Source organism: Megalobrama amblycephala, linkage group LG19, assembly GCF_018812025.1.
Source record: "Megalobrama amblycephala isolate DHTTF-2021 linkage group LG19, ASM1881202v1, whole genome shotgun sequence".
In the NCBI taxonomy this organism is placed as follows: domain Eukaryota; kingdom Metazoa; phylum Chordata; class Actinopteri; order Cypriniformes; family Xenocyprididae; genus Megalobrama; species Megalobrama amblycephala.
In genome coordinates, this window is record NC_063062.1 from 6967424 (window position 1) to 7025630 (window position 58207).

Below are 58207 nucleotides of genomic sequence, written 5' to 3' on the forward strand. Positions count from 1 at the left end.
CTAATAATTGTGGGCAACATGTTTTGGAGAAAAACATTTATTTCATAATGTTATTTCCCCCCCACTTTCAATTCTTTTCCTTCAATGAAAGGTTAGATTGTTGCTAATTTTATAAATTAAAGATCAAAAGGATAAACAATGCAGATTTATTTTTAGAGTCATCTTTGATCATAGTTATGAAGGGGGCTAATAATTCTGGCCACAACTGTATATTTATTCACTGGGGGGGTGTATCAAAGCTCAAGTTGAAGATGCTTCATCGAGCCCCTCCTCAGTGGACAGCAAGCCAAATTAGCTAACCTAATACCCTAAAGATTATATGGGCAAACAAACTCGTTAAATCAGAATAACTTCCCTTCCCTCTTGCAGCGACGTCTCTTTTCCTCTCTGATGACGTTACTAGTGCAATCACAGCAATAGCAAACCACAACAATCTAATGATCCAGTCCATTCCCGATGGACAAAATCAAATTCTGGCCTTCATTTTTTCTTGTTCAAGAAGCAGTTTCACTTGGATTTCTGTCAAAATAGGGAAGACAAGTCTGTAATGCTTTAGATTACAGCCTGGAAAGTACTGTGCAAGTAAAACGAATTTACAGCGTACCTTTCGATAGTGTACCTATAAAGTATGTACATGTAGGTATAAGGGAACAATTATGTAAAGTTTGGGGAATAAAGGGGTAACAACCAGGAAAATTAACAAATTGTTTATACTGACATACAATGACTGGATATGACTGATGAAGGTCATGGGACCAAAACATTGCAACAAATTTTGATCCTTTTGTAAGCATTGATAGTGTGCGGGACTTTCTTTTGTTTTTGATTTTAGACTTTGTTGGTCCTTTCTCCTATGCACCTATCCATTACCTGCATGTGCGATTGCTGATTAACACTGAAATCAAAATGTACAATATTACTGATTTGAAGTATTACTTATTTTTAGCATATAGGACCTAAAATTGGGTCATGGGTTTCTCAAAATCATTTAAAGGTGCAATATGTAAACATTTTGCAGTAAAATATCCAAAAACCACTAGGCCAGTGTTATATATTTTGTTCACTTGAGTACTTACAATATCCCAAATTTTTGCAACTATTTGTAAATCGTGAGAAAATTGCAATTTTAACCAAGGCTCCGGGACGTTTGAGGAGTCGCCTGTCAATTGCATCATACCCGCGTTACCCTCGGTTTCCGGTTTTATTTTGTAGAAACCATGGAAACACCAAAGACGCTTTAATATTTACATGTTTTAATAGACAAGGGAACAACTGTTTTGATATATTTATAGACAGAAAACAAATTATTGTTATATAGCTCAACATGTTTAGTCATTGTTTAAATCTAATTTTCTTGAATTTTTGCGAGTACCATGCTTTACCATGCCTCAGAGAAAAACACTATTTTGTGAAGTATAAGAATTTTCTCCATCATACAATATGTTTTAAAACGAATTGCATGCCATTTATCAACACAGCTCATCCAGCATTTAATGTGATATTCTAAAATCGATCTAGCTTACTGCAGTGTGTCTCAAACAAGTGTCTCACAGCAGCTGCCGAGCGAACGCAGAGTAACGTTATAACATTTTCAACACACTCAAATGTATCTAATATGATAAACAGAGCTGCGTTACCTCATACTCATGACCGGAAAAGCGGAAGCAGCGCCGGCGACTGTGTCATAATAAAAGTTCAGCTGCTCGTGAGGCATGTGTTGCGCAATCGCTTCAGCGGCCTCGTTCAGCTCCCACAATACTCGGTCCTGCTCTGCTTCATACTACAGTAACGTTAAAAATCGCATCCATGAACATGATTTCCTATGAGTCCTATCCCAATTGTTTTCCACCGGCTGTGAGGTGAAGACCACATGTCCCAAGATTCTGCGCTTAAACTTGGCATCATCAAGCTACGCCTTTGTTTTGAATAGGCCTCTAGCGACCTCTAGCAGACAGAAAACCTTACATATTGCACCTTTAAATTAAGGAATCGCTAAGTAGAAAAAGAAGCAAACTTCCTTACAAATCACATCCAGAAAACCTACATAGACCTACAGGATCTATGTCACCCATCCATTGCATCCTGCTTTAGGCTATGTTTACTAATTATCAGATATTTATTCGCCATAAGTCTTGTATAAGTTTTGCATTCAGGATTTGGAATCTCTGAAATATCCATCTCTGTCATCGACAGTTGGTGTTTGTCTGCCTGTGGCAGGGATGACAATTAATCACGTCTCATTCCAGTGCAGCTACACTTATGGGACAGAGAGCCGGAAGAACATGAGACTTCAATCTTCAGCTTGTTCACTGTGCTGTCTTCCACAGCTAAGATGTGGGCAAAAACATCAGAAATGTCTGACAACCACCTGCATCCCTGCCATCAAGGCAAATATGGATTTTCAGCTTATCTTAGCTCACTGAATTATTGCCCACTTGTCACAGTATGGAAGAATTTTGGCTCTGTCTGAGTCAGTTGTGAATATGAAACTGTCTAACTTAAAAATACAGGTTCGGCTTTGTATTGATTTGTAAGGGGAACTAATTTCGTATGCATGGAAGGATATTTTGGGGGGTGTGAGACTTGAAAATTGTTGGATGCTACATTGTTCCTGTCAAGCACTATGACTCTAATGGTTTGTGATTGCGTGGCTGTTAGGGTGAGCGCTAAATATACAACGACCTTAGAAAAACATCACATGCCTCAGGTCAAAACTTGACCACTGCCAAATCACTGTAAATGTCAATAGGTGCAAAAGGGTTTTAATGCCATAAGCACATTTAAAATGAGTCTACATTGATGCAAAATTCCCATGCTGGTTGCGAGCCACTTGCTGCCAACATTCTTGGTGGTTACCAATATCCTTCAAAATATCTTAATTTGAGTTCAGCAGAAGAAAGTAAGTTTGTTTTCATTTTTGGGTGAACTATCACATTCAATAATATATATTGTCATCTAATGAAGAGATCTAAAGGACAGAAATATCTATATTAAAGAAATAATAATGAAATAATAGCGAAAGTGGTTTGGAACTACATGAGGGTGAGTAATTGATGAGAGAATTTTCATTTTTGGGTGAACTAACCCTTTAGGGAAACTAAACATAATGTACTGGATGTAGTAAATCTATTGTAGTACAAGTAAATCCACTGTAATTAATTTTTGGAGTTAAATAAACTTATTATTGGCATATGTTTTACTAGAAAATGCCTACTGTTTCAATTTATCAGCTTAAAGGATTAGTCCACTTTTAAATACACTTTTCCTGATAAATTTACTCACCCCCATGTCATCCAAGATGTTCATGTCTTTCTTTCGTCAGTCGAAAAGGAATGAAGGTTTTTGAGGAAAACATTCCAGGATTATTCTCCTTACAGTGGATTTCAATGGCTACCAACAGATTGAAGGTCAAAATTACAGTTTCAGTGCAGCTTCAAGGGCTTTAAACGATACCAGATGAGTAATAAGGGTCTTATCTAGCGAATCGATCGGTCATTTTCGGAAAAAATACAACCGTTTATGCGTTATAAACAAAATATCGCCTTGAACGTACTTTCCGCTTCCGCATTCTTCATAATGCTTACGCTGAATGTCCTACGCCTTCCCTATTCAAGTTATGGAAAAAAACTAAACTGGTGCCGCGTTCGTTCCGTAAGTAGAATAGGGAAGTCGTAGAACATTCAGCGTACGCGTTATGAAGAATGCGGAAGCGGAAAGTACGTTCAAAGCGATATTTTGTTTATAAAGCATAAACGGTTGTATTTTTTTCGAAAATGACCGATCGATTCGCTAGATAAGACCCTTATTACTCATCTGGTATCGTTTAAAGCCCTTGAAGCTGCACTGAAACTGTAATTTTGACCTTCAATCTGTTGGTAGCCATTGAAATCCACTGTAAGGAGAAAAATCCTGGAATGTTTTCCTCAAAAACCTTCATTTCTTTTCGACTGACAAAAGAAAGACATGAACATCTTGGATGACATGGGGGTGAGTAAATTTATCAGGAAAAGTGTATTTAAAAGTGGACTAATCCTTTAACAATTTCATGTTTAGTTTGATGCATTACTTGTCATTTCTTTGTAATTGTTTGTGAAATTTACTCACAACTTCGAAGTGAAAATGTCACGGTCACGCCAGGCTCAGTCACAGACACTACCTGCAATGAAAAGAAACACAAGTTATCCACCAGCATTCACTCAGTAACTGTTTATGTGCCATTTACTCACATGAACTCTACAATTCATCCATCTGTTTAATAAACAACTGTTTTATATCCTGACAGATAATTGTTTCTACACCAAACTTTTTTTTTTTCAGTATAGGACGAGAATGCTTCTGCCACATAAACCTGTTGGCAAAATCCTCAAGGGACAATATAATGTGATAAAACAAATGCAATAACATTAGTGAAATACTGATTGCATAATTGGATCACAGTCTGTCCCATTGATGTGACTAGACCTTGGACAATTAGTTTTCCAATATGTAGAACAATTAAGAGAACAGTAATCAGTTTTAGCTCTCTCTCTCTCCTATACTCTGCTCTTAAAAGGATGAAATGAACACATTTCTCCCAGTCTGCTAGCTTTTATGTCATATAGGGTTTACAAATAACAAAATCATAAAACAATACAAATGGTTTCTATTTAAATATTCTTTTTCGAATATTACTTTTCATGCAATGTGGAATGTAGCTGTCTGTGAATGTAAACAATCTGCAAAGTTGTGAATCAGAAAGTGTACGATAAATAAAGTTATTGTCTCTCAAAAGAAAGAATCGACTCTGAACTGCTTAAGAATTGTTAGGAATTTGAATCTCACTTCCGTGACGGCTACACATCACTGGGTAACACATTTGCCTAATGCCCGCCTATGGTATTCATTGGCTGCCCGCAAACAACGTCAACTTTGAGCCGCCCTCAAACGTTGTAGCTGGTTCATGTTGTATACATGTCGAGAAGATGCTGTTTTCTGCTCTGCAAAAGCAAATTCTCTTTGTAAACACTTCCAAAGGATGAGGATATGAAGAGTCAGTGATTAAAATTACCACAGTCATACAACAGCAGAATAACATTTTCACGATTGCTTCTCAAATCTCCATGAGTTATAAATGGGATTTACAAAATGCTTATCTATTAAAGATGGGACAGTACCGACTTTATTTGGACCAAACTTGCTCCTAAGAATCACAGCCTGTAAGTACAATTAATTATTGATGTATATATTTTCTACTGGGTGTTCAAATTACGTAGTTTCGTGTTTTATATTGTGTAGGTCTCCAGCTATAACTGGCTAACTCACGTTATTACTGTCTTACTGAAATACTTCTGCAAATCATCTGTGGCTTACTAATACCCTAAATTGTGTCCATTCATGCAGATTGTCTGTCGTTCTTATAACTCTAAGTAATGATAAAGGATGGAGCAAGATTTAATGTTACATCAGTAGTTAGTGCTCGGCTAACGTTAGCACTATTATTGATACAGTTAAATGATACAGTTCCCTCATGTGCACCGCAATAAATTAGAAATATACAAGTCGGTTTGTTAATGGACATATACTTGTTAATGCTGATGGTGAGGAATTACATTTGCAACATCTCATGATGAACATCAAACTAAGTAGCGTATCACTGAGAAAGTTCCTGCTCAAGTCGTCCTTGCGATGGAGATTCGGGTTGATTGGTACTTCCTATATTTCATCACCAGACTCGTGGTCGGATTGATATGGTAAAATCGATGCCATCGCTACTGTCTTTACGGTATGTACAAATGCTGCTGAGCTCTGGAAGTCTCTGGACCAGAACTGAAGTTCTGTTATGTTAATGGCAGTTTCACTTCAACAGGCGCTGTAAGCGGCAGACCAGAATGAGAATGAGCCATCTGGCCAATCAGAGCAGAGCAGGCTCGCGGAAAGGAGAAATTTAGAGAGACTGAAGCATCAGATGAGTTGTTTAAGAATCACTGACAAATGTGGTGATGTGCAATGCATATTATGAGAAAATGAAAGCATTTTTGACCTTTGATGCATGTAAACATGTTATAGGAGAGCTCCAAAACAAAATTAAGAACCTTTAAAATAGCATAATAGGGGCACTTTAATTCCCGTGGTGGGAAAAAAAATAAATTAAAAATACTGAATTAATGTGTGTTTATGCTGTTGTCACTTGAAGTTGAAGTGTCTCAAGTAATTAATTGAGAAAACTGTTTTGTTTCACATTATGTTATTCTGTTGAAGACTATAGTGCTGTTTGTTTACTGCTGTTGTGTTTCCCCCCCCTGTGGTTATTATTTCAACACAGCTGTGTTTTCTCAATAAAGAGATTCCATCTTGCACTAATTGTTTTAGCTTTAATGGATAAGGAGCAAAAAAAAAAAAAACTTTTATATATCCACATATCTAAACACCACACATATGCCTATCATTTTCCAGACCTCTTTGTAGAGTTGCCTTCATTTTTCTCAGCATGAACAGATGAACTCAGTGGATGCGAGTCCTTGTTTCGGAATACCGAACCGAGCACACAGGACTAATCTGTCCTCGCCTCATTTTCTCCCTAATGAGATGAAGATCAAAGATGATAGAGGTTCCAAAACAAACAGCTGGCTCTATATCAACACAGAACCCAATCAATTTCCACACATCCTGGGCCTAAAATGAAAACACTCAGATAAGCGATTTATAATAAAGAGAATCATAATTAGGAAAGGGGCTTCGCAAATTCGGTGTGAACTTAGCTTGACGGCTTCAATCAGATCTTGGAAGATGACTGTGAGGTCTGCCTCTGGTAGAATCAAACCATTTGTGTGTGTGTGTGTGTGTGTGTGTTGTGAGACGTTACGAAAACCCTTTGAAGAAAAGATACAGCGCATGTAGATACTTTTGCCCAAAATCAAAGAAAAGTCTGTTAAGTTCATTAAGCTATCTAAATAAAATGCTAGAAAACATCAATTTATGATTCTAGGAATGGTATTCCAAGTGCAAAAGTAGTGAGGCCATGTACACTTGAATACTAGATGGGCTTTTCTTCAGTAAAGGCAGTTGTATTATGTGTCTCAGATAGAGAACAGGTTGCAAAGCAGGTGATCCGTATATACGCTTTGGATCGGTGGAGAAATCTGCTGGCTCTGTAGGCAGACGCCACAATGCTGACACTTTTTGTGAAAAAATTGTGTTGCTGGCATTAAATTCACTGGGGAAGTATTCAAGTCCTAGTGACAAGTAGGTCACTATGACAACCGCATTGGCAAAGCTATGCTGTGCTTATTTAAAACAGGCATGTAAAATACATTCTAAATTCAGCTGTATATCTTTTGAGACCTCAGAGCCTTCATTTTTAATCATTTTTAAGTGAATTAAAAATATATATTTTAAAAGTGTTTTATGCTCACCAAGGCTACATTTATTTGATGATTTTTTTTTTTTTTTTTTTTTGTGGAAACTGTGATACTTTTTTTTCAGGATACTTTGATGAATAGAAAGTTAAAAAGAACACTGATTTTGAATACATATTTATTTATTTGTCATTTTTTATAAATGTAATGCTTCCTTGCATAAAAAAGTCTTCACTTACCCCAAACTTTTAAAAATTGTATAGTGTAAATAAATATTATAAAAAAAATTATGCAGTTAATCAAATCTTTTTTTTTTTTTTTTGAATCGTTGCCTGCTCATGTTTTATTTAATTTTATTTATTTAATCAATATCAAAAAAATCATCATCAGCTTTCTTTGCTATCGCAAATGTGTTTGATAAACACACTGTCACAGCCAGAAAAGACAAACGTATTATACGAGTTAAGAGTCCAACTAATGGAAACACCAATCACCAGTATGGTGACTTCAAATGAAAAAACATGAGCGTTAAACTTTTGTTAATTTTTAATAAGAGCTTCTGTAGATGAATGACAGAAATAAAGTCAATCTGGTTAGTAATATGTCAAGTTGTAATGCTGTTTGTGGAGTTGTTTAATACTCGTCTACTGAGATCTGGGGAGATTTAATGTCTTTTTTTTTAATCTTCAGTTGATTTCATCTAAGGCTGTGGCTGAAGTCAGTTGTAGCTCTTGTGCTTCCGTTTGTCTCTTTTTTCTGTTCTCTTCTTTCCTTCAGTGATTCTGCTTGTTAACAGGCTTGTTAATACTAAGACGATTCTATAATAATATCTAAAAATTTTGTGGCTCAGATAAGGTAAATATTGAATTTACCTTGGCATAGTTAAATAACAAGAGTTCAGTACATGAAAATGACATACAGCGAGTCTCAAACTCCATTGTTTCCTCCTTCTTATGTAAATCTTATTTGTTTAAAAGACCTCCGAAGAACAGGCGAATCTCAACATAACACCGACTGTTACGTAACAACGGGTGTACGCCCCCAATATTTGCATATGCCAGCCCATGATTGAGGCATTACACAAGGGCAGCCAGTATTAACGTCTGGATGTGCACAGCTGAATCATCAGACTAGGTAAGCAAGCAAGGACAATAGCGAAAAATGGCAGATGTAGCAATAATAACTGACAGGATCCATGATAACATGATATTTTTAGTGATATTTGTAAATTGTCTTTCTAAATGTTTCATTAGCATGTTGCTAATGTACTGTTAAATGTGGTTAAAGTTACCATTGTTTATTACTGTATTCACGGAGACAAGAGCAGTCATTTTCATTATTAAACACTTGCAGTCTGTATAATTCACAAACACAACTCTCCAACAGTGTGTAATGTTAGCTTTAGCCACGGAGCAAAACCTCAAACTCATTCAGAATCAAATGTAAACATCCAAATAAATACAATACTCACATAATCCGACGCATGCATGCAGTATGCATGACGAACACTTTGTAAAGATCTATTTTGAGGGTTATATTAGCTGTGTAAACTTTGTTCATGCACTGTTTAAGGCAAGCGCGAGCTCCGGGGGCGGAGAGCGCAAGCATTTAAAGGGGCCGCAGCATGAATCGGCGCATTTCTAATTATGCCCCAAAATAGGCAGTTAAAAAAATTAATTCAAAAAAATCTATGGGGTATTTTGAGCTGAAACTTCACAGACACATTCAGGGGACACCTTAGACTTATATTACATCTTGTAAAAAAAACGTTCGATGGCACCTTTAACTGTTATGCTGCCTCAGAAGTCTGAAATCAGTTTCATTAGGTACCTTCATGAGCAAACGCTGCCTACAAAATCATTGTCTGATAAGGAAGCGAGGCAACACGTCAGCTGCCTAAGTTTTTGGACACAGCCTCTGTGTATTTAAGCCCTTAGTTTTTGCTCTTCAGTGCTCGGTCTCGTTTATGTTCTTGTGGTTGTGTTATTCTGTCGATCTCCTGCATGTTACGTTTTGGATTTGTTCATTAAAGAATGTTTTTGTTGACCTCCTTTGTCACTGTGCGCTTTACTACAGCCACAATGTTACAATTTAACGCTGCTTTGGGATGTATCTTAATCTTTTAAGGTAACGCCACGACCTGACTTTTCCTTTCACCTGTGCTCAGAGCCATCAAACAGATTTGACTCAGAGATCTACTGTGGCGATGGTTACCTCAGGTTTTCTGCCTGACTCAAAAGGGCTAAAGGCAGACTGTATTATTGAAGAGAGTGCTGTTCTTTTCTCAGGTTTGCTCTGCAGTGGCCCATTTCTCATGGATCATTAAATATGAATCCCACCCCATCAAAGTGTAAAAAGAGGAAAAGATTCATACATACATACCAAAATAGACTGACGGGGGAAAGAGAGAGAAAGTGAGAATAACCAAATGCTATATTCATCACATCTTTTCTTTAGACTTATGAGATCTCCGGTCCGATTTTAAATCCAATATACGCGTCTGCATGTCTAAAAAGTTTGGATCAGCTCCAGCACTGCAGGGTAACACCAGCTGTAGAGATATTTTTCTGTTCAATCCTCAGCCCTCTCTGAAACACCATTAACCAGGGCCAGATGCCTAGTGCTAAATATGTCAAATACATCACAATGTCAATGCCACAAGGTAACACTCCAATGTGGCCACACACACACAGCTTACATACAGACCCACAAACTGCTAAACATGACACAACAGCAGTCTAATTAACCTAAGAGTAACATGCCACCTGGACTCCTTCCATTAAACTGCACACAACACACAATCTTACACACATGTGCACTGATGCAAACAGCACTTGAGCTTGCGATGAGCTTGCATTCTGTCTATGACTGTGTTCCAAAGCCTAGTGAGCCACCTCCTCGCCGTCTAATTCCTACATAGGCAACTGTTTCCTACAGCCCCATTAACACTAAAAGCGTTCCTGCTGCTGGATGTCTGAACATTATTTTGGCAATAAAGTAATGGCTGCTAATAATTTGGCTTTGCCATAAATTACATTTTATTTTATTTTTTAAAATAGAAAACAGTAAACTTTCAATAAAATATTACTATTTTGACTGCATTTTTTTTTTTTTTTTTTTTTTTTTTGCAGCCTTGGTTCTTTCAACAACATAAACTAAACCTAGTATGTATATATTATAAATGTATAATATAATTATATTATGTAACATAAAAATATTTAATATATACGGAAGAGGATTAGGGCCAAGCAATAATAAAAATAAAAAAACATCTCGAGATTAAAGTTGTTAAATTTCGAGAAAAAAGTCGAAATAAAATGTTGAGAATAAACTCGTTAAATTACGAGAAAAAAACTCATTACATTTCGAGAAAAAAGTCGAGATAAAATGTTGAGAATAAACTCATTAAATTACGAGAAAAAAGTCATTAAATTACGAGAATAAATTCGTTAAATTATGAGAAAAATGTTGTTAAATTTCGTGAAAAAAATCGAGATAAAATGTTGAGAATAAAGTCATTAAATTACGAGAAAAAAGTCGTTAAATTACGAGAACAAATTCGTTAAATTATGAGAAAAAACTCGTTAAATTTTGAGAAAAAAGTCGAGATAAAATGTTGAGAATAAAGTCATTAAATTACGAGAAAAAAGTCGTTAAATTACGAGAACAAATTCGTTAAATTATGAGAAAAATGTTGTTAAATTTCAAGAAAAAAGGTTGAGATAAAATGTTGAGAATAAAGTCATTAAAACGAGAAAAAAGTCGTTAAATTACGAGAAAAAATTCGTTAAATTATGAGAAAAAACTCGTTACATTTCGAGAAAAAAGTCGAGATAAAATGTTGAGAATAAAGTCATTAAATTACGAGAAAAAAGTCGTTAAATTACGAGAACAAATTCGTTAAATTATGAGAAAAATGTTAAATTTCGAGAAAAAAGTTGAGATAAAATGTTGAGAATAAAGTCATTAAATGATGAGAAAAAAGTCGTTAAATTACGAGAACAAATTCGTAAAAATTTTTCTCGTAATTTAATGACTTTATTCTCAACATTTTATCTTGACTTTTTTTCTCGAAATTTAACAACTTTTTTTCTCATAATTTAATGAATTTGTTCTCATAATCTAATGACTTTTTTCTCGTAATTTAATTACTTTATTCTCAACATTTTATCTCAACTTTTTTCTCGACGCTTAACGCGTTTTTTCTCGTAATTTAACGAGTTTATTCTCAACATTTTATCTCGACTTTTTTCTTGAAATTTAACGAGTTTTTTCTCGTAATTTAACGAGTTTATTCTCAACATTTTATCTCGACTTTTTTCTTGAAATTTAACGAGTTTTTTCTCGTAATTTAACGAGTTTATTCTCAACATTTTATTTTGACTTTTTTCTCAAATTTTAACGATTTTTTTCTCGAAATTTAACAACTTTAATCTCGAGATGGTTTTATTTTTTTATTATTGCTTGGCCCTAATCCTCTTCCATAAATATATAATATATTAATTTAATATAATTAATAATCAATTGTAATTATGTATTTTTGTTTGAATGAATTATACATATATTTTTATATTCAACATTTCTCTTGCTTTGTCTAGCGTCTTGTATTTTTTCAGAGCTTGTCGCAATACATTCCGGGATTGCCATCTCTGCAAAGGATACATGCATTGCTACTTTAGAATTTGGCCAAAAAAAGCTATCTTAGAAGGTAAATACCTTTTGGAAAGCACTCGTATCAAGGATGTTCTTATGATGCCTTGAAATGCTGGCAGCTCACTAGTTTTGGAACAGAGCACATGTCTATGGGTGGAAAATACTAGACCAGACGGCTTTTAAATCACACGCACTCAGCTAGCCTATCTGTCTCCTCCTTCATGGACTCAGATTAGTCAGTGTCAAAGTGGCTCTATGCTCTGTACCGTCAGATTAAATATATGCTAGAAACGGAGAGACAATGATATTTCTCAGTCACAGCTGGGCATAGGTTATGGGGCAAATATGGATGCCATCCACTCTGCCAAGACTTTCTAGGTGACAATTATCCTCTTGTACTGAGTGGATGTGCATTGTGTGTAATGGCTCCTGCATTTCGAGTATACAGCACCATAATGCAACATCTTGTGGAATAGTTCAATTTCTGATCACACTGATGCATTTGTCATGACATGCCATGTTAAAAACAAAGCTTTTAAGATGTTTCTTTTATCTTTAAAGCACTGTACCCACTCCTGCTTGCCAAAGAAACAGATAAACCAATGAAAACTCCATTTAAAAGCACAGAGAATGCAAATATGAAAGTGCAACACTGCTGCAGTAGCTCAAAGGGAAGTGAAGAGTCAATTACTGCAAACAAGAGCAGTGAAAGGGTGTTCCTCAAAAGTGCCTCACATTTCACTTTATTAGAAACAAAACATCGCTAATGAGCTGAATTTTTATTTGAGTTTTGTGACGGTTGATTGCACATAATACAGAAACATCACGAGAAAGCACAGAGGATACAAAATACTTCTAGAACAAACTGCTGCAACTCAGAACTTTCGCTTACTCACTAATTAAGTGTCGCAACAACCTTGCTGACACTGTGAATATGTAAATGTTCTTGTTTAGTACCATGCATGGACTAGATTTGTCAAAAACAGAATGTTCAATAAGCACTGCCTTAGTTTTCCAAAATCCAATTCCGAGAGCATTTATTTAAAGAGGACCTATTATGCAGTTTTACATTTTCAACTTCTTTAGTTTGTAATGTTGCTGTTTGAGCATGAAAAAGGTCTACAAAGTTGCAAAGCACAAAATACTCTCCAAATGGAGTTGCACTGTTTCTGTACTCCCTGAAACACCTTGATCTTGAGATTTCTTCTGGAAATGTGCACATCACAATATTCCTCATTTAAATAATTTCCAGCCAGGGCATACACCTTTATGAAAAAAAAAAAAGAAAGAAAGAAAAAAGGATGAGTTGCGTAGGTAGTGTGTTGAATCTTGCAGTTATGGTAAGGGCAGTAACATTTCCGAAACACACTCGAAGCAGCTGACCACCCACAACACTGGTCCAGCCGACCAATCAGAGCACATCATGCTTTTTAGATGGAGGGGTTTCATAGAGACAAGAACTAAACAGAGTGTTACTGACAGACTGGAAAGAGAGGTGCTGCAACAATGTAATATATGAATAATAATGTGTTTTTTGAACAATCAACCATGAGAATCTAGTAAACCCCAAACACAAAATCAAGACTTTGTAAAAGGTCCTCTTTAACCTTTCCCTATCTGACTCTGCCTCCAAACCCAGTGAGCTGCCTGCTTTTTGAGGCATTATAAACTTGCTCTTACTGCAGAGCCAGAATGGTATAGCTAATAGAGGCAATGCCAATAGTCTTGTAAAGGGTCAAAACAAATGCATCAGTGATCCCAAAGAACCAACACTGCTGGCTAAACTTCTACAGCTGGGGTAGAGCCTCGACGTCATTCTTTAAATAGAAACACTTTGGGTTCTTGTCTCAAATGCTTTACATCAGAAGTGGTTCATAGTAACAAATTATAAAACGTTGATTCATTACACTGGCCCCATGCAACAAGCTTAATGAGCTTTCACACATGACACATCCACCTGCCAATCATCTAATTACAAGAGTTCTCCTGGCCTGGGCTCGGAGTGATGGTTCAGTTGTGGGTTAGCAGGTGTCACCACTGGCTATGCATAAAAATGATCAGCACTGGTAAACACTGATATGCCTATTTTGGTGCACTCTAAAAACTATTGTGTTAAAAACAGCAGATGTTGGGTTGAAAATGGACAAACCCAGCAATTTTGTTGTTTTAACTTAGCAAATGGGTTGTTTTAACCCAGCGGTTGGGTTAAATGTTTGCCCAACCTTGTGGGTAGTTTTATTTAACTTAACTATTGTTTAAACATTACTGTATTGCTTGCTTAAAATGAACCCAAGTATGTTGTAAATTAACATTTATTAATACGTTTAATGAATAATATTTAAACTAAACATTTATTAAATTGCTTATTAATAAATGTTCATCTTTCGATTATTATCGTTGCCTCTAGTAATTATGTGTCTGATTTTAATTTCCAACCTATTTTGGGTTCATTTTAAGCCAGCCATATAGTAATTTTTAAACAATAGCTGAGTTTAATAAAACTAGCATGTTAACAAACACTTTGTTTGTCCATTTTCAACCCAACTTGGGTTGTTTTTAACCTGGCATTCATGAATTGATGCACATAGAGAATCAAATATGTTGTCACAAATATAATATTTTTCTTCCCTTATAATATGTATTATATAATAATATTCTAATATAATAGTTTTACATTTTTTTCTAAAATAATGCATAATTATATTATATTATATTATATTATATTATATTATATTATATTATATTATATTATATTATATTATATTATTATAACAAAAATTATTTTTCTTTTTTATAATGAGATATTTCATCAGCAGAAAATTGTAGATTGCGCCATATATGCCAAAGGAGTGACTAAACACTAGGGGGCGATCATGAGAAGTGTGGGATGAACCTCATGAACCAGGATCATGACTCTGTACATGCATTTCCACAACACAAAACCCACAAATGACCAAAAACTGCTTACCAACCAATGCTTTTTGAGCATGAAAACAACATATATTCACCAAAACTCATGTACCCAAAATTCATCATATGCCCCTTTATATCTATAGAAAAACTTCTTAATTTACTTTCACCCAGAATGTCTGCAGTCAGTATTTTTTTTATGCAAACTCTGAGATTGCGTAAAAACCTGGCAGATCGCCTGTCCACCCACTTGGTGCACAGTTCGGCTGAATCTTCCTGAAACACCCACAAGCCCATGCTCCTGTTCTAGCACCACAACTCCCACAGCTCTCAGAAGAGTGCAGAATATCCCCTCACACTCCGCTGAAAATTCTTGACTGCCACAATCCTTATCTTTTAATGCAAATGAAAGCAAAGCCAAATTATTTCAAGTGACTTACATTAATCATTTCACTTTTATAATAAAGTCTTGAAAACCCACACACATTTCCCACACTTTGTTTCTATATTTAGCTCTCCTAAATGTGTAAACGGAATAAAAAATAAATGTAAAATATAGTGAAACAATATGTTGCATAATAAAATCAATGCAATAATATGATTAAATAGAGTGCGTTGCCAATAACATTTATCATTCTGTATCATTCTTGATATTTATCAGTTGAAGTATGACTCCATCAAAATTAAATAAAAAATAAGGGTCCTTAAAGGATTAGTTCCCTTTCAAATTTTTTTAGTTCCCTTTCACCCTCAAGCCATCCTATACACTGTAAAAAATGTATGTGATTTTAACGGTAAAATATTGTAAAAACGCTACGGAAAATAGGTTAACAGTAAGTTTCCGTAGTTTTCACAGTAAAATGCTGTAAATTTTTCAACAATGTGCATTGTTCAATTTATTGGTTTACATTAAAAATTTCTTAAATTACAGTTTTATACTGTAAAATTTACAGTTTGTTCTGTAAATGTATTTACAGTTTTTCTGTATTTTTTACAAAATTATTCTGGCAACCACAGCTGCCAAAATTATTTTGTAAAAACTATGGATTTTTTTTACAGTGTAGGTGTATATGATTTTCTTCTTTCTGATGAACACAATAAGAGATATATTAATAAATATCCTGACGCCTTCTGAAGTGAAATGCTGCATTTGTGTAAAAAAAATAAATAAAAGCCTTCCGTATTCAACTTATGAAGATAGTGTAGCTTTTTCCGTAAGTTAAATTGGGAAGGCGTAGGACGTAGCATACGCTTTTTGAACTGTGAGAGTTTTACACTTTCTTCGTAAGTTGAATACGGAAGCTAGATATTTTACTTCATAACTTGTTAAATATGATTTTTTTTTTTTTTTACACAAACGGCTCTCTTCGCAGGATGGATGCACTTTCTTCAGCTCATACTCGTTGGTATTGCTTACTGCCATTATAAAGCTCAGATGCGTCAGGATATTTATTAATATTTCTCCGATTGTGTTCATCAGAAAGTCATATAGGATGACTTGAAGGTGAGTAAAGCTTAAAGTAATTTTAATTTGAAAGTGAACTAATCCTTTAAGCAGACTATACCATTATCATTTGTTCCTTCCCATTGCATTTTTTTTCACACTACCTATCCTATGCAAGGAAATGAGAGGGCCATATCTTGAATTGCTGCACTTTGTAAGATGAGAGTGATCTGATAAGGCCAAGAGAGGTAATTCTTAGAACATCACAGCTAACAGCAGCTCTTCAGAGCAGTACAAAGAGAGAGCGGATGTTACATCCACCCTGCTGTCATTAGTTCTTTGAACCAGGAGCTCCATTAAACATCATGGGCAACAAGATTCAAAGACGAGCCCAGCGGTGTCTCATATGCTATAGTTTTACCAAGGTACGAGAGAGATATGATATAAATATGAAATATTTGATTAAGGGGCTTTTTTTTTTTATGTGGGGATACATTTAACCTTTTAAATATAATAATAATCTTGGGGTAACATATGTAAAATAAATAATAAAAGTAATAAAAACAGCTATTTCTATGTCTGGAGTTTTCAACTCATGTGATTGTAAACATTTTAATGAAAGTGTTAATCTACTTAATCATACATAGGCTACATATACACATATATACATAAAGTGCAAGAGAAAAAGAACCAGAAGGCTAATTTAAGTACATTATTTGTGTCAACTAATTTAAGTTTACCGTGTGAGGGGGCTTCAGTATTACAGCAGCACTGGGACCTGCTCAGCTCCTGAATCACATTTGATTCAGCCGGTCAGAGGATGGAGGCGAGGTGAAAACAGATCTCATTGGCTCCCGCTGCTCCATTTAAAGGAATCCAACTGATTTGTCGTTTAAGATCCTTCAGCATCTCATAAGAGGAACTTTAAACGTTGGCTATTTTCTGAAAGGAACCATAAATCTTCGAAGATCCGATTGGAGCGTGGAGCAACGTCTTTGAGTCACTTTTATATACGTGAGAGAATCTCTTCAGTGATCGACGAACGATTTCAGAGCAGCAGAAATGCCTCACTGACACAGCCTGTTATAATAAAGAGGGCGATTTTCACACGAGGGATCTCCATAAGATCTTTAAAGGGGTACTTAGGGACTTTATTCCAGATCCAAAGGATGGAGACATGAATGATTAACACTTTTATTGACCAGCTGATCTCAAATTCCTCAAGTCATGGAACGATGAGGAGCCTTTTTATTAGTAGGCTACTATTTTTTCCCACGATATGGAGAGTTCGCCATGCGCTCCTTTGGGAACCACTGCTGTAGGTAACTTTTATACTATGGATTCAGGCGGGCTTTCAACAAGTTTTAGGGCTCGTTTATCTTCTGGAACGTGATTCGAATTCATTCTGTGATTTGTTTGAGGTTATTGAGCAAAAGGCTGCAGGATTTCTAAAGACTTTGAAGAGGTTTTTAATCATACATTTATCGCACGATCCGGAGCAGATCCCTTTGGCTCTTATGGGAATTAAACACTCCTCCCGCTGTTTGCTCCTCAGGAGAAAAATGGCGGATACGGAGAGCACTGAGGTAAGCGACGAGAATTAACAGATCAAATAACGAGACATTCGATGTATTTTTATCAGTTTAAGTTGTGAAACCTCAGTAGATCAAATTTTGCAACTCTGCGTTTGAGGTTTTGAGTTTTTATCCCAGTGTGCGAATAATGACTTTGAGTTTGTCAGCGTGTTTAAACCAACTTCTATATGTAGCTTTTCGCGGCTCAGTCGGTTGAGGTTTCTCTCGCGCAACATTATTATTTATTTTATTTTATTTTTTATTTTTTTGCCATCCCTTGCACAGTTCACATGTTTTTTAATGAAATGTAAACCTATAATAAAGGGCAAAATATTGACTGTGTTTTTGTCAATATTGGTCCTAAAGCGTTCCAGCCTACTGTTTCTTGCTGGTTACCTCATAAGTTCCCAAGTGTTTATTTTGCGCCTTAACCTACGCTAACTTGTCTGGTTATTGATAGGCTACATTATTTGAAAACGCCATTTAAACTCGTGTAAAATATTTAAATATACATGACACGTTTGTAAACACACTCACGAGCGATATTAGGGAAGTCGGTTACAACAGACAAATTTGGTCTGTTCGAGAACGGTTGCGTAATTAAATGATGCTTTGGGTGGACAAAATGATTAAAGATCTGGGCTTGTAACCGATAGGTTGTAGCTACCGTTGTTCAAATCCTGAAAAGGTTGACCCATTGAAAAAGACACTTAGTAACCACAGATCTACTTCAGGGGGACTGCATGCTCCTGTAAGCGTAGCTGTCTGTGAGACACATTTATAATGCGTAAGCTAAATAACTAATTAGTGATTGATTCGTAATTAGTGTCTTGAGCAAAGCTGCTAATGCTCTGTGATCGTTGGAGTCTGGTCGCTGTCCTTGGTGCTGCACCTGCGTCGAGGAGCGCAGCAGCAGTAATGGGAAATAACTTATAGCTAATTATACACATATTAAATACTGTGAAAATCAAGTAAAAAAAAAACAAACAAACAACACACACACACACACACACACACACACACAACTTCCATATTAACTTGTCAATATTAAAATATTTGTAGACTTAAACAGTAGCCTACTAAATAGCTAAGTCATGAAACAACACAAATAAAAAAGGTAACACAAAAATATCAAACTATTGTTCTGAAAATTGTAATTTATTGTATACAATTACAACATAGGCTACATGACATTTTGCCCTGATATGTAAATGTGACAACTTGCACAAACATGACATAACTTTTGGTTAAAATTGTCCTTTATTATATAGCTGAACACTGCCTAAATGTAGCCCATTGCCACATACTTATTGATGCCCTTATTTAAAGGGGACCTATTACAAAATATATTAACATCACTTTTAAAAAGTGTTTGAACACAGATGTCCACAGTGTGTGTAGACAACCAGCCTATAATGGTAAAAATCCATCCACTCCTTCTTTTATAATCCCCCATAAATAATAAACAGTCTCTCCAAATGAGCGGTTCCAGATTTCTCTTACGTAAGAGTAGGGAGAAGCCCCGTCCATAACTGGCACCCGAAAACAGCATATGCTGGTAAGGTAGGTTTTGAAGCTGGGATTCTGGTTTGAGCTGGTTTATGCTGCTAAGTACTGGTCCATGCTGGTCAAGTGCTGGTTCTAAGATGGTCCAGGACCAGCATGGACCAGCATAAACTAGCTCAAACCAGCATCCCAACTTCAAAACCTACCTTACCAGCATATGCTGTTTTTTTTCAACAGGTGAATCTGCCCTATTAGCTTAGCTTCTCCCCTGAGTGAGCTGTACGCAGTTGTGCAGCATGTTTATCTCCTTGCCAGACCATTTAACAGCAGCATTCAAGTATGAATTGTATTCTTATTAAAGCTACTAAGGTTATTTAATCAAGAGCAGTGGGTGATTTTCTGTTTTTCTTTTGTTGTTTGGTTAATATTAACAGCATATACTAACATGACCTCCAACCAATATGACCATATAGGTCGTTTATCACTTCCCTGAAATACAACCCATAGGAGCATTTGCTAATGTTACGCCCCTATCGACAACAGGATACTTTAAATTTAATGCATTGTTCCCTTTTATCTGCGTCTTGTTTCGGGTTTCACGTAGCTCAATTGGCAGAGCATTGTAATAACAATATGCAATCATGTGATCAGGCGATCGTGGGTTCGATCCCAGGGAATGCACGTGCTCATAAAGTGTATATGCACTATAAATCACTAAGGGTAGGTTTAGGGGTGGGGTGGGTGTAGTCGTTAATAAAAAAATAGTTTTGCTAAATGGAAATAGGAGAAATGTTTTAAAAAGTCCACACATTGCATTTAAATGAACACGCATTTTGATTGGTAACGACAGTTATACAGACATAACATGACACTGTCATTATTTTTACGCAGCTAGAGGGCGCATGACTTTAAAACATCAATATAGGTCGTAATTAGGTGCTTGAAAAATGACCTATATGGTCGTTTTTTTTTGGAGGACAGTCTAGCATATATATCAGTAGGTACTGTATATTACACTGCTTTCACTTTAATACACAGATCTAATATACACATGCGATTTCTTTACTTGCTGTTTACGTTCATAGACATAGCCAGGTGTGTGAACTTTGTGTGTTTTTGACATAACCTTGTGTGTATTTGACAGTTTAAGTGCAATAAGAGTGAAAGAGAACTTAGTTTAATACTCATAGGACACGCCGTCTGACCAGATGTGTGCGCTTAGACAACCATATATCAGAAGTTTAAACTGTTATGGCTTTAAAAAGCATGCAAATAATAACTTTCATGATGATGAAGAACTGCAATATCATGTGAGCGTGGCAGCGACAAAGATGATAATCAAAACCAAACAGAGGTTTTGTTAGTTTTTGGCAGAGTACTTGAGGCATGAGCTGTAGGCTCTGCCTTCTTTTAGAAAGCGGGGTGGGGAGCAGCAGCTCATTTGCATTTAAAGATACATGAACGAATACAGCATGTTTTTCCTTCCACTCAAAAATGTGCATTTACAACATGGTGTAATAAATGATCTGTGGGGTATTTTGAGCTGAAACTTCAGACACATTCTGGGGACACCAGAGACTTGTATTACATTTCGTAAAAAGGGGCATAATAGGTCTCCTTTAAGAGAGACTGACTTTGGTGAAAACAACATATATAGCCAAACAAGTATTTATTCAGTTGGACTTGTATTATTGACTCAAAACTTTATTGTTGAGATACTGAGATTTTACAAGCCCAGGGACTATCATATCAAAGCTTTGGAATCACTTTGTGTTGTCATAGAGGAAGACATCTTAAAATCGGAATTGGCCCTGGGCCCACTCTTGTGAGCACTTTTACCTGAGTGTCCCATTACGGCATGAAGCCATAGTTTTAGTGGAGGGCAGCGAATGTCAATGAAGCCCGTTTACAGTAGGGCAGAAGGCTAAACATCTGAGTCATCATCCACATAGTTTAAATCCCAGGACTACAAAGGAGTGGAAAAAATCATGGGACAGAAAGGTTACTGTCAGGGTTATGTTTAAAGGTGCCCTAGAACCAGTTTTTACAAAATAATATAATAAGTTTTTACAAGGTAATATAAGTCTAAGGTGTCCCCTGAATGTGTCTGTGAAGTTTCAGCTCAAAATACCCCATAGATTTTAATTTTTTTTTTTTTTAACTGCCTATTTTGGGGCATCATTAACCATGCACCGATTCAGGCTGCGGCCCCTTTAAATCGCGCGCTCCCTGCCCCCGAGCTCTCGACTATAATACAGTGCATTTACAAAGTTCACACAATATAACCCTCAAATGGATCTTTACAAGATGTTCAACATGCATACTGCATGCATGCGTCGGATCATGTGAGTATAGTATTTATTTGGATGTTTACATTTGATTCTGAATGTGTTTGAGGCTGTGCTTCGTGGCTAAAGCTAACATTACACACTGTTGGAGAGATTTATAAAGAATGAAGATGTGTTTATGCATTATACAGACTGCAAGTGTTTAAAAATTAAAATAGCGACGGCTCTCTTGTCTCCGTGAATACAGTAAGAAACGATGGTAACTTTAACCACATTTAACAGTACATTAGCAACATGCTAACGAAACATTTATAAAGACAATTTACAAATATCACTAAAAATATCATGATATCATGGATCATGTCAGTTATTATCGCTCCATCTGCCATTTTTCGCTATTGTTCTTGCTTGCTTACCTAGTCTGATGATTCAGCTGTGCACATCCAGACGTTAATACTGGCTGCCCTTGTGTAATGCCTTGAATATGAGCTGGCATATGCAAATATTGGGGGCGTACATATTTATGATCCCGACTGTTACGTAACAGTCGGTCTTATGTTGAGATTCTCTGTTTTTCAGAGGTCTTTTAAACAAATGAGATTTACACAAGAAGGAGGAAACAATGGTGTTTGAGACTCACTGTATGTCATTTCCATGTACTGAACTCTTGTTATTCAACTATGCCAAGATAAATTCAATTTTTGATTGTAGGTCACCTTTAAGTATGTTTAGCTTCATTGTGTTTTGGTTTGTTTAGGGCTGGAACATTTTTTTTTTTCAGTTGATTAATCTACTAATCATAATCAATTATGTTTTCGTGTAATCAAATAATTGAATAATCAATTAGTTTTTTTTCTGGTTATCTGTTGATTTTTTTCTGAATAGTTGATTAAACCTTTGGTTAATTTACTTATAAATAATAACCAATAATTTACAAATAAATAATAACCATTACTAATGTATGAACTTTTACCTAATGATATTATGTGAAGTTGATGAAAAAAATGTGAAGTTTTACCAGGATTGACAGAGCATGATTAAAACATGAGTCCAATCGAGGCACGAGTTCATCCATTAGATATTTTAAATAACCAACAGTGTTAAATGCTTTGTAACCAGCTGCAAAGAGATGCGTTTGAGCCTCGTGCCTCACAGCCATGGCAGCGCGTAAAAAGCAGAATGCTGTATGAACACAGCCATATTAAGCAAAATATGAGACTGACGACCATATTCTAGTGCTGTGTAAAATTTCACTGTAATAGTCCAAATACTTATGCTGCCGCCTTGTCGTTTTGAGGTAAGAGTGCCCCAGGTTTTCTTTCTTTTCAGATGCTCCTGCATAGAAGTTGTGCTGCTGTGGTTTGCCTTTTTTTTTTACAGAGCGTGCAGAACAATATTTTATTCGGTCTCTCTTTAAAAAATTTCAACACTTTAGATTGGGCTCAATATTTTTGTAATAACGGCTGATTTTCAGCATGCCATCATAAATAGCGTGACAAATTGACTCATTACACGCAAATCGATTCCAGCCCTAGTTTCGTTTTCCCTGTTCCCGTTTTGTCTGTGTTCCTGGTTGTTATTAGTTTCCATGGTTTCTGATTTATGACTCATCTGTTTCTTTTCCAGTTGATTATCTCACTTTATGTACTTAAGTTTCTCTCAGTTCTTTGTTCTTGTTTATGTTAATGTGTAGATTCCTTGTTGGTTTTCTCCTGAGCATTCTCCTTGTTTATTAATAGAACTTTGACTTTGACTTTTATTCAGAATCCGATTTGTGCATGTTCATCTACACATTACAGTTACTGAATTTGCAATCTAGTGCTGCCATTGAGCAAAACTCTTTGATGAATTCCAGTTTCATTAGTGGCCTTGAACTTAATACAATCCTCAATGAGGGATTAGCCAGCTGGAATGTATTGACATAGTCATGGAAGCATGAAATCTAATCCATGTTCTTTAAAGGATGAAGAAAAGGGAGGTATAAAAGGAAGCTGTTGTTAAAAGTTCCTCGCAAAGTTCAGCGCAGCAGTAGGCCACCATATAATGTCAAGGGATCTTTAAAACCTTCTGATAGATGCTGCCTGACCTCTGAAACCTCTCCCAAAATAGCAGACGCTGAAGACTGCTCTGCTCTAGTGCTGTTAGTCTGTCAAATAGGGTTCCACAGAGAGTAGATGGAAGTGGTGTGAGTTTAGTGTAAGTTAACTAGGCTTTTAAAAGAAAAGTTCACAAAAATATGATAATTTTGTCATAATTTTGTCACCTTCATGTCATTCCAAACCAGCATGACTTTTTTTATACTACAGAACACAAAAGAAGATATTTTGAAAAATGTTTTTGTCCACACAATGAAAGTCAAATGGGTTCAAAACAACGTTGGACCTCATTAACTTTTTACCGAACAGACGAAAAAAGAAATATAGCTGCGAGCAGCAATTATCGGGGTTCAAGCGCTTTAAGGCCTTTAAGCACATGCGTAAAAAGGTTTAATGTTTTAATTAGCAAGCCTGTAACCATCTCAATCATAGATGGAAAATACCATTTACAGCCAATACAGGCAATGTACCATAGGAAATGTATGGTTTATAAAGCTTTTTAACAGTTATCGAGGTTGAGCCAAAAACCTAGGACTAGTTTGCCAAATTTGTTTTTTCAAATAATCTCCAATTTCTAACAAATAATTTGGTGGACAGCAGCAGTCCTAGAGGCAAAGTTGTTTAGAATATGGAGTTCTACCATGTGGTCAAATGTTATGGGCTTGTGCAAAAAATTGCGCAATACACGATCTGTTATGCAAGTGAAAAACACGAAGGCGCCACCTGGTGGCTGATTTCTTTTGAATTTCTCATAGGCCTCTAGGGCCATGAGTCAAACAGGCCCAGTGAGTTTCGTTCCGATTGGCATCCAATAACATTTTCTGATAGCTGCTCAAACTTCAGTGGCCGATGGCGGACATGTTTTTTGAGATGTATCAGTGTCCTCATAGACAGTCATGGTACCTCGGACAAAGACACTGCATGCCAATTTTCAAGTGAGTGAAGGACTTAGCCATTTTCATGTTTTTTTCCCTGTTATATTGCAACCAAGTGGCCAGTCACTGCATCCTTTTTCACACGACCACAGAACGAGCTCTTACCGTGAATTGGAATTTCAACTCTTTTTTTGATAACTATTGACAATCATACTCCAGAGAATCTTGCTGCACTGGTTTGGCTCCGATCGGGTCAAAAACCTAGGACTGGTTAAGTAGGATTTTCAAAAAATCCAAAATACCCAAAAATGTCACCGGCATGCATCTTGTCCGTTAGGAGTTATGAGCCATTCCATACTTTTGACCACTATAGCGCCCCTGTCAGGCCGATCAGGGTGAGCCTTGGCGATGTTGTAGACAGTGTGAGTACTACCAGCCCTCAAAGTTTCAAATCTCTACGATTTACGGTTTGGTCTGCGCAATCACTTTTACAGGAGAATGCTGATCCATGGAAATTTTAACAATTACAATAGGGTTTCAGCGCTGCACATTTGAACCCCTAAAATCAAAGTAATTTTCCACAGAAGAAAGAAAATCATACTTGGAATGACAAGAGTGTGAGAAAAAGAATGAACTACATTCTTAAAAATAAAATATCGTTTCTTAATAGGTTCCATGAAGAACCTTTAACATCCATGGAATCTTTGCACAAAAAGTTCTTTATAAGAGTAAGATCAAGTAAGTTTGCAGTTTTTGCTGCAAAAACACCTTTTTGGAACATTTTTTAAAGTGTATCTCTTTAAGTAATTGACAATATCTGCATCTCAATGTTCTTGAATGGCTATAAACTTGAGTGTAGTCATTTGAGAGGTTTTACAGCCTTTCAATAGAGCTTTTAATTGTTGTGCTCTTCAAGGTCAGCGGTGGGTTTCAAAAGTATAAAGCTTACAGTTGTGGTTCTTCCTTGAGAATACACCACTTAGCTCTGAAATGCACACTGGCAGTTGCAGCTTTTTTTATATGATGTGCAACGAAAGCAGAGAGGGCTGCCCATAAATCTGCAAAATTCATAAGAGCTGTTCTGAACACATTAATGATTTAGATATGCAATGCAAAACAACTCTTAAACTCTTAGGTTGTTCCCTGTCATAAACTAACACCAGAGAAAAGCTATGGCACTTTTATTTGTGAAAGGATCCCAAGAGCACCTATTTCCCCCTTACACACATCAATCCAGTTATGTCACGAAAAAAACTATTAGAGTTCTCAAGAGCATGGTTGAAAGGTGGAACGTTGCCGAAATGTGCCATTTGTTGAGGTTAAAAATAAAATGTGAAATGAGATTTGTTAGCTGACTGGAGGGGCAAGGACATGTGTTCCCCCCTCCCGTCTTTCTAATAGATGCAATCCGAACACCTTTATGCCTCTTGATACAGCTGCTCTTCTCCTCTGCTGACACTCATTATTTTAAATCCCCTGAGCTGAAAGGCTGCACACACACATACCGAATTTGTCGGTACATAGCACACTTATGCTACAAAGACATGCACATATCTTCACTATCACAAAATAGCAAAACAGTATATGAGATATATAGGATATCAGCTCTAAACATTAACAGTTTTGTGCTTCTTTAAAGTGTAAAAGTGTTCTAGATCAGGGGGTTTTAAAGTTTACAGAGCCAGGGGCCTCCAACTCCTTATGGGTCAGGACTCAGGACCTCTAATTAAATAAAACAGCCGGATTTTCTTAGTAACACTTTATACAGTGGGTACGGAAAGTATTCAGACCCCCTTAAATTTTTCACTCTTTGTTATATTGCAGCCATTTGCTAAAATCATTTAAGTTCATTTTTTTCCCTCATTAATGTATACACAGCACCCCATATTGACAGAAAAACACAGAATTGTTGACATTTTTGCAGATTTATTAAAAAAGAAAAACTGAAATATCACATGGTCCTAAGTATTCAGACTCTTTGCTGTGACACTAATATATTTATCTCAGGTGCTGTCCATTTCTTCTGATCATCCTTGAGATGGTTCTACACCTTCATTTGAGTCCAGCTGCATGTTTTTGATTATACTGATTGGACTTGATTAGGAAAATCACACACCTGTCTATATAAGACCTTACAGCTCACAGTGCATGTCAGAGCAAATGAGAATCATGAGGTCAAAGGAACTGCCTGAAGAGCTCAGAGACAGAATTGTGGCAAGGCACAGATCTGGCCAAGGTTACAAAAAAATTCTGCTGCACTTAAGGTTCCCAAGAGCACAGTGGCCTCCATAATCCTTAAATGGAAGATGTTTGGAACGACCAGAACCCTTCCTAGAGCTGGCCGTCCTGCCAAACTGAGCTATCGGGGGAGAAGAGCCTTGGTGAGAGAGGTAAAGAAGAACCCAAAGATCACTGTGGCTGAGCTCCAGAGATGCAGTTGGGAGATGGGAGAAAGTTGTAGAAAGTCAACCATCACTGCAGCCCTCCACCAGTCGGGGCTTTATGGCCCGACGGAAGCCTCTCCTTAGTGCAAGACACATGAAAGCCCACATGGAGTTTGCCAAGATGGTGAGAAATAAGATTCTCTGGTCTGATGAGACCAAGATAGAACATTTTGGCCTTAATTCTAAGCGGTATGTGTGTAGAAAACCAGGCACTGCTCATCACCTGTCCAATACAGTCCCAACAGTGAAGCATGGTGGTGGCAGGGAAAGATGAATGCGGCCAAGTACAGGGATATCCTGGACGAAAACCTTCTCCAGAGTGCTCAGGACCTCAGACTGGGCTGAAGGTTTACCTTCCAACAAGACAATGACCCTAAGCACACAGCTAAAATAACGAAGGAGTGGCTTCACAACAACTCTGTGACTGTTCTTGAATGGCCCAGCCAGAGTCCTGACTTAAACCCAATTGAGCATCTCTGGAGAGACCTAAAAATGGCTGTCCACCAACATTTACCATCCAACCTGACAGAACTGGAGAGGATCTGCAAGGAGGAATAGCAGAGGATCCCCAAATCCAGGTGTGAAAAACTTGTTGCATCTTTCCCAAAAAGACTCATGGCTGTATTAGATCAAAAGGGTGCTTCTACTAAATACTGAGCAAAGGGTCTGAATACTTAGGATCATGTGATATTTCAGTTTTTCTTTTTTAATAAATCTGCAAATCTGCAAAATGTCAACAATTCTGTGTTGTTTTATTATATAATAAATACATAAATATAAAATATATTAATTAAAATATATATATATATATATATATATATATATATATATATATATATATATATATATATTCTAAAGAGAATCTATGTTTTATGTGTGTGTCAAAGCTTCTAGTGGCTCAAGTGGCCTGTTTATGTGGGATGATGGTTCATTAATATTTTCACTGCCAGGTTGAGGAAGGGCCAAGCTTCTCTGCAGGATGTAGAAGCGCTAATCAGAGTCTGAGAGGCTCACCATATGTAAAACTTGTCTTAAATCCTTTCCACAGCAATCCAACTGTCCTGTGCTCCCTTTGCTCTTAAGGCACAAACCACCTCTGCCAGGTCTCAGAAATGTGACAGATAAATGCTAGACATGCTTGGAAAGGCTCTCCTGTCCTGACACACGACCATTTTTAAATAGCACTGAATGCAGTGTCACTGTTCACTTCACTGTTCACTAAAAGGACCATTAATACTCCATTAATCTGTCACAGTTTGGGTAATCTCCCCAATAAATGTCCAGGTCATATTTCACACCAAAACAAAACTGTCACTGTTTTGGTCTTTGTGTGTTGGGACTCTTAGTCTGAAGTTCTTTCTGTTCTGCCTAGTTTCCCTTTCCTTGTTTAGTTTATGTTTCCTTGGTTGTCATAATGATTCATTGTTTCACTGATTAGTGTCTCACCTGTTCCTCATCAGCTACTGTGTATTTAAACCCTCACTTATCTTTTATTTATTGTCTTGTGTTGAAGTTTTGTGCTGGTGTTTATTGAATGTGAGTTCATCATTCTTCTGTGTTTGACGTGAAATGAAAGTAATTAAAAGCCTGATTTAGGACCATTATGATTTGTTTTTGCATTGTGACTGTAAGCACATCACTAAAGGACATAAATTACAATTCATGTTATTTATCAAAATACATGTATTAAAACATTACAAATCAGTCAATTAAAATAAATTAAAATGTAACATAAGTAACGAATAACCTATGAATACATTCAATTTAAATAATACAGTAATTACAAGAAGTATTAGTATGCTTTTCTGAACAAATATCTGAATGTTTTTGCAATAGAAACATCAAAACAAATGGCATATGGAAAATAAAAAGGATGTTATACCTTTTCACAGTTCCCTCAAGTTCACACAGATGTCCCAGCAGATGTTTCACTAACATTTGACAATCAGAAGGTGTCCAAATACTTTTGTCTTAAAGGGATAGTTCACCCAGAAATGAAAATTTTGTCATCATTTACTCACCCTCATGTCATTCCAAACCTGTAAGCATAAACAGAAGCTCAACCGAACCTGCTCGACGTATGAGAACAAACCTTTTGCGGAAACTCAAACATGCTGCGTAACACACAAGAATGAACCTCACTGGTTCTCGCATGTGTCAAGCAAATATGCTTGAGTTTTCGTTTACCATAACTGATGTGTGTGTTGATGAATGTTGAATGCATGAAAGTTTCACAAATCATTATTACATATTCGGGTCTTTATCGACCCGGATCTATATCTAACACGGAAGGATCTCTACCTGTTGCGATAAGATAAAACTCCTCTGATATTAGAATAACAATTACAGAAGAATAAAATAATTCATACTTTGTTACCTTTTGTAGCTTGGAAGGGCTCAGTTTGAGCAGATGTTTTATGCCATCATCACTGTCCTCGTCAGAGCTCATTTCCCAGTAAATTCAGCAAATAATAGGCTAGTTTTATGTTTGAGGTCATGAATATGAGCCCATTCGTGATCTCAAACATATTCCCAAAACATCTTCAAAATCAATATTTTGATCAGTAACAGCTTCACCAGATCCATCCAGTGACAGTGACAGTCATATTTGATTGGGTTCAGTACTTGCTCTGCAGTAAATTGCTGAGCCATTTCATGTTTTGCTTATTCTTTCGTTTTCTGTCTGAATGAATCGTCACTTCATCATTGTGTATCAGACATTGCCACCTTGCGGAATAAAGATGAATTGCACTTATTCCATCATCAAAGATTCAATTATTGTTGTGCAGAAAAAAATATATGCACACTGATACACACCTCAGGTCGTTAGCGACCCTATACAATTTTTTTTTTTAAATGAATACAAAAATAGGCATTCTTTTATAATTTTATGATTTTTTTCTTGTTATATTCTTTATAATGAATTGATTGAGGAATACCAAGAAGTTTGATGTCTAACTTTAAAAATGAATGAGGAAGAGGGTAGTGAATGACATCCCGGGTCGCTAAAGACCCGAGGTATGCATTTAAGGGTTAATTGTGAATAAAAGCCTAAATTAAATCTGTTCAGCATATAAAGTGATCATGTCTCTTCAGAAAATTTGGACTAAACCCCTCAATTCATATGGAATATTAGTTTCACAATCTTTTTATGAACTTTTTGAAGCGTCAAAGTGCTAGTTGCGTAGCTGTCAGTGGAGGGACAGATCGCTCAGATTTCATCAAAAAATATCTTCATTTGTGTTCCGAAAATGAACAAAAGTCTTACGGGTTAGGAACAACATGAGGGTGAGTAAATGATGACAGAATTTTCATTTTTGGGTGAACTAACCCAGTATATCTATTATTTATCTTTTTTTTGCATTATGTGCCAATATCTCTTAGTTTGATATTTTGTTATATAATTCAACATTCAAACATTTTTAAGGATGGTTTAAGTGTCAGAATACTTTTTGGTGCCACTGTATATAATTTTTTTTTTTTTCACATTACCATTTTTTTTTTTTTTTTGAGCCAGACATTTCTTAGTCAGATTCACCTGTTGAACCCCCCTTTGTCCCTTTTAGCAACAGCCCCTGAGTGCTGCCCCATCCCAGTCGGTCCAGCCTTCTCCTCTGCCCAAACCAGTGTCATCGGTCCATCATGCCCAGCGGCCCACGCACCCATCCCACGCGCCTCACACCCCTCACTCAGCCAGCTTACCCAACTGCCCTGGCAGAGGAAAGATGGCCAAGTTCCTCAACCCAGAGGAGATGACCTCCAGGGATTACTATTTTGACTCGTATGCCCACTTCGGCATTCATGAGGTATGAGCACATCAGATCAGCGGATGCTTGCATTTAACATAGATGCTGAGACATATGATGTACTTTAGGATACAAGTACTCATGGTAATCAACATCAGTCATCTTGATTTATGCTGGGAGTTATATATAATGCAGAGTATGCAGAGAAATGGAGCAGGAGAGAGAGACGGGGAGAGGGTGTCATTGAATTATAGGATGAGAGAGCGCAGAGAACGGGAGGTTCAGGCGAGACCTGCAAGATTAATTTTGTTCAGACTCATTTTTAGTATATAGGTCAGATCTTTTTTCCCTTCTCTCATCTAAATGTGACAGAGGCGTACACCAAAAAAGCTGCATAGATCTGAGGAGACATGCTGTAATGGTGACAGCAAGTTTTTTATGTTCTCACAGGTTGTCAGAGATTCACATCTTATTTTTTGCACTATAATACTAATGATAACTGTGGTAGGGAATGATTACTGTATTAATAAACCATATTTATAAGTACTTCAAAAAATCATGTCCAAAAAACCAAGACAATACCATGATGCTTTGTCAGTGTAGGCGTTTTCAAACGCACCTAAATTCCCAAAAGCACCACCTATCTATCTATAGGCAGATTACTGTATGGAATTTTTATAGATTAGAATTAATTACCACATTGCTTTATTAACCCTGTAAATCCTGAAATATGAAATGATCAGAAAATAAGTCAAAATATGAAAGAAATCATTTGGTTGTTTTTTAAATGGAACAGTTTATTGAACTTTTAGACAAAATATATATAAAAGTTTGCATGTGTTTTTTGTTGAGCAACATATTTGATACATCAGACTTTTATGACTCATTTAGTATGATAGGAGGCTGTTTTTCAATACGTGAGCTGCCTAACTAAACAGCATTTTAGATACCCTTTACAAAAAAGACCTATCAAAAACATGCTGTTCCGTGTGATTACCAAATATACCATTGTATTTAAAGGGATAGTTCACCCAAAAATGAAAATTTGATATTTATCTGCTTACCCCCAGGGCATCCAAGATGTAGGTGACTTTGTCTCTTCAGTAGAACACAAATGATGATTTTTAACTCCAACGGTTGCCGTCTGTCAGTCGTATAATGCATGTCAATGGGAACTTTGTCTAAAAAAAGTAAAAAAAACATGCACAGACAAATCCAATTTAAACCCCGCGGCTCGTGACGACACATTGATATCCTAAGACACGAAACGATCGGTTTGTGTGAGAAACCGAACAGTATTTATATAATTTTTTACCTCTAAAACACCACTATGTTCAACTGCCCTGCGCATCCGTTTAGTGAGGTCAGAAAACACATTCTGATGACGGAAGTGATGTCTCGCGCTTTGCTTCAATGAGTGCGAGACATCATTTTCCTTGTCAAAGCGCATTTAGACCTCACTAACAGGATGCACAGGGCAGTTGGGCAGTTGGACATAGTGATGATTAGAGGTAAAAAATTATATAAATACTGTTCGGTTTCTCACACAAACCGATCGTTTCGTGTCTTAGGATATCAATGTGTCGTCACGAGCAGCAGGGTTTAATTTGGATTTGTCTGTGCATGTTTTTTGACTCTTATAGTTGGAATTCCCATTGACACGCATTATACGACTGACAGACTGCAACGGTTGGAGTTAAAAATCATCATTTGTGTTCTACTGAATAAACAAAGTCACCTACATCTTGGATGCCCTGGGGGTAAGCAGATAAACATCAAATTTTCATTTTTGGGTGAACTATCCCTTTAAATGACACTCAAAGGTACAATAAACCATGGTACTATGACCAAACAACCATGATTATACTACAGTACTTTTCTGTTACAGAAACATTTTCAAACGTTAGGTAGGCAGCTCACCAAGATTTGTGCAAATGTTGCAAAACAGTAAAAGGTTTTTGTGCATGCATGAATGTACAGGAAATGCTAAAGGATGAAGTGAGGACGTTGACATACAGGAACTCCATGTACCATAACAAGCACATCTTCAAGGACAAGATCGTGCTGGACGTGGGGAGTGGTACTGGCATCCTATCCATGTTTGCTGCCAAGGCCGGAGCCAAGCACGTGTATGGGGTAAGAGGGCGGCCCTCCTTATGCCTAAAACCGCATGAGCCTGTAGCCTCCTACCCTGCTGGAATGATCCACAGAGCCCAAAATAGCATCATGTGTGGCAGTCGCACCAAGAGCTTTTGAAGGTGTAAGCGAATAATCCTCTTTTGTAGGGAAATATGATGTCATATTACCACCTACTTATTTTATAGTAAGGACCATAAAGTTCAAACCAGTTCAAAACAGGAAAAAAAAATAGTGTTTAAAGGCCATAACAAACAAATGAGTCGTTTATTAAAAATGATTGCCTTTGAACTTAAATATATGTGTTATACACCTTATCATTCATCAATCATTCAATATGTATTATATATTAGCCAATATTTTTTTTATATAGCAATATTCATTTACTTGCTTTAAAGCTGCTTTACAATAAAAATCAGTATCAATAGTTCAATTACAACTTTAATTTGGCTTTAAAAAATATTAATAATTTAATAACACTGTTGAATGACATTTTTAAAATTAATATTATTTTTTCATGTTGTGATGCCAAATTAATTTGTATGGGGTTTTCATGTTTTATGGGAACATTCCATAGACATAATGATTTTATACTGTACAAACTGTATATTCTATTCCCTAAACCTACCTATTACTGAAAACTTTCTGCTGAAAACTTATCAGTATATCAGTAAGAGCAGAGTGTGAAGGTTGAATTAGCAGAGCAATAACACAGCTGTACATAAAATATTGCAATCCACACAACATAATGGGAGACATATCAAAAGAGGACGAATTGTTGGTGCGTGTCTCACTGGCTCACCTGTGACCAGGACAGCAACCCTGCGTTCCAATGTCCATACTATCCATCCTAAATAGTATGTGAGATTAAAATAAGTGTGTCCCAAAGCATAGTATGTTGAAAAGAGTATGCCAAAAGTCCCCGGATGGTCTACTATTTCCGGTATATTTTCAAAGTGTGGATCCGTGCACACTATAAAGGCTAATATTGCCCACAACCCATTGCGCATTGGACGAGGATTCAGTTCAGAACTACAAACTACAAACACGAGTAAAAAATGTTAAAAAACTACAAAACATGGCGGATATGAGCGATCGACGCTGAGAGGTTTAAGTGACTAATAATCAGTTTAACCTGATAGAAAATATATATTTAATGTTATCCGTGTTATTTTTCATCAGCAAATACCAATGTAGACTTTTATAAAGATCCGAATGGCCATTAACTTTTAAATGCATCATTATGCTTTAATATGAGGAGATTCTCCACATGAAAGACCCGCGACTGCAGATCAACGTGCTGCATTTCTCTCCGATACGGTAGGAAATTAGCTAAATGAAATGTGGAGGATGTAAGATAATTGACAGGCCAGTTTACGGTGACAGGATGCGACAGAGAGAAAAGACGCGATTGTATGACGTGATAGTATGTCCCAAAGCTTGTCTACTCTTTTGCTACACACTCAAAAGTAAGTAATTTTTGTTCACAGGAAGGCGTAGTATAAGTAGGCGAATTGGGACGCAGCACAAGTCTTTATGGTGTTTGGAGAGCTCTGGTATCCAGGGTATGTCGGCATACCATTACGTAGGATGAACCACATATTTGGGCTACAATATCACAGCGTTGTGTGCTTGATGGGCGCATCACTACCAAGGACTAGCGAACCATTCTGGTGGACCATGTGTACCTAATGGTTCAAACATTGTACCCTGAAGGTGGTGTAGTGTATCAGGATGGTAATGCACCAGTAGGCCTATACAGCAAGACTGGTGACAGAATTTTGGGGTACAGCCTCTTATTTGGGGTATTTTTGAGGAGCAAGTCAGAAAACATTTTCCTCCACCACCTGGCCACTGTTCAGGAAGAGGAATGGCTGAAAATCCCTCTGGCCACTGCGCAGGACTTGTATCTGTATCTGTCGTTCCCAAGATTAATTCATGCTGTATTAGCCATAAAAGGAGGCCCTACACCATACTAATAAATTATTGTGGTATAAATCCATGTGTTCCAGTTTCATATATGTATCTGTATATGTTCTGTAGATCCACTTTACAACTGAAATTCTGTTGGTTTAATAATTGATGAATTTTACAACATTAACACATATTTTCCTGTTTATTAATGTGAAGCTGCTTTGAAGCAATCTGTATGGTATAAAGCGCTATATAAATATATGTATATGTGACTTGACTTGATATATAAAATCAAAGTACAATCAGATTGTGATCCATGTGATATACCATGACACCACCATAGTACTTTTTTTTTATAAGGGACCCCTTCTGTTTTTCTGACTTGCAATTCCCCCATTTCATTCCATTTCGCTTTCTTGCTTCCTGACCCGTCCATTCAGACCTCTCCCCCTTAATGCATTCCTCCCCAGTGGTTAGTGGAGGTTTTTAGTGGGCAGCCTTTACTGGCCGTGCTGATATATCAGGCTCTAACACACTACACTGTGAGGCTGTGGTAATTGGCTCTTCGGATAAATCTGAGAAAAAGGCACACCAAAGAAAGCAGTAAAGGTCAGAAGGGCCACATTAACCATGTGGTGCTTGTTTTGCACTTTCTCTTTGAGAACTAAAGCCAGAGCTTGTTAAGCCAAGTTAGAGTATGAACAGAAAGAAAAACTCGATTTTATGTTTCCCGCCATCCTCTTGGGACAGAATGTTCAAGAGCTTTTCTCAGTTTTCAGTAGAGTACGAAACTACCTCGGGAAGCCTAGCCGTGTGTTGGTGTCTGTCTGAGTCGCGGTCTCTGCTGTAATTGAGCTGATGTGATTTGCACCTCGCTGCTTGTATCCAGTTGCACTGTGATAATGAACAATTCTCTGAATGGCTTCATCATATTTAAATGCCAGAGAGCACAAACTCTCCTCAGTGTCTATGTTACAGTGCTCATCGCAAACGAAAAACACTTGCTCAGTGCAGAATATAAATAAGATCCCTGCTGAAAAATCCAGCTAAAACCAGCCTAAGCTGGTCAGGCTCGTTTTAGCTGGTCTCCCAGCCTGGTCATAGCTGGTTTTAGAGGGGTTTTGGTTAGCTAGGAAACTGGGAGGCTGGGACCAGCTGAACACCAGCTAAGCCAGGCTGGGAGACCAGCTAAAACCAGCTACTTCCAGCTTAAACCAGCTAAGACCAGTCAGCCAGTTTAGGCTGGATTTAGCTGGATTTTTCAGCAGGGATTTTTACATTTTCTGGTACTTGCCCATGCAAAATTGGCTGCCAAAATACTAGGGTATTCTGCATGGCATTCTGATATTTATATCCACCTTATTTTCAATGTAACAGCAGCCGATTTTTAGCCATTTTTGCTTTCGGTGTCAGCTGGATTTTGTAGCCGAATCATATTATTTAAATGTATTATCATAATCATAAACACACTGTTTCATAGCGCAAATTGTTTTACAGTTTACTGCACTCTGTTATTCTTCTTGCATTTTATCATATAGCAGTTAAAGGGATAGTTCACCCAAAAATGAAAATTTGATGTTTATCTGCTTACCCCCAGCGCATCCAAGATGTAGGTGACTTTGTTTCTTCAGTAGAATGATGATTTTGAACTCCAACCGTTGATGTCTGTCAGTCAAATAATGCGAGTGAATGGTCACAATTTATAAGAGTCAATAAACTTGCACAGACAAATCCAAATTAAACCCTGCGGCTCATGACGGCACATTGATGTCCTAAGACACGAAACGATCGGTTTGTGCGAGAAAGCGAACAGTATTTATATCATTTTTTACCTCTAAAACACCACTATGTCCAACTGCGTTCAGCAATCGCTTGGTGATGTCTGATCGCGCTCTGACAGCGGCAGTGATGTCTAGCTCTCATTGAAGTCTGATTGAAGTATATGCGCGAGACATCACTGCCGTTGTTAGAGCGCGATCAGACATCACCAAGCGATTGCGGAACGCAGTTGGACATAGTGGTGTATTAGAGGTAAAAAATGATATAAATACTGTTTGGTTTCCCGCACAAACCGATCGTTTTGTGTCTTAGGACATCAATGTGTCGTCACGAGCCGCAGGGTTTCATTTGGATTTGTCTGTGCGTGTTTATTGACTCTTACAGATTGTGTGACCATTGACTCACTTTATTTGACTGACAGACTGCAACGGTTGGAGTTAAAAATCATCATTTGTGTTCTACAGAAGAAACAAAGTCACCTACATCTTGGATGCCCTGGGGGTAAGCAGATAAACATCAAATTTTCATTTTTGGGTGAACTATCCCTTTAATGAATCAAAAGTCTCGCATATTCACAGGAAATGCCTTACTTCTTCATTGAAAAATAAGGTGAATATATTATTTTTATTCCTGCTTAATTTTAAGTTTATTGGATTTTACTGTCTGCCAGGCAAAAATCATACATGTCCACAGCTCAAATTAAGCAGAATGAGTTACAAACCAGAAAAACAAAACTCTAACTGTACTCTCTAAAAAAATGCTAAAAAAACTAACAAAAAAAATGTTGGGTTGAAAATGGACAAAACCAGTGGTTGGGTTTTGTTTGCCCAACGTGCTGGGCAGTTTTAATATTTACCCAACTATTGTTTAAGAATTACTATATGGCTGTCTTAAAATGAACACAAAATCGGTTGGAAATTAAAAATCAGACACATAATTACTAGAGGCAACAATAATAATCAAAAGGTAAACATTTATTAATGAGCAATTTAATAAATGTTTATTATAAGTGTCAAAAATACATGTTATTTGAGCTGTAAAGTCATCTAAATAATCCTTTTAGCAGTTTTTAACTGCTGTTTTAGGCAGATGACCTCTTGGTTATGTGTTACCAGCATGTTTTCATTGGAAACCATCATGTCATGCCATGGGTTTATTAGCTTAACTTTGTCATGACAGGAGGATATTGATCAACTTAATATGGTAAGCTATCTTCTCATGTTAACATACAATTCTGCAGTCATGCAGTAAACCAGGAAAAATCCATTAATGCTTAGCAAAATACTTCTAAATAAATATCTAAAGCATACTAGTAGTAGTAGTCATTCACCCAAACTGTGAATGAAAACAAAATCATCAGATAAAATCATTTTTAATATTTAAACTTGTCATGTTTGCAAAGTTTTGCCCTTGATCTCTGTTTACTGCAGCTCAAGTCCAGGCACTTTCCTCTCGTCTTGATCATGCACATCAAGAGCTTTTCTTCTGAGAGTGGAAATGTGCTGACTGTGTTATGGGCTTCTCTGATTACTTTTAAACTCAAGGCTGCTGACCCACTGCAGTACGTGAAACTTTTCCAGAAACAGGTGGGGCTGCCATGTAGGAGAAAGCGAGGGTTCTGAAGCAATGCTGACTGACTTCATGTGCAACACTCGAGTTGACGGCGATGGCTATGGACACTAATGATTGCTGGGAAAACACAAGGGATGTCATGAGGCAGAAGGATCTGTGCTGTCAGTGTCAGGAATGAACCTCTCACTTACACTGCTGGCAGCTTCCTACTTAATCTCTCCTCTTCCCTTTAGCCTCGGGCCACTGACAGCCCCGTTACTGTGTGTGCTTGTTTATATATCTTTCTGTCTGACAACGGGACAGGAATCTGGACTGTTTGTAAATGCTAAATAATGCTCTTTAGGTAGCTGGGGGCTGATCAGAGGAACATGTCTAATAGGCAGGTCTGCAAGTTGCAAGAATCATCAAGCTCTCTATGTTGAGAGACTCCAAGGGAAAGGACACGGTCTGTTTTGGAAAGACAGTACTTTTACTTCGCAAGGGTGCATTAAATTAATCAAAAATGACAGTAAAGACTTTTATAAACAAAAGATAAAAATAAAAAAATAAATGCTGGTCTTTTTAACTTTCTATTCATCAAATAAAATAATCGCTAAACATAAAAACATCAAATTGTATTAAAAGCCAAAGAAAAAAAGATAGAGTAATGTACCTTAATGCAATCATGTGAGACAGTTCTGGGAGGTCATTATATCAAATCATTTTGATGACAGACTTTGGCTCAGGCATTTCAGAATAACTAAAACAACATTTAAGATGGCGTGCAATGAAACTGATCCGCTAGTTAGTCCAGTTATCCAATCACATCCTCTTTGAGCCAAAGTCATGTGAGTTTTTTTGTTTGTTTCGAATCAAGGGATTTATTGCTTATGCGCATGTCTTCTTGTGGGATAAAAAAATTATTGGACTCAATTGAGCGCAATTGAGCGTTTTTTGTGCATTTTTAGAAATTATACTTTTCTAAGTTTGCTTAGTAATAATTATGAGCCAGTCACGCTAGGAATCAAGTATTTTAACATTAAGCAAATCACAGTGTTTCTATAGAACTATGGGTTTTCTGAAAATGGATATAAGGATAGAGAAGGTAAAACGCTGTCTATTAGTTAAACCAGCACCTAACCAACCATGAATTTCTGTGCTGGTGTCTAAGAAGCACAAGACAACAGGGAATAACCACTGCAAGTTAAATTTTTTAAATTGTTCTGTGTTTTCTTCATTCCTCAGATTGAATGCTCAAGTATATCAGAATACTCTGAGAAAATCATCAAGGCCAATCATCTGGACAGTGGTAAGCACATTCAATGTGTGTTTGCTGTGTAGTTGGTTGGCTTGTGTGGGTGTGTGAGAAAAGCAGAATGACAAATAGGATGAGACACTGATAGGGTAAAGAGTGGTTGTTGAGCTTTCTTCTATTCAGCCTCCTAAATATTCATAATTTAAAACCTCTGCAGTAATCTGAATATTAAGAGAGAATTTAAATTGCAAATATTCTACTTTGTCAATGATAAAATGAATATAAAGGACACTGTCTTCACAAAAAGACATTTTAATCAGTATTTAAAAAAAAAAAAAAAATCATTTTCCAGTAAAAACTACTTTTCAAAAGTTTGGGGTCGGTAAGATTTTTTTATGTTTTTAAAAGAAGCCTCTTATGCTCATCACCATGGCAAAAATACAGTAAAAACAGTACTATTATGAATATATTATTACTATTTGAAAACTAACTTTTCTATTTTAATACATAGTTTAATACAACTTTTCAGATTGAATCACAGTTGAAAACAGTTGTGCTGCTTAATAGTTTTTTTTTAGAAACTGTAAAACTTTTTTCAGGATTCTTTGACTTTTAAAGGTGCCATCGAACGTTTTTTTACAAGATGTAATATAAGTCTAAGGTGTCCCCTGAATGTGTCTGTGAAGTTGCAGCTCAAAATACCCCATATATTTTTTTTTAATTAATTTTTTTAACTGCCTATTTTGAGGCATAATTAGAAATGCGCCGATTCAGGCTGCGGCCCCTTTAATTGCTCGCGCTCTCCGCCCCCTCCCGAGCTCTCGACTCTATCATTGCATAAACAAAGTTCACACAGCTAATATAACCCTCAAAATGGATCTTTACAAAGTGTTCGTCATGCAGCATGTCTAATCGCGTAAGTATGGTATTTATTTGGATGTTTACATTTGATTCTGAATGAGTTTGATAGTGCTTCGTGGCTAACGGCTAATGCTACACTGTTGGAGAGATTTATAAAGAATGAAGTTGTGTTTATGAATTATACAGGCTGCAAGTGTTTAAAAATGAAAATAGCGACGGCTCTCTTGTCTCCGTGAATACAGTAATAAACGATGGTAACTTTAACCATATTTAACAGTACATTAGCAACATGCTAACGAAACATTTAGAAAGACAATTTACAAATATCACTAAAAATATCATGTTATCATGTCAGTTATTATTGCTCCATCTGCCATTTTTCACTGTTGTCCTTGCTTGCTTACCTAGTCTGATGATTCAGCTGTGCACAGATCCAGACGTTAATACTGGCTGCCCTTGTCTAATGCCTCGATCATGGGCTGGCATATGCAAATATTGGGGGCGTACATATTAATGATCCTGTTACGTAACAGTCGGTGTTATGTTGAGATTCGCCTGTTCTTCGGAGGTCTTTTAAACAAATGAGATTTATATAAGAAGAAGGAAACAATGGAGTTTGAGACTCACTGTATGTCATTTCCATGTACTGAACTCTTGTTATTCAACTATGCAGAGGTAAATTAAATTTTCAATTCGATGGCACCTTTAAATTAAACACTACATTTATTTGTTAAAAAATATTAGGTTACACTTTAAGGTGATGTAGTTAGATTGTACTTACTCAGATAAGAACTGAGTAATATTAATTAAGTACATGTACTTACTATTGAGTTACGGTTAGAGTTAAGGTTTGAGTTAGGGTTACTTGTAATTATGCATAATTTACTGTTATTACTATAGTAAGTACATGTAGTAACATGTAACTACGTCACCTTAAATGAAATTATTACCAAATATTACAAATAGAATCCTATCCTAAACCCAAAGTGATTCTTTTCAGTTAGCCTGCGGTTAGCAAGAAAACAACACATTGCTAACAGGTTATGGCTCTTTCATTTAGGTAGTACTGCAGTATCTCTTCATGGAAGTTCAACAAAAGCTGATGTTTCGCATTTTCAGCTCTCTCTCTCTCTCTCTCTCTCACACACACACACACACACGTTTTGACCCACATCTTTTAACTGGCCTTAAAAATTCAAAGAGTAGAAGAATCTGTCAAGCGTTTCCATGGCCTTATTTGTCTGTGTGTTCCAGTTATAACCATCTTTAAAGGGAAAGTGGAAGAGACGGAGCTGCCGGTAGATCAGGTGGACATTATCATCTCGGAGTGGATGGGCTACTGCCTTTTTTATGAGTCCATGCTGAACACAGTCATCTACGCCAGAGATAAGTGGCTGGTCAGTGTTTGTGTGTGTGTGTGTCTGTGAGTCCGTGTGTAGTACAGGAAGTATATTGTGTGTGTGTGTGGGTACAGCCAATGTCTCTAGAGTGAACATAAACTCTGTGCTCTTCCTCTTTAGAAACCAGGAGGTTTGATGTTCCCAGACAGGGCTGCTCTCTATGTGGTGGCCATTGAAGACAGGCAGTACAAGGACTTTAAGATTCACTGTAAGTCCTAATACACACACACACACACACACACACACACACACAATTTGATTGTGTTCCACCGATTACATTACTTGAAATCATTACTAGCAGCACAGTTGCAGCACAGTGCAGCAGAATCAGTACTCACTTATCATGTGAGATGACTGACAAGACAATGGCGGAGGATTTGATGCGCAACAGATCTTGAGTGTCATTGACAAATATCTTATTTTGTAAAATATTTGTCCACTGCTCCCTATACACAGAGTACTAGTGACCATGAATTCAAAAGCGAAACTGAAAACCAAATGCGCAAATACAGTCCAAATACACTGTCCACAGTCCACAAGTTTACAGATCATTTTATTAAGTATGTTTGTGTATCTTTCAGTTAAAAGTCTAAAAATCCATAAAACAGGATAAATTTACACAGCATAAGATTTTAAGAATTGTTTTCATAGATTGTATCTTGAATATAAGTGTATTTTACAGAAGAGGATTAGGGCCAAGCAATAATAAAAAAGTAAAACCATCAAGATTAAAGTTGTTAAATTTCGAGAAAAAACTCGTTAAATTTCGAGAAAAAAGTCGAAATAAAATGTTGAGAATAAACTCGTTAAATTACGAGAAAAAACTCGTTAAATTTCGAGAAAAAAGTCGAGATAAAAGAGAAAAACTCGTTAAATTTCGAGAAAAAAGTCGAGATAAAATGTTGAGAATAAAGTCATTAAATTACAAGAACAAATTTGTTAAATTATGAGAAAAAAGTCGTTAAATTACGAGAACAAATTCGTTAAATTACGTTCGTTAAAAGACTTTTTCTCGTAATTTAATGACTTTAATCTCAACATTTTATCTTGACTTTTTTTCTCGAAATTTAACGACTTTTTTCTCATAATTTAATGAATTTGTTCTCATAATCTAATGACTTTTTTCTCATAATTTAATGACTTTATTCTCAACATTTTATCTTAACTTTTTTCTCGTAATTTAACAAGTTTTTTCTCGTAATTTAACGAGTTTATTCTCAACATTTTATCTTGAATTTTTTCTTGAAATTTAACTATTTTTTTTCTCGTAATTTAATGAGTTTATTCTCAACATTTTATTTCGACTTTTTTCTCGAAATTTAATGAGTTTTTTCTCGAAATTTAACCTCGAACTTTAATCTCGAGATGGTTTTATTTTTTTATTATTGCTTGGCCCTAATCCTCTTCCATAGTATTTTGTCTTACTCCACTAGAATTTTTTCACTTTTTACGCATAAATAAGTTAAAAACAAATGAGGGAAAAAAATCTGCCAATGTAGTAAGACCAAATATACTTCGAGATGTAATATACCTTCTACAGTGCATACTTCTTGCACTATAAATTTGAAATCTGATACATTTTGAGACATATAGACAATAGAGTGCTTATCTTTACATTCGTATAAAGTATTTTCTGGGCCTTAATCATGCTGTTTATCAAAAATCAAACGTTTCTATGTTTGAGCAGGGTGGGAGAACGTTTATGGTTTTGACATGACCTGCATCAGGAATGTAGCTATGAAAGAACCACTGGTGGACATCGTGGACTCAAAGCAAGTGGTATCCAACGCCTGCCTGATCAAGGTTAGCCATTAAAACACTTTTAAAGAAATCACGTAAATGCGTGTTTCTCACCGCATGTGTGGTAGACAAGAAGATAAAGTGGATCCACTGAGAATACAGCAGCATTAGTGTGTAACTGATCATTAGCTGCATCACTCAGTGTGACAGTTACATAATGATCCGTTGAAATGCAATTTCATTTCATTATAAACCACTGGAGAAGATGCTGATGAGATGATTATTGGTTGAATCAGATTCATCTAGCCTGGAAAGTTTATGGCTCCACAGATGGACTGTGAAATGCATCTGCAAACCTCTCATTTTAACTGCCAAAAGATAATATGAAAGAAACATATTTGAATCAAAAGGCTTTTCGGCTTTTTTGCAGACATGAATTTAGCAGTTCTGATCCAATTAAGAATTAATCCAATTTAAAACTTTGATGCAAATCAAAGCTGGAAAACAATTTGATATGTAAAGCTCTAAATAAAGGAATTTGGGCATTTTGTATATGTCATTGTCAGTGAATGTCTGTTCATAGAGTATACAGTGTTGGAGAAAGTTACTTTTAAAAGTAATGCTTTACAATATTGCGTTACTCCCTAAGAAAGCAACTAATTGCGTTACTTAGTTACTTTTTATGGAAAGTAATCCATTAGGTTACTTTTGCATTACTTTTTCTCACCTGAGCTGGGTTTGCATGCTTACTTTTTAATAAAAAACGAAAACAAATTCTATTTTTGGGAAATGTAAAGGCCCTTTCACACCAAAAGTGAAATGAATAAGCCTCAGGCTGAAGGAAATTCAAATTAATGCCTGTACAAAAGTCAATAAATAGGAAAACAAAGTAACTTGTGTTACTTGTTTGAAAAAGTAATGTGTTACTTTACTCGTTACTTTAAAAAAGTAATCTGATTTCATAACTCAAGTTACTTGTAATGCATTACCCAACACTGCATACTGTATATACATGTTGACACTAAAAAAAATTATGAACCATTAATACATATTAATATACATATCGCAATATATATTTATTAATATAGATTAATATATATCGCAATAAAATTTATTTTTATATATATTTATTTAATATACACTGATAAATAACATTTTTAATATCCTGACTGAAAATATGATGCCTGAGAAGCTTTTGCTGTCTTTCTTTAAAATAATGTTTTAAATCTAATGTAATGACATATATGCATTTTTAGGGGCCATTTAATTGTCCTAATACCATTTGGAGCCATTGTATGCTGCTTTCTTTTTCTACTGATTGAAACGTGTCCTGAACTGACCTTTCCTCTTATGGTATAAGAGGAAATTAAATCATGATATTGTGTCCTTTACTCACATCCATCTTTCTTTAAAGTTTAGATAAAGTTAATAACTTTAAAGATCAGATCAGTGAAGCAAAGCTGGGGGATAATGGATGAAGGCACTTAAATTAAGTGGTGAATGGAAGTGTGATGCACGCAATCACACGGACCTCCTCTGTTGCCTTGTTTGATACAGTGATTAATGCTCCATTTCAAACTTTGTGGTTTATAACTGAATCTAAAGTAGATCGGACATGTTTACAAATGGGAAGCCTGGTGTCTAATGGAGGTAAGAGTGAGAAGAATATAAAACCACAAAGAGAGAGAGAGAGAGAGAGAGAGAAAGGTTTATACTTACAAATAACAGTTTCCTGTTATTTTTCAGGTAAATATATCAGTGGTGAGAGAGGCAGGGCTCAGTTTACTGTCGGGAAATTATGGAGTCTGAAACAGCTGTCTGAATGTACTGATCCAAGAGCAGTAATAACATCCTAACGTAATTACTGAAATGCTACCAGTACAGTATGACATTTCAGAAGAAGAGATAGATAGAGAGAGAATAAGAGATCAAGCTGCATGCTGATCTTTTTTATTCTCTCCCACAGGAAAGAGAAATTAATGGAAGCTTTTTTCCGCCACGGAATAAAAAAAGGTAATCGTGATTATTCACAATTATTTGAGATATTTCTTGAGTTTATATCTCGCAATTCTGACTTTATAGCTCACAATTTTGAGAAAAAAACAGGATAAATGTAGCAATTCTGAGAAAAAAAAGTCAGAATTCCGAGTTTATATCTCACAAATCTGACTTTTGTTTTCTCAGAATTGTGAGATATTAACTTGGAGTTGAGAGAAACAATGTCAGAATTGTGAGCTGATTTTTTTCCCTCAAAATTGCGAGTTTATATCTCATAACTCTGAGGAAAAACATCATAATTGTGAGTTATAAACTCTCAATTGTGAGAAAAAAGTCAGAATTGTGAGATAAAACATTGCAGTTATCTTTTTAATTTTTATTCTGTGGCAGAAATAAGCTTCCATTCAAATTACTAAAGAGATCTCTTTAATATTTCATTTGTTTCTCCTAGACATCAAGGAGAAACCAAAGTCTACAGTCAAACATAGTAAATACTCAAACATTTCTCATTCTACCAAGACCAAATGATCCGTTATGCTATCCATATCAATCTTATATTCTTGCTGAAATTTTCTTACAGACAATTCTGAGACATAGTTAATCCGTAAAAGAAACACAACTGAGATCTTCATTAGGTACTTTAGACCATAAAATAGCAACTTTAAGCTTTTCTCATCTTCTCTCAGGAAGTGGACATCTACACGGTGAAGCCAGAGGAACTGTCCTTCACCTCCTCCTTCTGTCTGCAGATCCAGAGGAATGATTATGTCCATGCTTTGGTCACCTACTTCAATATCGAATTTACCAAGTGTCATAAAAAGACTGGCTTCTCCACAGGTATAGTGTTTTAAAACGTCTCACTGTTCTGCACCTGTGGCCACAGTGGTGTATATGAATGTGTACTTTGCGGTCGATGTCTGCCCTCTAGTGGCTCAGTTATGACATGGCACTGCCAAAGACATTGCATTAAACCAAAACAGAGGCCAAAGATTTAAGGTAAACTTCTAAAATGAAAACCAGATACACAAAGTTTGTTTAAGGTGAAGCCTTTGCAGAGTTTGCTCATTAAAATTAATTTAGTTCTTGACGTTCACCCAGTAGGCCCAACATTTTGGGGCTGAAAATAATTGGTAACCAGCTGGTGTGTAACAAAATTCTACTATTTTGAGGATAAGGTACATGAATAAAAAATTATGAAGACATTATTTGACTTTATATCCTATAAGTTTACCAAGCCACATCCACATGACTCAGTTAATATTTATGCACCATACCAATTTCATTCATATTCGCACAGTAAATGTTTTATTTCCAGCTTGACGGAATGCAGAAACGTAAGTGTGTTGCAACGTGTGTTGAAGTAAAAACTGCTCATGACGCAAGACGCCAAAGAACATACACGATCTAGTGCTATTCATAAAATGCACGTTAAAGGGTTAGTTCACCCAAAAATGAAAATTCTGTCATTTATTACTTACCCTCATGCCGATCCACACCCGTAAAACCTTCGTTAATCTTCAGAACAGCACAGATGAATCAGTGGCTGCATCCAAAAACTGGAAAATGCTGCCTTCTGAGGACACATTTCAAGGTAGTAAGGCATCAAGGCACGTCCGAATCCAATGTTAGCTTCACTTCCTGTCTCATGAGATACCTTCCTCAGATCGATTTTTGAAGGAAGCATAGATGTATCCTTAGCTGCCTTTGATATCCCACAATCCTGTGTTTTCCATTCTGTGACAGTTGAGCTAGATGGCATCCGAAAGTTGCGTTTACTGTTCAGTTTGTGTATAAATGTATGATTTTGACCAACATATTTCAATTTTGATATCATTTCTATCGAGAAATTACTAGTGATGGCCGATTTCGAAACACTGCTTCATGAAGCTCCGAAGCTTCATGAATCTTTTGTTTCGAATCAGTGATTCGGAGCGTGTATCAAACTGCTAAAGTCACGTGATTTTAGTAAACGAGGCTTCATTACGTCATTACTGTTTCGAAACATTTCAAAACAGTTTGAAATTTCAATGGTTCACCGGTAGAGGGCGATGATAAAGTGAACCCATGAATCATGTAGATTCACTGAGAACTATTGAACAAGCGTCTATTGGCTTTACCCTATGGTTTTACCTGATTTCCGATCAGTTTTATACATTTGTAGATGTTTTAATTATACATTAGAATAATGAAACACATTGAAAATTGATAAAAGAACATACATTATACAGACACTCTATATTTAATCTTATTAGATGATTAGTTAATTCCATTTAATTGATTGTACTTTAAATAAAAGTTTTGCAATACATTTGTTAAAGGGTATTTTTAATGTATGTTTGGCCTGAGTTTTGTTGCATTTGCACCATTCTGACCGCTAGGAGTCACTGTGGAGACGGGTGTCAGATTGTTTCGAAGCCTCGATTCATTACGGCACATTTAATTCAACTGCTTCAGTGTTTCATGAAGCCTCGATCTGCCCATCACTAGAAATTACTACTGTAATAATTAAATATTTGTTTAGTTCTCACCAAAGCTCGCGCTATATTGCTGTAGATCATTAAACTGTTACGCTGCCTCAGAAGTCTGTCCGAAATCAATTTCGTGAGGTACCTTCATGCACAAATGCTGCCATACAAGTCATTCTCTTATAAGACAGCGAGGCAGCAAGACAGCTACATAGGTTTTCGGACGCAGCCAGTGTGTCGAATCTGCTGTTCGGAGCGCCAAAGTCATGTGATTTCAGCCGTTGGCAGTTTGACACGCGATCTGAATCATGATTCGACATACTGATTCATAATGCTCCGATGCTTCATGAAGCAGTGTTTTGAAATCGGCCATCACTAAATAAGTCGTTATTTTGTTTTTTTGGCGCTCCAAAAATATTCTCATCGCTTTATAATATTAATATTGAACCACTGTACTCACATGAACCGATTTAAATATGTTTTTAGTACCTTTATGGATTTCGAGAGAGGAAGTGTCTATTGCTCCCTGTGGAGGCCTCACGGAGCTATCGGATTTCAACTAAAATATCTTAATTTGTGTTTTGAAGATTAACGAAGGTCTTGAGGGTAAGTAATAAATGACAGAATTTTCATTTTTGGGTGAACTAACCCTTTAAACACCATTTGCATATGGTTATATTAGGGAGTTTATTATTATGTACCTTACTTTAAAGCAAATAGTCAGACACAATAATAGTGCTCCTGCAGTCATTCCAGTGTTGCCAGATTGGAAATGTCCTAGTGTCGTAATGACCTAGTATCTGCCAGTTACATCTGCCGTCTTTCTTTGCCACATTACAGTAAATGACATGAAATATTTTTGTGTAAGTATAATGTCCTCTGAGTTATTAATTCTGTCCTCAAAGTCTTGTTTAGCATCTGGACACAAATTAGATCTGTGCTGCTGGTTTACACTGATGATTTATGGTGGGTTTTGTTGTATTTTTTTTCCTGTTGTGTGCCTTAGCAGTCTGATGCATTGTATAGTCAAGAGAGTACCTGACTCCTGGATGTCGAGTTGCAGTCTTGTAAGGTGTTGTGGGATTCTGATCTGAGGGCTCTGTTAAGTTCTATTGATCTTTCAGGCCCAACGTATTGCTCAGTCAGCATATAGACGTTTCCTCTTGGGTGGAACAAGTGATCTTTTAGCTGGCAAGAAAAGAGTCCTTTCTTCCTCTCTCAAATGCACACACACACAACTTTTGCATCTTATTTGGCAGCTATCTTGAAAGAAGTGCAGACTTACACAGATTTATGTCTGGGAAAGCATGAAAATCTGAATTTGTGAATTGAATTTGTCAGGATTAGTACAAGATTTACGTGTTTGTTGTTATTCAGTTTCATGTCTAAAAACAAAATAAAGAGTCAGGATGATCACTATATATCATTTAATAAAAGGACAGCATGGAATATTCATTAGCAGCCATTATATACAAAATATTTGACCTATAAAATGCAGCAACCAATCAGAATCAAGTGTTTCAGAGAGCCCCGTAACAGTGTGTTGTATAGCCTATTATTTATTTAATGTGATATTGTATATATTTTGTCTTCTATTCACTGTAGCACCAGATTCCCCGTACACACACTGGAAGCAGACAGTGTTTTATCTGGAGGAGTATTTGACTGTGAAAAGAGGAGAGGAGATAGTGGGCACTGTCAGCATGAAGCCAAACGAGAAGAACGTGGTATGTGGCCCCATATTAAAATATGCTTTCAAGACCCTTCTTCCTTTCTTTCTTTCTTTCTGTTAATTAATATAAGTACAGCTTAAAGGTGCAGTGTGTAAATTTTAGCGGCATCTAGTGGTGAGGTTGTGAACTGCAACCAACGGCAGCTCACCCCACCCTTTCAAAGCAAAATAGAGAAGCTACGGTGGCCGTCTGGGCGACACAGATCAAAGATGTCGTCGTCTGAGACAGAGAGTACGTTAGCAAGTCAAGTAATAAGGTTTCTTCTTACTTCTAACAAAGAAAGGTCTCTGCTTCTAATAAACCAGACAACTACTACTTCTTCTTTGTGCGTATTTAACATAGTGACGATGCAAGCTGCCTCTAAAAACACGAATGATTTAGAAGAACAACAACATAGTGATGAAACGCGCTCTGCAGAGTGTTTGTCCATTTAGGGCTGCTGTAGAAACATGCTGGCACAAAATGATGACTTGACATGGAGGGTGAATGAGATAGAAATGGCTCATTCTAAGGTAATAAAAACATAACGGTTCATTATGTAAGGTCTTTATACATCACTGAAAACATAGTTATGTATATTATATTGCATTTCTGTCAATAGATCCTCCCAAATTTTACACATTGCACCTTTAAAGGGGTCATGTTTTCCTTTTTCTTTAGTGTGTTATGTAGCTGTTTGTGCATCTATAAGATCTGTAAAGTTACAAAGCTCAAAGTCTCCCTTAAAAAGATTTATTCTATCTAAAAGAGAAGGCAGATCCAGACCTAGATTGAACTCTCTCACATATACCTACGTCACTATGTGGAAATGTTTGCATAATGCCACCCAAATGCATACGCAAAGAAAGAAAGCGAGGCTTCAGTTATCATAGTAGTGTTGTCGCTGCCATGTCGTGGAGACGCTGTGTGTTTCTATGCAAAAGCAAAAGCACTTTCGAAAGTGGACACAATTAGGAATAAGTGGTTAAAGGGATAGTTCACCCAAAAATGAAAATTATCCCATGGTTTACTCACCCTCAAGCCATCCTAGGTGTGTAAGTATATATATTCTTTCAGACAAACACAATCCGAGATATATTTAAAGGTGCCATCGAATTGAAAATTGAATTTACCTCGGCATAGTTGAATAACAAGAGTTCAGTACATGTAAATGACATACAGTGAGTCTCAAACTCCATTGTTTCCTCCTTCTTATATAAATCTCATTTGTTTAAAAGACCTATGAAGAACAGGCGAATCTCAACATAGCACAGACTGTTACGTAACAGTCGGGGTGTACGCCACCAATATTTGCATATGCCAGCCCATGATCGAGGCATTACACAAGGGCAGGCAGTATTAACGTCTGGATGTGTACAGCTGAATCATCAGACTAGGTAAGCAAGCAAGAACAACAGCGAAAAATGGCAGATGGAGCAATAATAACTGACATGATCCATGATAACAAATTGTGTAAATTGTCTTTCTAAATGTTTCGTTAGCATGTTGCTAATGTACTGTTAAATGTGGTTAAAGTTACCATCGTTTATTACTGTATTCACGGAGACAAGAGCCGTCGCTATTTTCATTTTTAAACACTTGCAGTCTGTATAATGCATTAACACAACTTCATTCTTTATAAATCTCTCCAACAGTGTAGCATTAGCCGTTAGCCACGGAGCACTATCAAACTCATTCAGAATCAAATGTAAACATCCAAATAAATACAATACTCACATAATCCGATGTATGCATGCAGTATGCATGACGAACACTTTGTAAAGATCCATTTTGAGGGTTATATTAGCTGTGTGAACTTTGTTTATGCAGTGATAGAGTCGAGAGCTCGGGAGGGGGCGGAGAGTGCGCGATTTAAAGGGGCCGCAGCATGAATCGGCGCATTTCTAATTATGCCTCAAAATAGGCAGTTAAAAAAATTAATTTAAAAAAATCTATGGGGTATTTTGAGCTGCAACTTCACAGACACATTCAGGGGACACCTTAGACTTATATTACATCTTGTAAAAAACCTTCGATGGCACCTTTAAAAATATCCTTAGCCCTCCAAGGTTTATAATGGTTGTGAATGGTAACCCACATTCTGAAGACAGAAAAAATGCATCCATCCATAAAAAAAGTAATCCATACGACTCCAGGGGGTTAATAAAGGCCTTTGGAGGGAATGGATGTGTTTTTGTAAGAAAAATATCCATACATAAAACTTTATAAATTCGAATAACGAGCTTCCGGTAGACGACCGCACGCAGAATGCGCAAGTTGACTTGCGCCAAATGAGTAATCCTTTGACGCGATGTATGACGCAGGACTATATTTTTAAATATATCTAGGATTGTGTTCATTTGAAAGAAGATTGTCATATAAACCTAGGTTGGCTTGAGGGTGAGTAGATCATGGGATAATTTTCATTTTTGGGTGAACTATCCCTTTAAGATTTATTTACAACCCAAATGCTTTCCAGACTATATATACAGTATATACATATATGCTGCTTAATATTTTTGTGGAAACTGTGATACACATTTTTTTCTGTTCAAAAATAAATAAATTGAATTAGAAATAGTTGTTTTATGTAACGTTTTAAGTCATTAATGTCACTTTTGATCAATTATAATGCAATAAATCTAACATTTGAATGGTAGTGTATAACTCAATTAAACTTTCTTTACTCAAATTGTTATAATGATTCTGCAACTTAATGTTTCTGCTTTTTCCTTTTTTTTTTATCCAGCGTGATCTGGACTTTACCTTTGAGCTGGATTTTAAAGGTCAGCTATGTGAGGCCGCTATCGCTCACGACTATAAGATGCGCTAAGTGTCCAGCAGAGGCGAGAGACGGTTCTTGACAGCACTCAGAGAAGCAGAGGCAGGAGCCGCTCCAGATCATAGCTACAGCGACACAGAGAGAAAGACCAGGACAGAAGTTATCTCTGGGAGTCTTGCCAGTGTTTTTTGGAGCGGGGTGGCACTTTCTAGCAATAGCGTCCTTGCCTTTGCCAACTATAGCCTGCACTAGTACGCCATCTCTCCGACTGTTCAGGGGCCAACTATGACTACACCCCACAGCAAACAAAAGAATGTCCTGGGCTTATGAATGTTAAGTGTTAGTTTATGGTTGCTTTGCTTTTTATATTAAGAGTGTGAGTTCATGTTGAAGGTGTGCTTCCCAGTCCCAGACACTGAGAACTTTAACATATTGTATTAAGAGTATTACTCCACTTATATGCCTGTAGTAATAATTCATTTAAACTAATTTTAACAACTACAATGCAGTAGGATAAGTCATCTTGTAGATTTAGGATCAGGTTTTGACAAAATCCAGGTCATTCTCAGGAAACGAGGCCATTTTTGTTAGAAGATTTCAGGTTTTTCCTAAATATCACTGGCCAGTACAAAAGTCAGCATTTCTTTTTTGCTTTGTGCTTAGAACTTTTTTTTCTTTCTGTAAAGCATTAATCACTATAATTTTTTTTTCCACCTGGTTTGCAAAAACAACTATTGAGCTTTACGAAGCCAATATACATAAAAAAAAAAAACAATATACCATAAAAATATTGATAAAGACTGTAAGAGAAACCACATGGTGAAAATGTTTTATTATGTTAAAATATATTGTCAAAATTATCAATTTTGTTTAAATCAAAGACTATAGAATAACACGCAACACGTGTCACTCGTATTGTGTTTTTGAATAGGAAAAAGTGCAACGCACAATATGGCTGAATAAGTCCTGCCTTCTAAATAAGAGCCAATCGCTGATTGGTAAAGTCAACGCATCACTGCAGCGGCCTTTAGAAGCTCCGGTTCCTATAGAAACAGTCAGACGCGCGCCTCCGAAATGAGGCACAAGCGACGCGCATTTGGGACTGCGCATTGGCTTGATCCAGCCTGAATAATACCGTTTTTTGTCACGATTCGAGCGTTTAGAAACAAAATTTATGAGACAGTTGTTCATTGGTGATTTCAAATATGAAATTTAATCGAAAACTTGGCAAACAGCTACACTTGAAGGCGTTTCAAAGATGGCCGCCGAATGAAATTATTGTCTTATCTGCATTTTTTAAAATTAAGCATTTTATACATAGACCATGACATTTTCATTTCAATAAAAACAAAATTTAGTTATTTGTTTGTGATTCTTTATATTATATTGTGATGGATATGCAAATTAGTATAAATCTGCATGACAATTGCATGTTGCAAAGAAAACTATACATTTCAAAATGTGTTTTATTTTAAAAGTTCTGTGCATTATACATCAAAGTTTTTTATAGTATAAAATTGTTAGGTTCTATATCATATTAATTATATGTAGTGCTTCATGTGGACACCATTTCCTGAGAATGACCCATCCATAACAAAATTAAGTTTTGCGGCATCAATGACACTTTATACCTAAAAGATCATAGGAAAATGAATCAGAAGCTAATAATGGAATTTCCAAGTCGAAAGTGTGATTGCAATACAGCGACGTGATGAAATTGTGAATTTGTTTTTTTAAGTAACTTTGTGAGATTGCAATATGTAGTGTTAGTGTTATTTATGATCTTAGATGTGTGATAATTACATTTCCACTTGCATCTGCTAACTGAGCACAGAGTTGAAAATAGAGAAAGAGAAACAGCACATAATACATATCAAAACATAGATGCCATGTGGAATGTTGGCTCTGTCTGCGGTGAGATCTTGATGAGCTGAACTCAGATGGCATGCTGCTCTTCACCTGTGCTCTTATTAGAGTCTTTGCCAAGGCGATGACTGGGATACGTCCCGTCCCGGTACATTTGTGACCCCCGTGTCACAGCTGATTGTACTGTTCAAGCCCTCACCAAAGACATTCAATTCACTAGCAAAGCACATTGTCCTTTATTATGTGTTAAATTTATTGTTCATAATTAGTCCCCCTCCTATAAGTATTCATCTAGTTCAACTAGGGTCTGATGGGTCTTGGTGGAATATTGTGCAATATTGGGAATGTGAAAAATATAAACTGTATTCTCTGTGCAGAAGAATGTTTTCCTCATCCAATATTGTATTTCCAGAACTAATTGAGTGTTTGTTATTGAAATTTGAGGTTTACATGTTAAAAATGTTTTAAAATGATAATTCTGCCATGATTTGAGCATCTATCGAGATAATAGTAAGTAACATAGCTTAAAACTAATAAAATGAAAGCTAATTAAAATGTTTAGGTGTACAAAAGCATGCCTTATTGAAAGCGTCTTTGACTGTTTATAAAACTTGACATACTGCTGTTATGAAAGTTAAATATGTAAGTGACATAAAAAGACTGAACATTTGTTGATGTAAAATGTTGGATCCCATAGCAAAAAACAATAAAAGCCATTTGTCCATTAACGTGCAGTGTAATACTTGGTTGTGCTCTAAATGTAGTACCACTTGTAGTCCACAAGGGGGCTTGAAAAGATTATGAAAAAAAATGGAAACAAGTCTATCTGACATACTGGCTATGCTTGAGATGGAATGCTAGCACACTGGTTATTGCATTTTGCACAGTATATACCCCTAACTATATACTTTTTTAGTATGGGAAACATGCTACAATGTTTCACTAGGCTATATTGTTCTCACATGAACTCATTACACTGTGTTTCCTTTAAAGGTGCAGTGGTGTACATTTTAGGAGGATCTATTGGCAGAAATGCAATTTAATATTCATAACTATGTTTTCAGTGATGTATAAAGTCCTTACATAATGAACCGTTATGTTTTTATTACCTTAGAATGAGCCATTTCTGTATACACATTTTCCGGGTTGCGTCCGTTGCTGGAGCGGCTGAGAAGAGTGCGCTGTCGTTATACAGTACGAGAGCGGCCTCTAGAGGCGAAATAAAAACTATCACTGATGCCTCGTAGAGTTTGTTTTGACACGTGACGTGAGGCTGTGCGCTGTACAGAGCGGGACACTTCAAAAAACGGTATGTTATACAGTGTACACTACAGTAGATGTTTTCATATCACTATAAAGTAATTAGTTTAAGTAGATGCTGCATTACAGGAGAACAGTAGTATATTTGCCGTCGAGGCGGAGAGGATGCTAACATTAGTAGTACCTCTAGCGGTTAAAATAATGTGACAAAAACACCAACTGTCACGATTGTTACCATTCATTTGCATTCGTTTATATCCATTTGTTCGCGGTTATGCATTCATTATCCAGCGAAGTTGCATATTTAATCTGTATTCTTATCATGCAGCGACAGAAACATAAATCAGAAATGTATTCGATTTCACTTCTTTTTTATTGATACTGTAACATTTTGATTAGATAATCATCAGGTTTTCTAAAATAGAGGCAAATAATGTGTGAAAGTATACATATAATAGGCCCTTTGTGTATAAAGATGGTAAGTTTTAAGCATGACTGTTTGGTTTTATATGAACTGGTAACACTTCCATTTAATAAGGTTAATAAAAGTATTGTTCATTTTTAATTTCAACATTTACATTTTAACATTTTAAAGTTGTCTCTTACATTAGTTATAATGCACTATGAATTAACATGAACGATCAATGTATAATTAATATATTAGTATTTTTTATATTTAAAAATTACAATAAATATTTAACCATTTTTTTCATTCAAAGAAACAAAATGTAAGAAAGAGTTAAAACTGAACACAATCTTGCTGCTCAAACTGTGTATAACAATTTTTACTTTTGTATTTTACATTTACTTGTACTTCTACTTTCAATACGTAAGTATGTTTAATATAAAAAAATACTTTTCGTACTTAAGTACAAAAAATATCACATACTTTAAAGGGTTAGTTCACCCAAAAATGAAAATTCTGTCATTTATTACTTACCCTCATGCCGTTCCACACCCGTAAGACCTTCGTTAATCTTCAGAACACAAATTAAGATATTTTAGTTGAAATCTGATGGCTCTGTGAGGCCTGCATAGGGAGCAATGGACACGTCCTCTCTCAAGATCCATAAAGGTACTAAAAACATATTTAAATCAGTTCATGTGAGCACAGTGGTTCAATATTAATATTATAAAGCGACGAGAATATTTTTGGAGCGCCAAAAAAAAAAAAAAACGACTTATTGAGTGATGGCCGATTTCAAAACACTGCTTCATGAAGCATCGGAGCATAAATGAATCAGTGTATCGAATCATGATTCAGATCGCGTGTCAAACTGCCAATGGCTGAAATCCGAACAGCAGATTCGACACACTGATTCATCTATGCTCCGATGCTTGTTTTGAAATCGGCCATCACAAAATAAGTCGTTATTTAGTTTTTTTTGGCGCTCCAAAAATATTCTCGTCGCTTTATAATATTAATATTGAACCACTGTACTCACATGAACCAATTTAAATATGTTTTTAGTATCTTCATGGATCTTGAGAGAGGAAATGTCCATTGCTCCCTATGGAGGCCTCACTGAGCCATCGGATTTCAACTAAAATATCTTAATTTGTGTTCTGAACTAACCCTTTAAAACTTTTACTCAAGTAACATTCTAAACAGTGACTTTAACTTCTAGTCATTTTCTGGTAAGATATCTATACTTTTACTCAAGTATGGTTTTCGAGTACTTTAAACACCACTGGTTAGAAGTAAGAAGAAACCTCATTGCTTGACTTGCTACTCTGTTCTGTCTCAGACGACGACATCTTTGTCGTTCTTTGTTTGAGAAATTCACAACCTCACTGAGAGGTTCACAACCACAACCTCAGATTTACACACTGCTCCTTTAATATAGCAGGTTAAAATTTTTCAGAAAAAAATACAGTAATACAGTGTGCTTTGGTTGTTTGCATACAGGAAATGTCCATACTGCGCACATTATACAAACTGCATACTAAGAGATACTGTACACTATTTTGAACATAACCATTGTGTATGTGATAATACCAATAATTATTTATTTAAAGGGGAGGTTTTGGAAACCGGCCCACAGTGTAAAGAGAATCTGCATATGGACCTGTTTATAAAGTTTTTTGTTTTGTTTTGTTTGGGTTTTTCAGAAAAAAAAAAAAAATTACATGAAATGTCTGTGCATTAAAGGTGCTAAAGAGGATGTTTTGTTTTATACATTTTTGCGATATTACTTGAAACTGTCTTTACTAACTGATAAAATACTATTTATTAGGTGCACTGAAAGTAATAATATTAATATACATCATCTGTGCACGAGGTAGGGCCTTAAAAACATCAGCCAATCGTTTACGCGATCATCGCGTAAACGATTGGCCCTCTGGCTTGTCAATCACTGCCATGACGATCCATGTGAGAGACGCGCGGTTGCACGCTCCAGTAACATTCCACACTCCACAGGCGCCGTATGCAATGTTTTTGTCAGGAGACAGGAGTAACAACTGCAGATTATGAGTTACCTGCGGTGAGTCCGACATAATGAATCCACTAAGTGTGTGCGCGGCTTAATAACACAGCGAATGCCGGTGTTAAACACTCTCGTGCACGAGTTTTGGGAGGCGTTCCCTCTAAATGAGCGTGAAGGAGGGGGGTTGTT

General features: G+C 36.4%; 1 protein-coding gene and 1 long non-coding RNA gene across 2 annotated transcripts; both read left to right on the forward strand.

Annotated features, from left to right (window-relative positions):
• The first annotated feature begins 4825 nt into the window (after nucleotides 1-4825).
• LOC125254672 lies at nucleotides 4826-6741 on the forward strand. Its single transcript, XR_007181717.1, has 3 exons — nucleotides 4826-5195; nucleotides 5709-5761; nucleotides 5846-6741. It is a non-coding gene; the product is annotated as an uncharacterized LOC125254672 (long non-coding RNA).
• A 10345-nt stretch (nucleotides 6742-17086) lies between these two features.
• LOC125254575 (protein arginine N-methyltransferase 8-B) lies at nucleotides 17087-55057 on the forward strand. Its single transcript, XM_048169236.1, has 10 exons — nucleotides 17087-17927; nucleotides 30691-30930; nucleotides 32851-33006; nucleotides 39496-39559; nucleotides 41621-41763; nucleotides 41887-41974; nucleotides 43454-43569; nucleotides 46191-46341; nucleotides 49575-49696; nucleotides 52431-55057. Exons 1-10 carry the CDS (start codon nucleotides 17859-17861, stop codon nucleotides 52512-52514), a joined length of 1233 nt encoding a protein of 410 aa, XP_048025193.1. The 5' UTR covers nucleotides 17087-17858; the 3' UTR covers nucleotides 52515-55057.
• The last annotated feature ends 3150 nt before the right edge of the window (nucleotides 55058-58207 follow it).

Coding starts and splice junctions, on each gene's coding strand:
- LOC125254575 (XM_048169236.1), top strand. CDS start 17,859: ATGGGAATTAAACACTCCTCCCGCTGTTTGCTCCTCAGGAGAAAAATG. Junction 43,570..46,190: donor CCAACGCCTGCCTGATCAAG/GTTAGCCATTAA, acceptor ATCTTCTCTCAG/GAAGTGGACATCTACACGGT. Junction 46,342..49,574: donor AAAGACTGGCTTCTCCACAG/GTATAGTGTTTT, acceptor TATTCACTGTAG/CACCAGATTCCCCGTACACA.